The sequence below is a fragment of the Aythya marila genome (assembly GCF_965140915.1).
Source record: "Aythya marila genome assembly, chromosome: 1".
Taxonomy (NCBI): Eukaryota; Metazoa; Chordata; class Aves; order Anseriformes; family Anatidae; genus Aythya; species Aythya marila.
In genome coordinates, this window is record NC_139042.1 from 127,749,398 (window position 1) to 127,821,486 (window position 72,089).

Below are 72,089 nucleotides of genomic sequence, written 5' to 3' on the forward strand. Positions count from 1 at the left end.
TAGTTATTGATGGCTTTCCAAAGACATATGGAAAAATCTTTCCTGTCCCACACTGTTACATCAGATCTTAGAAACTATGACAGCTCACTGCTCCAGGACATTGAGAGACTTCTGGGAAGTTTTCTAGACCTGAAACAAGCTGTTTTCAGCCAATGGATGGACTCAAAGTAGCTCATAGAATTATATAATATCTGAGTTGGAAGAGACCTACAAGGATCATTGAGTCCAAGTCCTGGGTTCCTAAAGTCTGTCCATATATCCAGGGTTGCCACTTCCCAGGTGTCGAATCCAGCACTTGCTCTTATTAAACTCCATATTGTTGCTGATTGCCAAGCTCTCTAATTTGTACAGATCTCTCTGCAAGGCCTCATCATCCTTGATGGAGTCAACAGCTCCACCCAATTTGGTATCATCCATGAACTTGCTAAAGCAAACTTCTTCATCCAAATTTTTTATGAAAACACTGAAGAGTATTGAAGTGGGAACCCCATTAGTGACTGACCGCCAGCCTGATGTAACCCCGTTTACAAGAACCCTCTGAGCCTGACCCACCAGCCAATTGTTCACCCATCTTATTATGCTTTTATCTAACTGCATTCTTGTCATTTTGTCCTGAAGGACACTGTGAGAGACAGTATTGAAAGCTTTGCTGAAAACCAGAAAGATTAGATTGATTGGCTTCCTTTGGTCAACTAGTTGGGTAATCTTGTAAAAGGAAATTAAGTTTGTTAGACATAACCTTCCCCTAGTGAACCCATGTTGGCTCTGACCAATGACTGTGTTGTCCTTCAGGTGTTTTTCAGTAACTCCCAGAATAATCTCCTCCATAATTTTACTAGGCACCAAAGTGAGACGGACAGGCCTATAATTGCCAGGATCTTCTTTCTTGCCCTTCTTGAAAACTGGGACTGCATTTGCGGGCTTCCAGTCAACTGGGACCTCTCTGGATTCCCAAGACCATTGAAAAATAGTTGAGAGGAGTCCTGTGATGACATCAGACAGCTCTCTGAGTACTCTGAGATGAATTCCATCAGGCCCCATGGACTTATATGCATCCAGATGGAGCAGCAAATCCCGCACAAGTCTGGGGTTAACTGGGAGTTTATCATTTTCACAGTCATGCTCCTCCAACTCAGGGCAGCTGGGGTCCCAGGGCCCATCACTCCTGTTGAAGACAGAGGTGAAAAATGCATTAAATGTCTCTGCTTTGTATATGGCCCTGTTTAGGTGACCATCCTCACCAAGTATCGGACCAATGTTTGCTCTGGTCCTCCTTTTCCCACTACCATACTTTAAAAAGCTTTTTTTTTATTGTCCCCCCACACTGCTGGCCAGCTTTAGCTCTAATTGAGCTTTGGCTGTCTGGATTCTCTCTCTCTACAAAGGTAAGCAGCATCCCTGTAGTCCTCCCACGTGTGGTGGTTTTACCTTGCTAGGCAGCTGAACTCCACCACAACCGCTCTCTCACTCCCCCTCCTTAGAAGAGGAGGGGAAGAAGTAAAGGAAAGAACAACTCATGGGTTGAGATAAGGATAATTTAATGAAAGGGAAAATAATTGTTAAGGAAAGATTACTAGTAATTAAACAATTTAACTAAAGGGAAAAAGGGAAAGGGGAAAAATGAGAGGTAAAGGGGGAAAAAAAAAAAAGTAAAGGCTGTATGGAAGTGCAGAGGAAAGGAATTACTCTCTACTTCCCACAAATGACCGATGCTTGACCATGTCCTTGAAGCAGGGCCTCAACGCACGTAGCCGTTGTTCGGGAGGACAGACATTTTCGCAACAAGAGCCCACCCCTCTCCTCTTCTTCCTTTTTCCACCTTTTATTGCTGAGTGTGACATCAGATGGTATGGAATATCCCTTTGGTTGGTTTAGGTCAGCTACCCTGGTGATATTTCTCTTCTCACTTTTTACCCACCCCCTAGCAGGGTTAGAGAGAGTTGTGATGCTGTGCCAGCACTGCTCAACAGTAGACACAACACTGGTGTGATACCACTGCTGTTCTAGCTACAAGTGCAGAGCACAGCACTGTATGGGTTGCTGCAGGGAAAGTTAACGTTCCAGCCAGACCCAGTACACCATGTTGCCCAACCTCGTTTCCAGTGGCCATCCACTTTCTTTTTCTGCCTAAGCTCATGAAGAAGATCTCTGCTCAGCCAAGCCAGCCTTCTGTGTCTCCATGTTGACTTCCAACATTTTGGAATTGTCTGTTCCTATGCTCTTAGGAGGTGGTGCTTAAAAGCCAACCAGCACTGATGGACCCCTTTATTTTCATGTCCCTTGTTCCTTATCCAGAGTCTCTCAACCCCACTGTCGCAAACTGTAAGCTCTGTACGGTCCAGTTTATATTGAGGTCCACCTTATATTGAGTGCCATCCCCCTGCCTCACCTGCCCTGCCTTTCCCTTCTGAAGAGCCTGTAACCATCCATCAAAACACACCAGCCATAGGCTTCTTCCCACTGTGTCTTACTTATGCCAACAACGTTGTAGCTCTGGGATGGGGCCAAGGCTTCTAGCTCCTCTTGCTTTTTTTTTTCTCATGCTTTGTGCATTTATATAGAAACGTTTAAGATCTGCTTCACTGGACCCAGCTCCTCATGGGGCAGACTGAAGGATCTTACTAGCACACAGTCCCTCAATTTTTTGGCATGCAGTCCCACAGTTTATCACTGGAGGGGCCTGTTTTTGTCCCTTTCCCCCTTCAAATCTAGTTTAAAGCCCTATCCTGCTAACTCCTGCTAACTCCTGCGCAAAAATCATTTTTTCCCCTCTGAGAAAGGTGCTCCCTATCAGGAGCCAGTATGCTCGGTGTCACGTAGATCCTCCCATGCTCAAGAAACCCAAAACTGCATCGGTGGCACCAGCCTCAGAAACACATCTTCTGGGTCTGCCTTTCAGTATTGATCCCGAATACTGGAAGGATAGAGGAAAATATTACCTGTGCATCTGATATTTCAACCAAAAGACCCAAAGCCCAGAAGTCCCTTTTGATCACTGCTAGACTTTTCTTTGCTATCTCATCACTGCCAACATGAAATAAGCAATACGGGGTAATAATCAGAGGGCCATACCAAGCGAGTGACTTTCCCAGTGATGTCTCTTACCCGAGCCCCAGGGAGTCAGCAGAGTTCCCTATCCCTATGGGTTGGGTCCGGACAACAAATTGGGCCCTCTGTTACCTTCAGAAGGGAATCCCCTATGACTATTTCTTCATGGGAGTTGTTGTGGTGTTGGGCATATGTTGACTTTCCCTGGGCAACTTCCCTAACGTGGATGGACCTTTGTCCACATCACTTGCCTGCCCATCCAGTTCCCAGTTCCAGAGCCTCATAACTGTTGCGTAGGGGAACCTGGGAAGGTGACATATGCAGCAGGGGGGTTCACCTGCTGTGCCGAACAGGAACCTGCATTTGACTTCCCCCTGTCTCTTAGATCCCCTTCCTCTGCCTGGTGGTGAGGGGATATGGGAAACTTAATTTCTTGTGTAGTGGCTGGCTGAGGAGCCTGTCTCAGGGAAAGCAGAGCTCTACCCTACCAGTCAATCTCATTCTCTGACTTCCTGATGCTCCTCAGTCTGCCCACCTCCTCCCAAAGCTCTGCCACCTGGCAAAGCAGTTCTTCAACCTGGCCATGCCTCCCACAGATATGCTCACTGCTGCCATCCTGTACTGACATAAGAGAAGGGCACACTTGGCAGCCTAACACCTGGGTGGCAGCGTGTTTCCCCCCCAGCTCTGTCTAAGAGGCTGCATTGGATGTGGTGGGTGCCAAAATCCAAGAGGCCATTGCCTTCTGCTGGGTGGATACCATCTCTCCCTGGTTGGGCTGGCCTAGGTTCAGCACCTTCCCTGCTCACCCTGCCTGTGCCAGCTGCTGTGCCAACTGCCACGCCACACCCTGTTTGCCTGTTCTGTTCACATGGAGTCGGTCACCTTTCCTTGCTTGGAAGACAGTCACAAAAGCAGCTGCTTGCATTTCTGATGGATCTCAGAGGATTATTGCTTTTTTTTTTTTTTTTTTTTTTTTTTTTTTTTTTTCTGTAAAGAAGAGAGCAAGCTAGAGCTAATGTCCTGAACTGATTCCTCTGCTGAAAATCATCTATTTTTTGGTGAATTGGCTACCTATGAAAAAATTCAACTGGAGAAGTTGTATGCCTTCCAGGTGTATGCCATCTCATAGCATTCTTTAATTACATATAATATACAACATTTCTAGCTGATAACGACGAGGAAATATTGAAGTGGCTCATATTTTTTTCCAGACTTCCTTGTGTGATCATGTGCTTTGTTGCACGACAGACTTTGACATATATGCAACAGCCCTGTTTGGACAGCATCCTTTCTGGTAAGCACTTAGTGAACTGCATTCTCTCTCTGACAGTGATTATGTGTACAGTTGCATAACAGCATGAACGAGAGAACACCCTTAAGCTGTACTTTATTATTATCAGTTCTGTGACTCATTAGAATTGGTTAATTACTTCTGAGCAGTCCTTGTTTCTATTTGACTTAGAGGCATTTGAAACAGGAAATCTAAGAGAAAGACTCGGTGCAGACCCAGAACCAGGTACAAACTTCCACCAGCAGAACGCAGAGTTTCTCTACACTTACAATGGCACCATGGAGAAGACTGCATAAAGTTGCACTGTTAATCATGAATGCAGGTTTTGTGTGTTATCTTGTGCACTTACTGCAAGATCAAAGACAGGGAAGACATGATTCTTTGGAAGTTAATCCTCGATCTCTAAATGGAAATCTCATCCTTGAGAGACTAGATCGTTTGGACTGGAACATTTATAACCTATGTAAGTAAAATGCTATGCTGCTTAACTTTGTTAGAGTTAGGTAGCTAGATTTTCTGAAGGACAGAAAAATAGGTAACATAGATAATATTTACCTGGATTTCCCTGGACGTTTAAATTTTTCTTTCTTGCAGTCTTGAAAAAGATGTGATAGCTTCTCAATTTACATGCAACACATTAAAGTCTTTCACAGTCATCACTGTGTTCTTTATTTTTGCATATTAGACAGCTTCTTGCCCTGAAGTGTTAATCAGTTATAAAGCAATTGTACCAGTATACTAATCTCAAGTGATGAACCAGGAAGATGAACTTTACATCACCTGGTAAATTGGAGTATATTTCAAAGCAGCATTTGCTAAAATTTGTGGTCAGGGTTATTTCTCGCTTATAGTATTACAGTACAAGACCAACAGCATCCCAGCTGATGTACTTATACATGAGGGATATTAATTGATGATGGCCTCTTCTTTCTCACAGAACAGTTTGTGAATTTTGAAGAACTGTGTTTTCAGATATTTGTTGTTGGACTGCTGGGAGGTGGGCACAACAGAGCCATCTGAATGACAGCTTGTAGTAGGTTAAGTTTGTCTGGCTTCTATGTGCCCACTCAGCTGCTCTCACTCCACCTCGGAAAGACAAGGAAGGAAAAAGCTCATGAATCAATTGATATGCTTTCGACTGAAGAAAGAAAGCTTCCAGTTCTTTAACTCAGTTTTGTCTCAACCTTTGTTGATGTTGGGTACTTTCTTTTGTGCTGAGAACTACCCTTTCCTTGTGGATACTTTTTCTAAAGTAAACTTGAAGACTCCTTTAGTCCTAAAGTGCTGTTTAACTGAACTTCTGATAAAGATGACATCCAGAGGGAGAATCTACATTATGACACTGCGAATGAGACTTAGTGACATTGATGGCATCAAACCCTGATCACTAACTTCTGCTCTAGAAACTCTTAAACATCAGCACTGTTTGTTACCATTTTACCTCACTGTGCTGCTCTAAATTCTGTGAATCAAGACAAGAACAGTGAGATAACTCACTAATTACCGTCATGGGCAAAACACACTCAGCAAAAGGGAGATTAATGTATTGCCTACCAACAACAGTAAGAAACTAAAAGCAAACAAAAAAACAACTCTCATCCATCCTCTTCTCCCTCATCCGCCTGAGTGGTACAGGGAAATGGGGAAAGGGGGCTGCGGTCAGTCCCTGATACTTTGTATCCACTTTTCCTTCATGGTCACTCTCTTCTGCTAACAATGTGGGATCCCACTGGAGGCCATCTATCTCAAAATGATCCTGTGTGGGCTTCCCACAGGCAGCAGCTCTTCAATAACTGCTCCAATATGCGTCCATACCACGGGGTCCGTCCCCCAGGAGCAAACTGCTCCAGCATGGGTCCCCCACAGGTGGCGGGTCCCCCCAGGCCCCCTGCAAGTGCCAGGTCCTGCACCTGGGGCACAACAACCCCAAGCAGCGCTACAGGCTGGGAGATGAGTGGTTGGAAAGCTGCCTGGCAGAGAAGGACCTGGGAGTATTGGTTGATAGTCGGCTGAATATGAGCCAGCAGTGTGCTCAGGTGGCCAAGAAGGCCAACAGCATCCTAGCTTGTATAAGAAGCAGTGTGGCCAGCAAGGCTAGGGAAGTGATTGTCCCCCTGTACTTGGCTCTGGTGAGGCTGCATCTCGAGTACCGTGTTCAGTTTTGGGCCCCTACTAGAAGAAGGACATCGAGGTGCTTGAGCGAGTCCAGAGAAGGGCGACGAAGCTGGTGAGGGGCCTGGAGAACAAGTCTTATGAGGAGCAGCTGAGGTATCTGGGATTGTTCAGCCCGGAGAAAAGGAGGCTCAAGGGCAACCTTATCGCTCTCTATAGGTACATTAAAGGAGGCTGTAGCGAGGTGGGGGTTGGTTTATTCTTCCACGTGCCTGGTGACAGGATGAGGGGGAATGGGCTAAAGTTGCACCAGGGGTGTTTTAGGTTGGATATTAGGAAAAACTTCTTAGCTGAGAGGGTTGTTAGGCATTGGAATGGGCTGCCCAGGGAAGTGGTGGAATCACCATCCCTGGAGGTCTTTAAAAGATGTTTAGATGTTGAGCTTAGTGATATGGTTTAGTGGAGGACTGGTTAGTGTTAGGTCAGAGGTTGGACTAGGTGATTTTGGAGGTCTCTTCCAACCTAGATCATGATGGTTCTGTGATTCTGTGTGATTCTGCTCCTGTGTGGGCTCCTCTCCACAGGCTGCAGCTCCAGCCCGGGGCCTGCTCCTGTGGGGGCTCTCCATGGGCCGCGGCCTCCTCCAGGCCACATCCACCTGCTCCACCAGGGGCTCCTCCACGGGCTGCAGCGTGGAGATCTGCTCCATGTGGGACCCATGGGCTGCAGGGGGACAGCCTGCTCCACCAGGGGCCTTTCTACAGGCCGCAGGAGAACTTCGAACCATAAGCATCTTCTCCAGGCACCTCCTCCCTCTCCTTCCTCACTGACCTTGGGAGTCTCCAGAGTTGTTTCTCCCAAATTTTCTCACTCCTCTCTCCCAGCTGCTGCTCTGCAGCGTTTTTCCTTTTATTAACTATGCTTTCACTGAGGTGCAACCAGCATTTATTTGCTGATCTTTGGGCAGTAGCAGGCCCCTTTCAGAGCCAGCTAGAACCAGATGACACGGTGTCAGCTCCTGGTCTCGACACAGAAGCTTCCCTTATAGCCTTCTCCACTACCAAAACCTTGTCAATTTCACCCAATTCAGGGCTGAAGATTTCAGATCTCTATTTTGTTTGGACTGCTTTTGGTTTCCTACTTTTTTTTTTTTTTTTTTTTTTAATTTAATTTGAATCTCATTGTAGTCTTAAGCTGAAGAAAACAAGGAAACCTTGGAAAATACAGGGAAACTGGTAGCCTTTAGCAAGCAGAAGTACGAGAGAGAAGAGATGAAAGCTAGAAAACAGGAAGGAGGAAAACAACTAAAGGAAGATTCCAGACTGACCTATGGTAACCTTTTGTCCATTACAGGGCATACATTAATAACTGCCATACATTATTTGAGTAGTTGGCACCAGCCACCTTGGAGTCGCTGCAGCCACAGCGCCCAACATTGCGTTACAGGGGTACCTCAGGCCCTTGCTTCACCAGGGGAGGCCTGGGACAGCAGTGTGACCAGGTTGTACCCGCTGGCTCTCAGGGGGAGGCTGACAGGGAGCAGATGCTGCCAGGGCAACAGCAGCTGCACCTCCGCCCAGTGATGAGGGCAATGGCTGCAGGTGTACACTGCGAGCAGAGAGGGGCTGGCAGTGGCGCGGTGCGCACTGGTGTGCCGCTGGTGCGGCAGGGCGCAGGGCTCAGCACCAACTTTTTGGCAGTCTGTGAGATCATCCAGCTACCATGGTGTCCACTAGGCAGAGAGCTCTCTCCAAAAAGGCTGTGGTGACCCAGACAGAGGGCCTGCCCAGAGACGTGGCTGCTCAGGTCTCCGGCTGCAGGGAGTGCCTGAGCCTGCCACTGCCAGGGGAGCAGAGCAGCGGGGAGACCTGTTCTCAGGTGGAAGGTCCGCTCACCATGGTGGCTGAGCTCCAGGAGGAGGTAGAAAGACTAAGGAGCATCAGGGCGTGTGACCAGGAGATTGACTGGGGGAGTAACTCCCTGGTGTGACAGAGAGAAGGGTGCCGGGGGGATGCCCCCCAGAGGGTGATGAAGCCCCTATGCTGTCACTGTCAGACAGAGGGAGGGAACCAAGAAGACAAGGAGGGTTGGAAGCGAGTCCCAGTTCAGCGCTGCAGGTAACCCCCCTCTCTCCCTACCTCGCTTCCCCAGGTGTCCCTCCACAATAAGTCTGTAGGCCCTGGATCTTGAAGGAGAGATAGGCAAGGATGTGGTGAAAGGCCTGCCTACAAGGTCACACAGGAAGAGGCAGTTGACACCACGCCTCAAGACTGCCTCCAAAAAGAAAGAAAGAAGGGTAATTGTAGTAGAAGACTCCCTTCTGAGAGGAACGGAGGGCCTGATATGCAAAGTTGACCCTCACTGAAGGGAAGCCTGCAGTCTACCTGGAGCCCGGCTCAGGGATATCACCAGGACACTCCCCAACCTGGTGTGCTCAACAGACTACAACCTGCTACTGATCTTCCAGATAGGTGGGGAGGAATCTGCATCCTGTCATCTGAGGGGAATGAAAAAAGATTTTCAAGGCCTTAGGACAGTTGGTGAAAGAGTCTGGAGCACAAGTCATTTTCTCTTCCCTCCTTCCGTTCCGGGGTGATGATGTGGGACGGAATAGAAGGATCCAGTCCATAAATGGTTGTCTGTGTGACTGGTGCTACAGGCAGGCCTTTGGGTTCTTTGATAATGGCTGGTTTTATAAGACACCAGGCCTGGCAAGAATACATGGGAAAGGTTTATCTCACAGGGGCAAAAGTGTTCCGGGACAGGAATTAGCAGGGCTCATTTGGAAAGCTTTAAAGAAGATCCAAAGGAGGAGAGGGTTGTAGCTGCGCTTGCACCAGTGGGGCAGTGCTCTAGCAGTGGTGAAGACCGGTAGACCTTCCACCCGCCTAGGGTGAAATCGGCATGCTCAGCTTGCTCTCTGAAGTGTCTGTACACCAGTGCATGTAGCATGGGGAATAAGCAGGAGGAGTTAGAAATCCATTTTCAGTCAGGATACTATCATCTAGTGGTAATTACAGAGACATGGTGGGACAGCTCACATGACTGGAATGTGGTCATGGACAGGTATGTCCTTCTCAGGAAAGACAGGCCAGCAAAGTGAGGTGGCAGAGTTGCTCTTTACGTGAAAGAGCAACTACATTGTATTGAGTACTGTCCAGGGGCAGATGAGAAGTAAGTTGAGAGTCTGTGGGTGAGAATTAAGGGGCAGGCCGGCATGGGGGATACTGTTGTGGGTTGTGGGTGTCTATTAATGGCCATGAGATCAGGATGAGGAAGTTGATGAGGCCTTCTACAGGCAGCTGATAGCAGCATCGCGATCACAGGCCCTGGTGATCATGGGGGGCTTTTAACTACCCTGACATTTGCTGGAAGGCCTACTCAGCCATCTATCCACAGTCCAGGAGGTTTCTTCATTGTATTGAAGTGGTGAAGACTGAGGGCAGCCTTGGTTGCAGTGACCATGAGATGGTGGAGTTTGGGATCTCATGTGGCAGGAACAGAGTACCAAGCAGAATTGCAACCCTGGACTTCAGTAGGGCTGACTTTGGTCTTTTCAAGCATATGCTAGGGGAAATAGGGAAATCCCATGGGACAAGGTACTTGAAGGAAAAGGAGCCCAAGACAGCTGGTTAGCATTCAAGGACTGCTTCTTCCAAGTGCCAGAACAGAGCATCCCAACAGGTAGGAAGTAGGAAAGAGAACCATGAGACCTGCATGGTTAAACAGGGAATTGCTGGGCAAACTCAAGTGGACAAGGAGAGTCTATAGATTTTGGAAGGAGGGTCTGGCTACTTGGGAAGAATATAAGGCTGTTGTCAGAGAATGTAAGGAAGCAACTAGGAAAGCTAAAGGCTCCTTAGAATTAAACCATGAAAGAGGCATCTGGGACAACAGAAAGGGCTTCTTCAAACACACTGTGGATAAAACTAACACTAGAGGCAATGTAGTCCCACTAATGAATGAGGTGAGTGCCCTGGAGACAGAAGATAAAGAGAAGGCAGAGTTAATGAATGCCTTCTTTGTCTATAATGCCAGAGGCTCTCCTAAGGAGACCCATACCCCTGAAACCTCAGATAAAATCAGAATAAAGGAGGAGTTTGCCTTGGTTGATGAGGGCTGTGTTAAGGACCGATTAAGCAAACTGGACATCCGTAAGTTCATGGGTCCTGATGAGATGCATGTGCGGGAGCTGGCGGAAGTCATTGCTAAACTACTCTCCATCATCTTTGGTAAGTCACGGGCACTGGGAGAAGTGCCTGAGGACTGAAGGAAAGCAAATGTCACTCCAGTCTTCATAAAGGGCAAGAAGGAGGACTCGGGTAACTATAGACTGGTCAGCCTCACATCCATCCCTGGAAAGGTGATGGAACAACTTATCCTTGGCATTGTCTCTAGACATATCAAGGATAAAAGGGTCGTTAGGGGCAGTCAACATGGATTCACCAAGAGGAAGTGATGCTGGACCAACCTGATAGCCTTTTATGAGGATATAACCGGGTGGATACATGATGCAAAGGCAGTGGATGTGGTGTATCTTGATTTCAGTAAAGCCTTTGACACTGTCTCTCACAGCATCCTCACAGCTAAACTGAGGAAGTGTGGTCTAGATGGTCATGTAATGAGGTGGACTGTAGACTGGCTGGAGGGAGGAAGCCAGAGGGTTGTGGTTAATGGGATGGAGTTGAATTGGAGTCCTGTATCTAGTGGAGTCCCTCAAGGGTTGGTACTGGGACCAGTGTTGTTCAATATATTCATCAATGACTTGAATGAGGGAATGGAGTGCGTCGCCAGTAAGTTTACTGATGACACTAAACTGGGAGGAATGGCTGACATGCCAGAAGACTGTGCTGCCATCCAGTGGGACTAGACAGGTTGGAGACTTGGTCAGGGAGAATTTAATGAAATATAATGAGGGCAAATGTAGAGTCCTACATCTGGGCAAGAACAACCCCAGACACCAGTATAAGTTGAGGACTGCCCTGCTGGAGAGCAGTGAAGGGGAGAGGGACCTGGGGGTCCAGGTGGACAACGGGATGACCATGAGCCAGCACTGTGCCCGTGTGGCCAAGAAGGCCAATGGCATCCTGGGGTGTATCAGAAGGGGTGTGGTTAATAGGTCGAGAGAGGTTCTCCTCCCCCTCTACTCTGCCCAAGTGAGACCACATCTAGAATATTGTGTCCAGTTCTGGGCCCCTCAGTTCAAGAAGGACAGGGAACTGCTTGTGAGAGTCCAGCGCAGAGCCACAAGGACGATTAAGGGAGTGAAGCATCTCCCTTACGAGGAAAGGCTGAGGGAGCTGGGTCTCTAGCTTGGAGAAGAGGAGACTGAGGGGTGACCTCATTAATGTTTATAAATATGTAAAGGGTGAGTGTCAGGAGTAAGGAACCAGGCTCTTCTCGGTGACACCCAATGATAGGACAAGGGGCAGTGGGTGCAAGCTGGAACGTAGGAGGTTCCGCTTAAATATGAGACAAAACTTTTTTACAGTGAGAGTGACAGAGCACTGGAATAGTCTGCCCAGGGGGATTTTGGAGTTTCCTTCTCTGGAGACTTTCAAAACCCACCTGGATGCATTCCTGTGTGACATGATTTTGGTGTTCCTGATCCAGCAGGGGGATTGGACTAGATGATCTTTCAAAGTCCCTTCCAATCCCTAATGTTCTGTGATTAAGGGTCATTAACATATTCAAAAACACACACCAAAATGCAAATATATGGAAATGTGGGATCTTTGCAAAAGATCGCCAAGCACCTGATTCTGCAGAATTATTTAATTAACTATGTAATTAAAAGACCTTTATGTGGATTCCAACTCTGTGTGCTTATTGGCCATGTGCACTGGGCATAAACCTATAGACAACATTATCACCTCATGGCAGTGGTAAGAGGGGTAAAGCAGCCAGAACCATGCTGGCTGCCATTGTTTGAACAGTCATGTTGTCTATGTCTCCTCACATTACAGCTAGATTTCATGCTAGGTAAAACAGAAGAAGAAATTTAGAACGTCCCAGTCATCAAGCCTGAAACTAGCTGTTTCAAATGGTACGTGGGGCACCTTGGAATTTAGTGAGGAATGTGTCACATACAGCTTGGTCAGCTTTAATATCCCATATCCCAAACATTAATATCCCATAATGCCATGTTATCGTTGACACTTATTCTTATGGACACCAATAGTTACATATATTTTTGTAGATGATTTTAGGGCCATTTGAAAGAATTGAACTGAAGCCTTCACTTCAACACTTAGCCATAGAACCACAGATTAATTGAGGTTGGAATGCACCTCTGGAGATGGTCTGGTTTAATTTCTGGGCTGAAAGCATGATTAGCTAGAGCAGGCTGCCCAGGACATTGTCCAGTCAGGGTTTGTAGTTTCCAAGAAAGGAGACTTGGAAACCTGTCTAGATTAATCATTCTCATTTTCAGTCACTCTAGCAGGCAAAAAAAAAACAACACTATTTTAAAAATGTTTAAATAGAATTCCATGTATTTCAGTTTGTGCCCACCATTGTGTCCTTTCACTGTGTACTAGGAGAAGACTGACTTTGTCTTTGTTAGTCCCTTGCATCAAATATTTATATTCATCAATTCAGTCAAGCCTTCTCTTCTCCAGCTCTCTTAGCTTCTCCTTGTAATACATATGCTCTATTTCTTTTAGTCATCTTACTGGCTCCTTGTAGGATTTGTTTCAGTGTGTCCATGTCTCTTGTTTTGGGAATCCCAGTACTGAACACAGCCCTACACATGTGGTCTCATCAGTCCCGAGTAGAGGGAAGAATCACCTACTTTGACCTGCTGTCACTGCTTTTCCTAATTTAGCCCAGGATAACATTGACATTCTTTGCCACAGTGGCACTTTGCTGGCTCATGTTCAACTTGTCCACCAGGACCCCCAGATCCTTTTCTACAAAGCTGTTTTTCAGCTAGTACTGATTTATTCTCTTTGCACTTGGCTTTGTTGAACTTTATGATGCTCTTCTTGGCTCATTTCTCCATCCTGTTCAGATCACTCTGACTGGCAGGATGGCTCTCTGATGTATCAGCCCCTCTTCCCATTTTGGTATCATGTGCAGTCTTTACTGGTATGCAATCCACCCCATTGTCAAGGTGGGATAGTACTATCTATGTTTAGTACTAATTAACCATTTTAAATAGTACTACACTGGTGTCCATTTTGACTTTCTGCCACTGAACACAACCTTCTGAGCCTGTCAGTTCAACCCCCATTGCTATCCACTTATCTAGTGCATATGTCCTCAGCTTCTGCATGAGGGTGTTTTTAAAGACATGTTGTCAAAAGCCTTACCTGAGTTTAAACAACATTCACTCCTCACCCCTCATTCATCAAGACAGTCATCCCACTGTAAAAAGCTTCAACTCACACAGGTTACTTGTGCCTTTTCCTTATGTCACAGTGTAATACTAAAACCCTTTAAAAAAAACAAAAAAAAAAACACCAGCAAAACTTGAGAGATTAGGGATCCACTCAGTTCAAAGGTTTTTGATGGAGCAGAGGTCAAAGCATTCAGTATGCTTTTCAAAAGATACAGCAAAGGGTTTGTTGATTGTATTTGTCTTCAAGACCAATATTTGCTAAGTAACCTGACTCACCCAGGTTATCTGTGCCTTATCTTTATGGCACAGCCCTATATTGTAAACGTAGGGAAATCTTGACAGAGAAGGATCTGCTTAGTTCAAAGGTTTCTGACAGAGCAGAATGCAACTTCTTTGGGTAAGCTTATTAATGGAGATGACAAAGGGTTCATTTACAGTTCATTTACAGTCTTTGTCCTCAAAATCAGTATGGTATAAACAACTGGACTTAGGTAAGAACCTTGTTATGGATTCTTAATACATTAATATAAGCCAAGCATAATTGCATAAAAATGGTTTGGACCTCATTAAAAAAATTATGCATTTTCCCTACTTCCAGATTTCTTGAACTGTGTATCTTGCTCTGTGTTTGTATAGAATCTGATGCAGGATATGTGGAATGTAATGTTTCAAAAATGATCTTATGTAGAAGGGAGGGTCTGATGCTACTCTCATGTGAATATCATTTTAGCTGTAACTTCATGGATCACTTCACCTATCGTACCATGAGACACATTTGGCTTACTTATAATGGGGTGGTGGTTTCATATTGGTAGGAAGCTCAGCACCATCATGCAGCTCACTCTCACTCCACTTCCTCAGAAGGACAGGGGGAGAAAATATGATCAAAAAAGACCCTCATGGGTTGTAATATGGACACAGAGATAAGTCACTGATTACCATCATGCACAAAACACACTCAGCAAAGGGGAAATAAATGTAATATATTGCCTACTAATAACAGAGCAGTGATAACTAAAACCAAACTATAAACACCTTCCACCCCATCCACCCTCTTCTACAACCTCCCCCAGAGCAAGGCAGGGGAATGGGGAATGGGGGCTGCAGTCAGTACATAATGCTTTGTATAGAGAGTGTTATGGACCTCCCTCCTTCTTCACTGACCTTTATGTCTTTAGGGTTGTTTTCTCTTGCATTTTCTCACTCCTCTCTCCCAGCTGCTGTTGTGCAGAAGTTTCCCTTTCTTAAATCTGTTCTCACTGAGGTGCAACCATCATTGAGCTGAGCTCACTGATTCAGCTCTGGCCAGTGGCGGGTCCCTTTTGTAGCCAGCTGGAACTTGCTTTTATCTAACACGGGGCGGCTTCTGGACTCTTCTCACAGAAGACACCTCAGTAGCCCTCTGCTACCAAAACCTTGCCATGTAAGCACAGTACATTTTACCTCTTGCATCTGTAAAAAAATTATTTAAAAATTATGATGAATATATACATTCATCACACAATCTTCACACGCTTCACAGAAATCAACAAAAAGAATTATCCACACCAAAGTGAACATAACATCATCACAACACCTACAGAGGTGGACAAGTACACACAGTCTACCTCTTGTCCCTTTACCATATTACAACACAAATTCACCACAGTTATTACACTCTTTGGCAGTATCCTCTCTGTGGTTTGCCTGTTAAACTCTCCCAGTTACTGTCCTAACCTCAAGTTTCTTACAAACTACATGTTAGTAGCCAGAAAGGGCTGTGCTGCTTTATCACCGGCAGGTTTAACTGATTTAACACTGTTATCAAAACCTTGCCATGTAAAATCAATACAAACGGACAGAGTTCTCAACTGCTGTTATAATCAATCCTCTTTCATTTTCAATCAGCTAAATCACTGGAGAAGGTCCATGAGAAAGTAAAACAAATAAAACATGATCAGAAGCTGCAAAATATCTCCAAGACTGAAGTACGCCGAGCTGATAATATGAAAGAGGAAAAGAAGATAGTACATCATTTGCTGTACCCAGACTCAGCTCTGTTCAAACGCTGGGGTGCAGATTTAAGTGAAGAGGAACAAACTGTTGCACAGGAGCTGTTCTTAAAATATGGGTATAATGTATATATCAGTGATCATCTGCCTCTGGACCGACCTATCACAGACACCAGATCTCCCAGGTACAGTATAAGCTCTCTCAACATTCACAAGGTGACATGAAATTAAGGAGAAAAGAATCTGCATTGCTTTGGAATAAGTTATTGTAAGGTATTTTTCTAGAAATTAGTTGGTTCTTGAACTCAGTAAAAAATATATATTTTAAGCAGACCAGTGGTACTATGGGAGCTGGTGTAAGTAACCATTAGAAACCTTATTAGGAATGAGTATCTGTTCAAAAAGGAAACACATTTTTCTGCATCGTATGATAAGATACATGATTTGTTGCAAAATCTAATATTAAACTTCACTGGAGTTAACTGGTATAAATGTGGAAGAATGTCACAAATATACTGAAAGCCTACATCTTAGTACCTATAGATCCTTGTATGAAATCTGACAGACAGTTTCAAATAATGTGACATGTAAAATGGGTTGCAAACTGGGCCTGAGTTAACCATGTCACGTTGTTGGTTAAAAGGGAGTTGTCTTACTGGCAGCCCTCTGGAAGATTTCAAGAGCAGGTTAGTCTAACAGCCACCAGTAATGACATAGACAGGAATGATTCTCTAAGGAGGTAAATGGGGTTCCCCTAAGCTCCTGTGTAAGAGAAGGACAAATCCCTTTTCTCAAGGTGAATAGTGCGACTGGTTCCAGATCCTGTTGCTTGGAGCTGGTTCCATCTAGGGCAGACTGTTGCCCTTGATTGTGGGTGTCCTCTGAGTCTTGCATCAAGCTTTAACTCTGATGCATAATGTCAGTTTCACATGTGTTTCTCAGTTAACAGTGGCTGAAGTAGTGTGAGGATTGTGTGGTAGCTTCTCAAGTGAGTTTTGGGGGTCTTTCTGTGCAGTGTCTCTTGGAGTGCTTGGATTGTGGATGTGTGGAATTGTATAAGGGGAAAAAGCTGCCATGCAAGTGGTGGAGAGAAGGACAAGGGAGACAGGCCTCATTCAGTGTTGTGCCAACCACAGATCTTTTTGAGGCAGCCCCAATATGAACAATGCTCACCCTGCTTGGGGATTGTTCTGGGGAGAACTAGCTGGAGCAACCACTGCAAAGCTGTGCTGCAGCAAAGCAAGCTCGTGATTGGTCTGTGTGGTCCTAAAATCAGGTGCAGTGCCTGGTACTCTTCTGTTTTGCTAGGAAGACATACTTGTGAAGACCTCCTTTTGAAGATGTTTTTCACCCAGGTTTTTGTACTAATGGACAATAAAGCTAAGGAAACTGCAACAAAAATGCATGATTACCACTTCAGAGGTCTCATTAGAGCACGAGCCTGGCTCTCAGAGGACTGTATTACATAACTACACAGTTCATGCAGACTGTATTTTCCCCTCCAACATCTTAGAAGAAGGACTTTGTGTTAGTCTCATGAACATGTTTTTAAGGGGATTAAACCATCAGTTTGAGAATGCAGATATGCTCTGTTGTTTCCTCTAGCAGGAATGAACAGTTAGCACTATGTGGCTGAAACAAATAATGAATCTTGGATTTGGGTCTTCCTTTTTTCATTCTTATGGTTTAAGTCCAATATCGCAGGTCTGACTTCCTGCAGATGTGTTTCTCTAATTTTCTTCAGAAACTGTATTAAAATTGTTCTTCTATTACAGCTGTAAAGAGAAGACATATCCCAAAGACCTTCCAACAATTAGTGTTGTACTTATATTTATGAATGAAGCACTGTCAATCATCTTACGTGCAATTACTAGTGTAATTAATCGAACACCTGCTCATTTATTGAAAGAAATCATCCTAGTAGATGATTACAGTTCAAATGGTAAGTGACCCGGGGAAGGCAGAAGTCTTGCAAATGTATGCTGCTATTGTGTCAAATGAATGTTGGTGGCCGTTAGTATACACACAGGGTAGGCTGCTCAAAATTAAGACACAAATTGAGTATGTGAGAAAAAACACACCTCCTTAGTAGTCTGGAAAATGTCAACTAATAAGAAACAGCATGATGCTCTGCAAGTATTGAAGTTAAAAATTTGTTATTGTGGGCTCATAAGACAAATTACAAAAAAAAAAAAAAAAAAAAAGAGTATGTTAAAATAGCTATTTCTGTAGGCATCTGAAATAACTCCTTGAAGAGCGGTATACTGAGTTATGGAAAATAGTCCTAAGGGAAGCAGAGAATGCATCATTGCTCTTAAAATTGAATCGAGCAAGGCATTGTAAGATTATCTATAAGAAATGGTTATGCCCCTTGTCTTAGGGTTACTTTTTCTTCCTTGCCTAATGAGTTGTGTGTGATTTCTCAATTTTAAGGTTTGTAACTGCTAGAAAAACATGCCAGTTTGGATGCAGCAAGAATTCAAATGAATTTCAAAAACAATACTAAGAGCTTCCAAATTTTCCATCCCTTCTCTCTAACACTATATACACATGTATTTGTTTCTTTTGGTAAGGGAGTTGGCATGCCTACACCTTTTGCAGGACCATTTCACATTTTCAGGACTGTTTATTTTCTCTTTTCCTTTCCACAAGCAATATGATACACACATAAATTACTGCACCAAGACAGCTAATTACTTGCTTTTATAGCATACGTCTAATAAAGTTTGTACATACTGATGCATTTGTGTAAAATTTAGAAACCATACAATACCACTCTATATAAATTAAATTTAGGTACATAATCATACTCCTGGAATTAAAACTGCATTTTAAAATAAGCCTCTTGAAATCATTAGTACCTGAATAATTTTAGCTATTCTACTGTAAAGAACAAATCAGTTCCATCTGGAACTGTGAGAAGCTAAAAAGCTGTTATGTACATGATCTTCTCCATTTTTAAATATTGATGACCCCTGTTATTATTTTTAAAAATCATTGAAATGTGTGGGACGTTTTTAGATGATCTGAAAGGACCTTTGGAAATACAGATAAAAAATTACAATGCAAAACATCCTGGACTGCTGAAAATTGTCAGACATGAGAGAAGACAAGGACTAACACAAGCCCGGATTTCTGGCTGGGAGGCATCAACAGCAGATGTTGTTGCAATTTTGGATGCCCATATTGAAGTGAACATGGCTTGGTAAGACTACTAAGAGTGAGGGGTTTCTGACATGGGGAGATAGTGGTGGACAAGGAGTTCAAGTGTGCAGCTGGGACAAACATCTGTATATGGCTCTCCTTTCTGGTCTGCCACATGTTAATTAACAGCCAACAAGTCATCTGTTTTTGAGAGGGAGAGAAACACTGGGTGACTCTTGTCCATGTTGCTTCATTTCCTGGTAAAAAGGTTTTTCTCTCAGTCCTTCATGGGCCAAAATGGCTTTGGTCCAGATCTTTCTTTCTCCCTTGATAACATGCTAACTGATATTCTCTATTTCTTACAGTCTTAAAGGTAATATTGAAGGCCTCTAGTCATGGCTTTAAGAACTCTTTTGGACAGGTTGGGGTGCAAGAGTATGGAGGGAAAAATAAGGTCAGTTCTTCCAGGTCTAGCAGTAATTGAGACCCAGTAAAAAGGCTGTCTCTTTGTCAGATTATAAAAGTCTCTGACCAGGTTCTTTTAGATACTAGACATGAGACGTGTTTAATGTTTTAATTCTGAATTTACTTATTTGAATGTTTTTGGCCTTACACAGAATTTTGTTTAGAAAAGTGATACTGCACTATACTGAAGTCACAACACAAGCATAATATAGTAATTTCAATTGAACTTCAAATTCAGTTTCAGTTGAATCACAATACGAACATGATTCACATTACTGATCCCTATATGCCCACCATCAAGATGCTAGAGGGCCCCATCTGCTTGGAAAGAATTCCCGTGTTGAAGACAACTCAAGTCAGTTACTCTCTTCAAAGTTAATTTTGCTGGGTGTTCAATTTTCACTTTCTATGTTGGCCTGAGCCACATATGCACTTCCCTGATATTGATCTGGCTGGCTTGGGAAGATAATACTTCCTACTATTATTTTAGGAAGGACATGTACATAACCAGTTACCCCACTCTACTGATACTGCTATTTATCTACAACAAAACTCATTCATACAAAGGTCCTTGATGTTGAGATAAGTTTAATTGCCTTTGCAATCACTGTGGTCACTCCCTATATTCTTCTCTGAGCTTTATGTCAGTCCTTGCCTATCTTCTGTGAGATTTCTTCCACTGTAGTGGTTCATTGATTGGTCAGCCCTTCCATCATACAGCAGCTATGCCATCAAGGCACAGGGAAGGAGGGGGAATGATCAGTGGTTTACAGCATCTCTCAGGGTCTTTTTCTCTTCTTTTTCTCTTCTTTTTCTCTTCTTTTTTTGTTTCTTTATGGAGATAGTAAATACTCTCTAGAACCTGTAAGATGCAGTCCAGGATAGCAGTAAACTCAGCAAGTTGTGTGGAACTTATGTTTATTATAATTAGTGACAGTCAAATTCAGAAGTTGCCTAATGTAAGGGAGAACTGAGCCACAGCATTAGAAAATTAGAAAATCATGTTAGTAGTGCTCCAAGACTGGTACATAACTTTTCCTGGAGGCCAAACTCAATGGCTTAAATAAATTAATTAACCCAGTTTTATTGAAATAAGTTGTAAAATGTAGTTCTGTTCAACAGGTTTCATCTTTTTCAAGCTGAATAGACTGTTCATTCATTTTGGTAGGGCTGAACCTATTTTGTCTCGAATAAAAGAAGATCGCACTGTTATAATATCACCAGTATTTGACAATATTCGTTTTGATGACTTTGAGCTTCTTCAGTATTCAGTGGCTGCAGATGGATTTGACTGGGCACTCTGGTGCCTTTATGAACCTTTACCAGATGAATGGTATGCTCTTAAAGATGAAACAGCTCCAGTCCGGTAAGTACAAACAGCATTTGAGACGGTTGTTTCATGGGTGGTGGGATAGAAACTTATAAAGCACATTGTAACTAGATAGTTGGTTTGTAACTGATGATTCTTCAGCAGACCTGAAAGTCTCAGTATACCAGTTTGCCAGACAAGCACATATCTGCGCTGTGAAGACTCATATAGATTCAATTTATTTCTTTCTTTGGAGTTGTTGGAGTGATGCACAATAAAAATAATCTTTGGCAACATTTTTCAACCCCTACTGTTCAAGCATCACACAAAACCAAGAAAAAGACATGAACACAATGCATATAGCTGTTATACCTACTCTTACTGCTAGGCTCCAGTCTATTTCCTTGTGTTTCTCACATCTTCCTTAAACACTCAGATTAGTTTATGTATTCAACAGAAGATGGTCACAAGTACTGTGGTATCAGCAACCAGCTTGCGATGAATAATAGAATCGCAGAATGGTTTGGGTTGGAAGGGACCTTAATCATCATCTAATTTCAACCCTCCTACCATGGGCAGGAACACCTTCCCCTAGACTAGGTTGCTCAAAGCCCCATCCAGACTGGCCTCGAACACTTCCAGGGATGGGGCATCCACAGTTTCTCTGGGCAACCTGTTCCAGTCCCTCACCACCCAGTGAGTAAAGAATTTCATCCCAATATGTAATCTAAATCTTCTTTCTTTTAATTTTAAGACATTACTCCTTGTACTATCACCACACTCCTTGACAAAGAGTCACTCCCCATCTTTTCTTGCCCACCTTTATGTACTGGAAGGCTGCTATAAGGTCTCCCTGGAGTCTTCTCTTCTCCAGGATGGACAACCCTAAATCCTTCAGCCCGTCTTCATAGGAGAGGTGCTCCATCCCTGTGATTTGTGGCTGAAAGCACATATTTCTGGCTCATGTTGAGCTTCTGAGCAGCCAGCACCCGCAAGTCCATCTCAGGGCTACGTTCATAGAATCATAGAATCATAAAGGTTGGAATAGACCTCCAAGATCATCTGGTCTAACTGTCCCCCTACTGCCGATATCACCCACTAAACCATGTCCCTAAGCACCAGATCCAACCTTTCCTTAAACACTCCCAGGGACCGTGATGCCTCCACTTTCCTGGGCAACCCATTCCAATGCCTGACAACTCTTTTTGAGAAGAAATATCTCCTAATTTCTAACCTAAACCTGGCACAACTTGAGGCCATTCCCTCTAATTCTATCAATAGTTATCTGCAAGAAGAAACTGAGCCTGAGCTCCCCACATCTTCCTTTCAGATAGTTGTAGAGGGCAATAAGATCTCCTCTGAGCCTTCTCTTCTCCAGACTTAACAACCCCAGTTCCCTCAGCCACTCCTCACAGGACTTGTATTCCAGGACCTTCACCAGCTTTGTAGCCTTTCTCTGGACATGCCCCAGGGCCTCGATGTCTTTCTTGCACTGAGGGGCCCAAAACTGAACACAGTACTTGAGGTGTGGCCTCACCAGAGCAGAATACAGGGGGACGATCACCTCCCTGGTCCTGCTGGCTACACTATTCCTGATACAAGCCAGGATGCTGTTGGCCTTCTTGGCTGCCTGGGCACACTGCTGACTCATGTTCAGACAGGCATCAATCACCACCCCCAGATCCTTTTCCTCTGCACGGCTTTCAAGCCACTCTCCCCCATGTCTGTAGTGCTGCATGTGGTTGTTTTGGCCAAAGAGCAGGACCCTGCACATAGCCATGTTGAACCTCATCCCACTGGCCTCTGCCCACTGACCCATCCTGTCCAGGTCCCTCTGCAGGGCATTCCTATCTTCTGGCAGATAAACACTTCCCCCAACTTGGTGTCGTCTGCAAACTCACTGAGAGTGCACTCAATTCCCTCATCCAAGTCATCAATAAAGATATTAAAGAGGATGGGCCTCAACACTGACCCCTGGGGAACACCACTAGTGACTGGTCTCCCACTGGCTTTAACTCCATTCACCACTATTCTCTGGGCCTAGCTGTCCAGCCAGTTTGTAACCCAGCAAAGAGTGTACCTGTCCAAGCCATGGGCTGCCAGCTTCTCCAAGAGAATACTATAGGAGACTGTGTCAAAGGCCTGGCTGGAGTCTAGGTAGACTACATCAACAGCCTTTCCCTCATGCACCAGGCAGGTCACCCAGTCATAGAAGGAGATGTGGTTGGTCAGGCAGGACATGCTTTTCATGAACCGATGCTGGCTGGGTCTGATCCCCTAGTTGTCTTGCACATGCTGTGTGATTCCATTCAGGATGACCTGTTCCATCACCTTTCCTGGCACTGAGGTCAGGCTGACAGGCCTGTAGTTCCCTGGGTCCTCCTTACGACCCTTCTTATAGATGGGCATCACATTAGCAAGTGTTCAGTCATGTGGGACCTCTCCGGATGACCATGACCACTGACAGATGATGGAAAGCAGCCCAGCAATCACATCCACCAACTCCCTCAGCACCCTTGGGTGGATCCCATCCGTCCATTCTCCACTCAGCCTGTATTTGTGCTTGGCATCGCCCTGACCCAGATGCAAGACCATGTACTTGGCATTGCACAACCTCACGAGGCCTGTCAGGTCCCTCTGGATAGCATCCCTTCCCTCCGGTGTGTTGATCACACTACACAGCTTTAATGTCATCAGCAAACTTGCTGAGGGTGCACTCAATCTCACTGCCCATGTCACCGACAAAGATGTTAAACAGAGTCGGTCCTAATACTGATCCCTGTGGAACACCATTCATCTCCACCTGAACATCGAGCTGTTGAGTGCAACTCTTTGAGTGTGATCATCCAGCCAGTTCCTTATATACTTGAATACATCTGTCTCCTTGTTCTACAAGGATTTTGAGTGATCTTGATAGTCCCTTAGCTCTTAACAACCTTCCGCTACACAATATTAAAAGAAAAAAACAACTGGTAACAGATAAGATATAATCATGGCAGATATTTGTATGCCACTATGCCTTCTAACTAAATGTTGGAGATAAAACTGCACAGATACCTAGACAAAAAGCTATAGGTGAAACTGGTTTCTGTAATGTGTTAAAAACATTCTATAGTAAACAGTAATTGTTTGACAGGAGAATGGAAAGAAAGAAAGCCAACTGTAGCACTGGGGATTTTTTGTTGTACTGCTTGAGGCAAATTAAACATGCTTCTGTTTAAATACGAAAAGATTCCATGAACAATGCGTTGGAAAAAAAGTCCTACTGCCCTAAATGGATTTACAAAGAGTCTCCAAAGATGCAACACAAGACAATTCCTTACATATACCTTCACCAGCACGAGCCATAGGAGTGCTGTCACCATGCACCTTAACCTGGTGTTTGGTTCATCTCCCTGTACAAGTGCTGTTTGCCAAAAATGGTTCCTGAGCATTGTTTCTTTTCTTAATGACAAGGGAATCTTCCCTCCTTTATGTCATTCCTACTTCCATTCAATTGAACTCATTCTACTGTCAGGCCCTCTTGCACTCCGTGTCAGATCATTCCCTGGTCACAACTACAGAGTAATTACAATTTCCTCTTTGGTAGCTTAAAGAATGGTTTTGTGTTGGGGAGCTCGGAGAGGAGGTCCACAGTTTTTGGATGGGAGAAAATGGAAATGGGTTTGGTCACAGTGGATGGGAATATCAAAAGAGGACCAAACCCACCTTCGGTCCCTTTTTCCCTAGTCTCTAGGTTGGATTCATCTGCAGTGAAATTGTTCCTGCCACACAATTGTCTCATCTGTTTCAAAACCACAGTTGATAGCAATTTCATGATCCCCCTTAGCAATGTGTCTTACTGTGTAAGTTTTTCTAGTGTAACGTCTAACCTTACTCTTCCTCACTCCAGTTTAACTTGATTTCTTTCTTGTTTTAACTGCCACTACATCTCTCCTCAAAATAGAACTAATTCTTTAAACAATACTAGATCATGTTTTTTAGACCATTGATCAAAATTATTTGTTTTCTTCCAGATTCCTCTCTGCTGATCCACATTTTGTTTTGAAGTTAACCTGTTACTCTCCTTTGGATATTTTTGGAAGTTCAAGCTTTGATTGATGGCCAGTTGAATTTATTTTGTTTTAATCACTGTTGCTTCTTTCCAACTGTGCTTGTTTTATACTACAGGAGCCCATCTATAATGGGGATTCTTGCTGCAGACAGAAAATTTCTGGGTGAGATTGGTGTACTAGATGGTGGAATGCATATATATGGAGGAGAAAATGTTGAACTTGGCCTGAGGGTAAGCCATTTTTTAACCTTTTTCTGAAAGAAGCAGTGAAAATTAGTATGCAATTTTTTGGGGAAAAAAAAAAAAAATTCTTATCCCTATTGTTTTTGCACCTCTTCACATCTTCCACTCAAGTTTTTCCAACATTTGCCATTATTACTATAGTACTAACAAATAGTTGCTTGAGCCAACCCCAACCAGGCAACAACAAAATCAAATTTTCCCCAATGTCAAAGTTTCCAGTACTATCAGTACTTACTTCTTTACTGTCTGATTCATCCGCTCCACCCTTCCAGAAGAGGAAGGATGCCAAGGAGTGTGAAATTCCCTTGTAATTCCTACAGTCCACATTAGCCCTTGAAATATTTGTGATGTAAAGTGACTTTCTTGATCAGAGTCAATATTTTAAATAATTCCATACCTGGAGATTATCTGTTCTAGAATTACATTAGCTACCGCATTCACAGTGTAGCAGATACTGAAGGGAAAGCTTCCACCCATCCTGACAAATGATCGACCAAGACTAATATGTATTTAAATTTACCTACTCTAGGGAGTTCTTTAAAATCTACCTGTACACTTTTGAAGGGTCAAATTCCTGGTTCTTGCACCCCTTTAAGCTGGCTGCCAATAATTGTCATGTTTATTTACCCTGCATACTTGGTTAGCCAGAGTATATATTCCCTCACATACATATTTCCATAGCACAGTGCTACACGTTGCTTGAACTCCCCAATGACTCCCTTGATGTAAAACAGTTAATATTTCTCCTGTCCTGACAATAGAAGATCATCCACATATTGTAACATTAGCATCCCTTCTGGTGGTTGAAATTGCTCCAAAGTCTGCTCTAGAAGTTTCCCAAATAAATTTGGTGACTCTGTAAACCCCTGAAGTATAACTGTCCATCTGTATTGCTGCTCCTGCTCCATTTCAGGGTCTTTCCACTTGAAGGCAAGTATATCTCTACTCTTGGGGTCCAATGGACAGGCTCAGAAGGCATCTTTGAAATCTATCACACTAAACCACTTACAGTCATGTGGGATCTTGCTCATCAGTGTGTATGGATTTGGAATCACAGGTGCCACTTTTGCATTATCTCGTTGATCTTTCTTAGATCTGTACAGTCAGCCTTCCTTACCATCAGGATAGGAGTGTTAAGGGGAGACAAGAATGGCTCCAATAACCCATCATTGATCAGCCCTTTTGTTTAATACCAATTTGTCCTTCTATTAAGATAAGGTATTGCTTCTGATTTTTTGCCTTATATCCTCCCCGCATACCTGTCTTCAGGGAGTGATATTAAGCCTTCCTCTATTTCCTTCCTTGACTCATACCACAGGGTCTCTCTTTTTTTTCATCAACCTCTGTCAATAACTTAATTGATACTGTTATTCCAGTCTAAAAACTTACTATTTGAATGCCCAATTTCATCATCAAATCTTTTCTCAACAAGTTAGTCCCTGCCTTGGGTACATACAATAATTGCCCAGTGGTCGTTTTATACCTTAATCTCATCTTGGTGTCCCCAAAAAGTGGCACTGTTATCCCAGTCCCTTCTGCCCCTGTCACCTTTTGGGTTTCATTAGTTAATTTAAGCTCTGATACTTTATGGGCCAGTGATGACCTAGCTGCCCCAGTGTACTGGGTTTATGTAGCAAGGTTTTAGTAGCGGGGGGCTGCAGGGGTGGCCTGTGTGAGAAGAATCCAAAAGCTGCCCCATGTCAGATCAGAGCCAGTTTCATCAGGCTCCAAAGGGACCTGCTTCTGGCCAGAGCTGAGCTGACAAGCGATGTTGTTTGCGCTCCTTTGAGAGCAGATTTAAGAAAGGGGGGGGGAAACAAACAAACGAATTGCTTTAGAACAGCTGCTGGGAGAGTGAGGAGTGAGAACCAGCCCTGCAGCCCCCAAGGTCAGTGCAGAAGGAGGGAGGGTGGTGCTCCAGGCACCACAGCAGCAGTTCCCCTGCAGCCTGTGGAGAGGCCCCTGGTGGAGCAGGCTGTCCCCTGCAGCCCATGGGTCCCACATGGAGCAGATCTCCACGCTGCAGCCCCCCCATGGGTGGAGGAGTCCCCGGTGGAGCAGGTGGATGTGGCCTGGAGGAGGCTGCGGCCCATGGAGAGCCCCCGCAGGAGCTGGCGCTGGGCCGGAGCTGCAGCCGTGGAGAGGAGCCCACGCAGGAGCAGGGGGCCTGGGGGAGCTGCCACCCATGGCGGACCCGTGTTGGAGCAGTTTGCTCCTGATGGATGGATTCTGCAGCATGGACCCATACCAGGAGCAGCTCACAAAAAGCTGCCACCCATGGAGAAGGCCTCACAGGACCAGCACCCGGTGAGAGGGACCCCACGGCAGAGAACAAGAGAGAGCAACCCTGAACGAGCTGCAGAGGAAGTGTTACAGACCAACCACAGCCCTGACTCCGGCCCCCCCATGCCAGCCTGGGGGAGGAGGTGGAAGAGGGTGGATGGCGAGAATGCGCCCCCAGCTTGTTTCTTTTTTTTTTTTTTTTCTTTTTTTTTTTTTTCTTTTTTTGTTTCACACTGCTCCAGCCCATCAGCAATAGGTAATAAATTTTATTAATCTCCCTATTCTGAGTCTGTGTTGCCCATTATGATAATTGTTGAGTGATCTCCCTTATCTCAATCCTTGAGAGCTTTCCACTGTATTTTCTTCCTGTTTCCCTTTGAGAAGGGGGAGTGATGCAGTTGTAGCAGAGCTCAGCTGCCCAGCTGGGTAAAACAACACCCAGTATCTACTTTAAATACAACTTCTTCATTAGGTCCCACCATTATATTTATCAAGGCCTCTCGATGTGTACCAGCTTTCTGAGAAGCCCTGACTCCCCTACTCTGAATTTATAACAGCAAGCAATCTCTCCTCCTTCTTCCTTTCTGGACACTCCTGTTTGAGGTGACTGGCCCAGCCACACTTAAACATCTTCTCAAAGCCTGTCCCTGCTAGGATTTAGGCTGTAAAACAGGTAGCTTTCCTTGCCTGCCATTCTTTTTTCTCTCTTCCTCTCCCTTCCTTCCTGGGACCGACTTCCCTGAAACTTTTCTTCGTCTATCTCCAACCCTCTGCCTCACTACCTGGTCCACTGTGAAGACCATTAGTTTCGCTCTCTGCTTTTCTGTCTCATCTACCCTCCTGACAAACACCTTCTGGGCCTCCCACAGGAGGGTCTCCAGCGAGTGTTCCATCCTTCTACCTTCTGGAGCTTTTTCTGTATATCCAGCCAGACTTTAGGCACAAGATGAACTTTCAGGAACCCTTGGGCTGCTGGGTCCTCGGGATTCATCCCCAAGTGCTCTCTTATTCCTGCTTCCTTAATTCCCATTATTATTATATCCCTTAAGTCTCCCATATGATTTCTGTGTTGTGGGATATTATTCCAGTTGGGGTCAGCAAACAGATATTTCTTCTCTTCTGGAATTACTCCTTGTCCTGGAGGTTTGGTTCTTCTTTCCCATTCTTGCATAGCTGCCTGCCTAATCATTCCCCTCCTCGTCTCTAGTGAGTAACATACTCAAGATCAATATTCTCCCCCCTGCCCCAAATATAAATTAGACCCTAGAAACTATTGTAACTGTTCTGCTAGTCCTGTAGAGTCCTCAGTTAAAGACTTCATTTCCTTCTTAAAATTCCTAATCTCTCTGCTGGTGGTATGTGTGTGTGTGTGTGGGGGGGGGTTCACATAACCTATTTGTCCTTGTCCCACTGGGACCTCCCTAAGACAATACATAGGAGTGTTAGTAGTGTTAGTATCAGGGAAGTGGAAATTCTCGATCTCTCTTCTATGTTGTTCTAATTCTTGACAGAGACTAGAGTGCACTTTTTCTCTAGGGACAGGATTAGGATTGGGGGGGGTAAGAAGGTGAGGGTGTAAATTATCCAAGGTTTCCCATCAACCTGTCCTTCCCTCTGATTCCTCTTTCTCCTGGTCATGGCCCTTTTTCAATAAAAACTGACTTACCCGCTGCACACAGCAAGCAGCATAACAATTCCTCCTCCGAAAAAGTCTTATCATTTGTATAAATTCAAAGCCTGGCAAAACCAATTTTCATCAGACACATATTTAGGCCAAAATACTGCTGTTCTGTCAATTGATTCCTTTGTTTAGATTAATACACAGTATTTAAACATTTTATTATTTCCTCTAGTTTTGGGATTATTTTTTTCCAATTTCTTACCATTCTTCCTGGAGGACTATTGGTAGGCACTGTCCTAGGGATATCTCCCTGTCTCCTGGAACCCTTATTTCCTATTTTTCCTAGCCGTTCTCAGTGTGCTGCTGCAGAAATTTTTCCTCCTGTAGGGTACCACACACTAATGCGCCAGTTCTAGAAAATGGAAGTGTACTGCTGAGCACTTTACCGTGCACGACGGTACTGTATACTAGATTTCCACAAGACCCTTTCTCTCTTTTAACTCTCACTTTGTTTGTCTCTGGCCATACCCTTTGTGGAGCTACAGAACTGCGGATTGGGGCTCCACACTTGCTTCGTATCGTACGTCTCAATCACACTTCACGCAAGTCTTACCCAATCCCCAAGGCAAACTTAGTATTTCTTACCTTAGTGTGTGCACAGAGTTACCTGGTCAATTTTTGAAATTGGAGTGCCTACCTTCCTTTCTTCCCCAATTCTTCACCGATCCTGCCTTTTTAACCAGTCGCAGTTCCTTTGTCAGCTCTCTGCAGAACCACCGTCATTAAGGCACAGGACTGCTGAAATCAGTGGGGCATGGCTTCCTGCTGTAGTGGTAATAAAGCTTTCCTGAAGGCAACTGGATCCTGGGCGAGCCCCCAGTTTGTGAGAAACAATCTGCAGCCAATAACAAAGGCTCAGGAGAGGATCTCAGTGAAGTAGCATTTTCATTCATGATTGCAATGGTGGGCGTTCGGCAAGCAGGAGCGCACAGCGGAAGTGTATCAAAGGCCTGTATTCCCTATTACCTGACGCTTGATTCCTTCCTTGTTTCCTCATTGGCTGAGTGCTACAGGTTCATGAACTACGCACTGCTTGTTACAATGCCCTGTATGTGCAATTTTATTTGACCAACCTTAATCCTTAATTTCATCTATTTCTACTTTTTTTTTTTTTTTTTTTTTTTTTTTTTTTTGAACTGGAGGGGCCCATGATTTTGTAGCTCCTTGTTCTTGATGATTCTGCAACTGCTTGTCTTTTTTTTTTTTTTTTTTTTAAGTCATCCTCCTTATGTTGGGACAGTGGGACCTTCCACTGTCCCCTTATCTGCTTAACATAGTCCCCACTGCCCCACTGCTATGTCTTTGCAATCACTTTTGAATATGCAAGGTTAGTGGATTTTTCCACTGCAAGAGCACAACTTTAATTCTTAAAACAACAACAGAAAGGTCCATGTCCCCTAGAAAGTAATGTATTCTTCAACTTCAGATGTCTTCAAATCAAGAATGTATGACTTCCCCCCCCTTCCCCAATATTGTTATCTGGAGTGTCTTCAGCTATTAGGGAACATGTTACAGAACTAAAAATTCCATTAGGAAGTATTTTTGAAAAGTAATGGTGGATGGAGATATTCTAGGAAACCTGAGAAGATTAAAAAACACCATAGTGCTTATCTTTCTAAAGAAATATGAAAGCTAAGGGGCTTTGAAAGACAGTAGTAACCAGGTTCAAAATGAACAAGAGAGAGGAGTAACTTGACTATCCCAGCTGAAGATCTGTGGATCTACTTCCAAACAGTATGGTGGGTCTTAAAAATTTTCAGTCATTCATGAGAGTACTGAAGAGTTATTGAAGAAAAACCTAGTCAGAGTTAGTAAACACCAGTGAATCACAGAAATAAGTACAAAGTCCCCTGGCCTGAAAATAAGTGAGGACTGTGAGCAGTAACATGTATTTGGCTTGTTCTTACACTTTTCCAGGAGTAAGTTTGTAGTTTTTCCTGTATACAGAATAGGTTAGATGGACCTTCGGTCCAGTATGGACATTTTCTCATGTTCTTACAGTTCTTTTTATTTTTAGTTCTGAATCTTAATTAGTAAGCTTGAGTTTAGATTAGCATAGCTTCTGGCCTCTTGAGGAGCTTCCATACTTTCACTGGTTCATATATAGTAAGGCTGGGTATGTTTGCTCTGGATACTTTGGTACTTTTGAAGTGTTGGCTGTAGCCTGCTTAGGTACCTCTTTGAATGCCATGCACGTATTTTCCAGGAACCCACTGGATTTTTTTCTTCCCCTTTAATTCTTCCTAACATATAAGATTTTGCAGGATGAATTTTGTTCTCAGGATGTTCCAGGCAATGTCACTGCTCCTGAGAGTTCCTGATTCAGACCCACATCCACCACAGTATTTAGCAGTCTAGCTTCTAATGAGACTGTTTGGAGGCATATACCAGTTTTCCTTAGAGTATTGAAGTGGTTCTGAGTGCCTTGCAACAGGAAACTTGTGAGCAGTTCTGTTGATGATGATGGCAAAATAAAAGAAAGAAAGAACATTCCTTTGCTCTACTGGACTTGTGATAGGGCTACACACAGTAGAAATGAGAGGTATTAAAAAATTCTCATTCACTCAAGAAATATAACTTGGAATGTTGAGGTCATGGCAGTTCATCTGGTGAAAGAATAGGGAGATCAAAAATTGGAACATTTTAACAAAAATGCATACAGCTTGAAGAAATAGGCAACTTTACCTGACATTCTCTCTTCTTGATCCAGGCTTGGCAGTGTGGAGGTAAAATAGAAGTACTGCCCTGTTCGAGAATTGCTCATTTGGAAAGAGCTCACAAGCCTTACTTGCCAGACTTGAGTATTGCATTGAAACGCAATGCCTTGCGAGTAGCGGAAGTATGGATGGATGAATACAAGTACATGGTCTACTTTGCATGGAATCTTCCAATTGAGGTGGCAATGTTTTCCTATGTTTCAAACTGATAACGAGGGTTTAAAAGTGGTCAAATAAGAGCATATGGCCACAGGAGAAGAGACAAGCTATCATGGTTATAAGAGTGGTTAATAAAAAAAAAAAAAAGTTATTAAAATTGATATGGTGCTAATTATTGGTATGGATGACATTTAAGAGCCATGATCATAGACTTGTTCCTCTTTTGCTAAGAAAGCAGTGAGAATTACATCAGGCACCACTCATAAAGTGGTTCATTCATGTTAATCATAGTATATTGACTTCTCATTTGGCTTGATGTTCTTAACACTCATTGAGATCTATGAAGTAAGTCTTATAAAAGTAGGTCCCTGTTTGATTCTTTGTTTGAACTTTCTGGTTCCCTCTCACTTTGTGAAGTCATTTACTGTTCAATTTTTTTTTCCTTCTGTTCATGAAAAACATTTTTACGCTGCTATTTTTCCTTTAATAATAATCTGTCCTTTAATTATGTTTCTTTTATTTATTCATTTTATATATATATACGTATATATTTAATTACCTTCAGTACTTCTGAATATGATTTTAACCTGTACAAACTGTTGAAGATATGGAATTGTCAAGTCATTTGAGTCTGTACATCTTTGGTTAATAACAAGAACTGTATGAATTTTCCCAGTCTGCCCTTAGTGGGTTTATGAATCTTTAACAAAGGAAGAATAGCTTCCCATCTACTTGTATTTTCCTTATATTAAAGAAACAAATCAAAATATATAGTCATATACTATAAATTAAAGCTTCAGAATAATTCATTTCCCTTTCCCATTAATTAACCTTTACAATAAAAATATGGATTTTTTCATCTGAATATGGTAGTCATCAAAAACTAAGCTTTTAGTTGTAACATACATAACAGTTTTCACAGTGAATGAAACCTGTGCGAAAATTGTTCTTTTTTATTAATCACTTTTCTCTGGGATGTTGAAATTCTTAAGCTAACTGATTCAGGCCTCAGACTGCATTTTAGAAAACTGCTGAAAGACTGGATATAAATTCTTGTGTAGGACTTATCTCTGTCAAACTTCACTACTTTGATATTCTTTATATGTATGAAATCATAACATGTTTGTTTTTCATCAGTGTATTGGTACTTCTAGTCAAAATAAGTTCTGAATTTCTGAAGCTTAAAAACGTGCATGGATTTTTTTTTAAATGTCCTTTTGAATATAATTTATGTGTCATTAGTAGAAAATATGGAGAAATAAATCTGTGTTTTTCCTGGTTTCTCAGATGACTTTTATATTCTGAAATTAAGTATGGTGTTCTTGCAGAATTCTGGAATAGACTATGGAGATGTTTCTTCCAGAAAAGAGCTAAGGAAAAAACTGAACTGTAAAGGCTTTGACTGGTACATAAAAAATGTTTACCCTAATTTAAGATTTCTTCCCAACATTGTTGGCTATGGAACAGTAAGTACTGAATCTATTTCAAGTATGGAACAACACATTAACTCTAGTGTTAGGAAGAAGTGTTGCAAACATTGTTTTTCTGATTGTAATATGTTTCCCTAGAAACTTTAAAAAGTCTTTTAACATGTCTTTCTAGACACTAAAGCTTTCAAACATCTTTTTTCATATTAGTTGTCAAACTAGAATTTCTAAACTGTGGTTTTTGTATATGTACTGATGGGAACACAAAAGTAATTTTGGAAAGTGCTTAATATGCATTGTTCTACTATATGCAAAATTTACCAACTGATCAACAAAAATAGATCAACAACTTCTTGTAAGTACCTGCATTTTTCCATGAAGTAGAACAGTAAGGATTGGATTGTATGGATTTTTTTCTGCAGCAGTTAGCAGGATAATTTGAAAAACATGAAAGTATGAATTGAAAATATTTTAGCAATAGTTCTAGAGAACAGCAATATATATAATTGCAGTAGTTCTCCCTCTTTACAAAAGGGAGAACTAAGCATCCTGGCTGCAGTGGCTTCTTAATATAGCTAGACAGTTTCTAGACCCAGGCTGGAGCTGGGCAGTGGTACGCACCTGTTTGGAGCTGCCTGATGATTTCTGAGATGGAGCAACATTACACAATGTTAATAAGCCTTTGAAGTACCTTAGATTTTGCTTTTGATTTTTACTTTTATTAATAATTTCTACAATAGTAATTCAAAGGTTTTTTTTTTTTTTTTTTTTTTTTTCTTTTTTTTTTTTCCTAAAACCATATTACATTTCCCACTTCAGGATTCAATACTGAGCTCTGAATAAAGTAACATTACTCTTAGGATAGTTTTTAAAATTAGTGATGAGGTCAAAAATAGAATTGCTGTTCCTCATGGTAAATTTTGTATTTTATTCTGTAGATGAAAAACACATTGAAAGAAGACATCTGTATTGATCAAGGTCCAGTCCCTGGAAACACACCAATTATGTATCCCTGTCATGCATACTCACCACAGGTAATGCAAACAAGTGAACAGATATTCACATGTGAGGTATTGCTAACTGTTCCTTTTCAGCTCTCAAAGGGGCATGAAAAAGGTACTTCAGGACTATTCTCTCTATGCTTTTGAAAGGAAAATATTAAACTTTATTTCATTAAATTCTGATCCCCAGTCCAACTGGTAGCAGAGCAGGCTCATGCAGATATCTGAGTGCATTAAAGGTTTTTGATTTAGCCTTACTGAAAAATGTGAGACCTTATGTTGATACTGATCCTGTTAATTGACAGAAGATCAGTGCATTAAAAGGGAGAGAGATGGAGCTCTTCCACACACCTCACTGCATAGTCTCTCCATGGGTAGGAAGCTGAGGGTTACCATTCAGGAGTAAGCATCTGGCTTTTTTTCATTATCACAGGAGAAAGATATCGTATGGTGTCACATTTGTCCTAGTTTAATTACTGAGAGATCAGTGAGTACTGGTACTGTACAGCTGATGTCGCTCAATATCAGTTTGGGAACTGTATTCTATCAATGTGCTGATGAGATTTCCTTAGTACTTTAATTCACTGTCAGTGGTGTCACCTTGCCTTTCAGCACCTGTTTTATCACAGCACAGGAGAAATGTACATAGGAGGTTTACGTGCCCGACTAAATGCAGTTGATCGATGTGTAACAGACCCTGGGAGAGGGGACCTGCCAATTTTAGAGCAATGTGACATAGCTGTGAGTAAAGGTCTGAACTTGCACTGGGATTTTAAGCAGGTAGGTTGCATTTCTATGCCCCCACATTTTGATAAGCTTTCCCATTATGAGGAACCCTTAAACACATTCATTGCAAAGCAGCTTGCCTCTGAATAGTGTTGCCTCAATTTCAAGACTTGCAGGTGTCACTACAAGAGCTAAGGTGAAGTTGATTGAGTCCTCAGGGGTGTGTGAATGGTCACACAACAGATGCTGACTGAGTTACCAGAATTTAACCAGTCCTCACTTGTTATCTGAACCATAGTCACTTACATTTGTCCATCTGTCTCGTCTGCCTGGGTGGAATCAGATGGCTTAAGCCTGTTACACAAAGGTTAAAGAATAAAGGTTTTTAATTTTTAACTGAGAAGACTAAAAACATTCACTTGCTCACAGCTCAGCTGAAAGGTAGAAAATATGCAAGCCCGGGAGTCTCTACTGTTTTTGGTCTGACTGTGCATCATGAACCCTCTCCACTATCCACCATCTGTCTTCCCAGTCTTCTCATGGGACGTGTTGGTCTTAAGGGAGAAGACACCACATCCTGCACCCTCTCCAGTACTTTCATCTGTAACAGTGTCTGAGCATGGAAGTCCTAGCCAGAGATCAGGCTAGGTTCATCCTTTCAGTGCTCTGGTTACAGCTGGCCATTAGAGTCTTCATGCTATAAAAAGTTCAGTTGTCTCCATTTGTGCAGTATTTATGCTAGCTGATGCTGACACGCTTAAGAGCCTCAGTGATATTTTCATCTTCTGTATTCAGTACCTCTTCCTTCTGCTTAGTCAACTAGTCTAGGAGAGATACAGCCATGGTATGTCATGGTGCTGGGGGAGGATAAACTGGCAGCAACAGCAATGATGGAGGGAGAGGTGGGAAAGGAAGCCATGCATCTTCACCCTTGTCAGGCAGTTCAAACCTTATTAGCTTATGTAATTAGTAGTTAATTAATTTTACATATAATGTATGGGCAATGTCTACTATATATCCCTCTCAGTGAAAAATTAAACAGGAGACAAATCCAGTAAGAGTGGTAGAGAATAAAGTTGAACTGGTGAAAGACAAAGTAAGTTCCAGTGAAGTATAACAAATAATAAAGTTCCAGTGAAGTATAACAAATAATATAGATCTACATGTTCTCCAGAAATTCGAATATGGAATTTCTTTTATCTTTAGTCTGGGCTGTAACCATAAAACTTAGAAAAAAGTGCAGGTGTGTTTCTGGAAGATTAAGATCCACCTTAAAAGTAAACTTTCAGTTCCTCGTATGTGTCGAGCATTATCATAGTGAAACAACTGGCAAACAGTAGCCAGTTAAGATCCTGTTGGTCTGGAGCCCAGCTACTTGTCAACATCCTTGTTTCCAGTGTAATGAGATGACTTAATCACATCCCACTCCATTCACAACAGTTAAAACTGAAATACTAACTTAGAGATAAGGGATGACTATTCTTTTATCTGTTATTAGTTTTATTGAGAAATAGGATGCAGTGTTACGAGTTATTTAGAAACAGGATACAGTGTTAAGAATTGGCAGTCTGTTGAAGTTCCTGCTGACCGGAAGAGGGAACTTCATAACCCCCATTTTTAAAAAGACTTTTTATCTTAAAAAAAAAAAATTAAAAAAAATCTCTTTTTAAAAGGGAAGATCCAGAGAACTACAGGCCAGTCAGTCCCACCTCTGTGCCTGGCAAGATCATGGAGCAGATCCTCCTGGAAACTATACTAAGGCACATGGAAAATAAGGAGGTGATTGGTAATAGCAAACATGGCCTCATTAAGGGAAGATTGTGCTTGACAAAACTTGTGGCCTTTTGCAATGGGGTTACAGCATTGGTGGATAGGGGAAGAGCAACAGATATAATTTGTGTGGATTTGTGCAAAGCATTTGACACTGCCCTGCATGATATCCTTGTCTTTATACTGGAAAGATATGGATTTGGTGGATGGACCACTCATTGGGTAAGGAATTCATAGGATGGTCACACTCAGAGTTGTGGTCAATGGCTCAATGTCCAGGTGGAGATCAGTCATGACTGGTGTCCCTGAGGGGCAGGTATTGGGACTGACACTGTTTAACACCTTTATCAGTGACATGGACAGTGGGATTGAATGCACCCTCAGCAAGTTTGCTGATGACACCAAGCTGAGTGGCACAGCTGACATGCTAGAAGGAAGGGATGGCATGCCAAAGGACTTGGACAGGCTTGAGAAGTGGGCTTGTATCTACATCATGAGGTTCAAAAAGGCCAACCATAAGGTATTGCATCTGGGTCAGGGCAATCCCAAGCACAAATACAGGCTGGGAGGAGAATGAATTGAAAGCAGCCCTGAGGAAAAGGACCTGGGGGTGTTAGTTAATGACAAGCTCAACATGAGCTGTCAATATGCCCTTGTAGCCTAGAAAGCCAACCTTATCCTGGGCTGCATCAACAGAAGTGTGGCCAGCAGGCTGAGGGAGGTGATTCTCCCCCTCTGCTGTGCTCTTGTGAGGTAGATTTAGGTTACATATTAGGAAGGTAGATTTAGATTACATATTAGGAAGGAATTCTTTCCTATGAGGGTGGTGAAGCACTGAAACAGGCTGCCTGGAGGAGCTGTGGATGCCCCATCCCTGGAAGTGTTCAAGGCCAGGCTGGATGGGGCTTTTAGGAACCTGGTCTAGTGGGAGGTGTTCCTGCCCATGGCCAGGGGGTTGGAACTGGATGGTCTTTAAGGCCCCTTCCAATCCAAACTGTTCTGTGATTCTATGATTCTATGATTCTATGATTATGATTCTATTATTTTATAATGTAATAAAATGTTTATTTGAAGTGTAAAAGGAAAAACAAAAACAAAAACAAACAAGAATGAAAAACTCTGAAAAGCAGACACAAAATAAATCTCTAAATATATTTAATAGGCATTGAAGGGTACCAAAAACTGTCATGTGTCATTAGCATGAGGCAAGTGTAAAATTTTTCTTTTATATCTGTCACCTAGCAGTGTTTGTCAGACTCATTTGTAGAGGCCAAGACAATTACTTTCTGACTAAGCACTAAATTTAAATGCCCACATCTTCTCTCATATTTTCTTTTTTTTCCCTTTTGTAGGGATCAGCTGTAATCAACAGAAACACTAAAAGATGCCTTGAAATCACAGCAGACAATACAGGTACATACAGACTTGTAATGCAGACCTGCACGGGACAAAGGTGGAATATTCAACACACAGTAAAGGACTGGGGAAAGACCAAAGATGTGGAACACAGGATACAGCAGTGACAGTGTTCAACTGAGGATCTTTTTCTTTGGAAATTGCTATGTTCATAACACAGCACTGAAAGGAGTGAACTGAAGAGTTTGATAGAAAGGGTTTTTACAATGTGTTACTTACTATAATAGCTGTCGTCTACTGATGCAAAGGTACATATTCATCTCTCTGTGTTCTTGGCATCCCTTGCCAAGTGTCCTTGCCAATCCCACTCCTACCCATGAGTTTCTTTGGCTAGGACTGGAATTGTCTTTGCTCTGTTTCGTCATCACTGGAGAGAAGCAGTTACTCCTAAAAGTGTTTCAGCCCACCTGAGTTATTTATGATGTCATTTTGAAGTGCTTACCTCTGCTCATTAATGTAGAGCAGGTACAAGGTCTCTCACTTTGTAACTTATGAATATTCAGAAATAAAAAATATGGGTCTAAGGCTTCTTGCTTAATCACAGTTTATGAGTTTATCTTAGGCTGAATTGGAAAATTTTTCTTGGGTGATGCAGATAATGCAATACTTCTTGTCATGATGTGTTCATGCTAGTTGGTGAAATGAAGTGCATTTTCTTTCTGTATAATTTACCTGGACATGAATCATTTTCTCAGTAAAGTTTATTATTTTCAGCAGTGTGCTACACTAAGGCTGTTTTATGAATACCTTCATGAAGCTGATTTATGTGAGCCAGCTAACAGCGTGGATTAAGGGGGATTTAATTCAGTAGTTTCTGCAAACTAATATAAGGCCAGTGCAGTAGTGTATGCCTGTTGAAAAAAAACAAGTAAAATACAGTCAGAGTTGCTAATGAGAGGCAAACTCCAGGTAGACTCAATAAGAATTCCTCTTCTCTAGTATAGAAATAGGGGTAGGAGGAACTGGCTGTCCTACTTAGAGTAACCACTCCTAGGACCTACGCTTATTTGTTAAAGGGAACTCCTGCAAAACAAACTCACTGAAACTATACACAGTTTCAGCCTGAAGTAATTTCATTATCAAAAAAGTGCCAAGCATTTTATTTGATTAGAAAATGTGTTCAGAGTTTGTTTGAATATAATCTCATGAATTGATATGACTTCCATTTTTCGATTTCTCGGTAAACTTGGTGTGAACCATCTATCCCTGATATTCAGGTCTGGAATTGGAGAAACTCTTAAAAGAAAATCTTTGGTGGCTTTATTTTTTTTTCCCTTGAAAATTGATTTTTAAAAGTGATACGTTTTATCCAGATTGGATTTAACCTACTGAAATTAACTCTTACTCCCATGTTTTGTGTCAAAGCCAGACACCAAAGAAAATGTTTTATATGTGCTCTGCTGCTTTTCTGCATCTTCAACAGTGTGTCTGACCAAAGCCAAAGGATTTAGCAATTTGGAAAGCACAGTGAAGATTGTGGAAATTTTGCCAGCACTACTGAGAATATAATCTGGCTTGCTGCTGGTGGTAATAGTAAATAAAAAGTGTTCACTTAACCATTTCTTCATCTTAATATGCCACTTTAATACAACCAAAATGTAATAGGCATTTGAACAATTTTGTTCTGAAATTAGAGTTTGGAAAACATCAAAATGTTCCAGAAAGTCTGGATATTCTGTTTCTTAATGTATGGCCAACAGTTATACACAAGAATCAACAAAAAAAACGAAACACTTCAAATACACTAATATATTGGTTTCTCTCAAGTGTGTGTTGTCTTGTTTTTTTGAAGCCCATTCACAAATGAAACTGTTTGGCTAATTTAGCAGACAGGAAAGACAGTAGCCACAAGAGAATAACTCAATTTTCTGACTAGTGCGTTCTGGTGATGCTTGGTGAGACATAAAGAACAACTTAGTGTTTTTTGTTGTTGTTTGTTTGTTTGTTTGTTTTTGGTGCTACAGCAGTAATACATTGCTCTCACTAATATTACTTTGATATACTTTGAATACTTTTGCATGAGGGTAGTACTGCATGATTTCTCAGCAAGTCAAGAGTAGGTGTAGAAATTGTATGTCATGGTGTGTCATGAGAAGGAACCTATGACTGTAGCTGTGGTGGTTTCAGTGCAATGGCTAGCTAAGCTCCCACCAGACCCCCTGCTCCTGCATGGGCTCCCTTCCACAGGCTGGCCCAGAGATCTGCTCCATGTGGGACCCATGGGCTGCAAGGGGACAGCCTGCTCCACCAGGAGCCTTTCCACAGGCTGCGGGAGAACTTTGTCTCCAGTGTCTGGAGCACCTCCTGCCCTCCTGCTGCACTGATCTTGGTGCCTGCGGGCCTGGTTTTCTCACATGTTCTCAGTTCTCTCTCCAAGCTGATGTTTAACGGCCATTTTTCCCTTACTTAAACATGGTCTCACAGAAGTATAAGAAGTGTCACATATTGGCTCAGCTTCGGCCAGTGGTGGGTCCCTTTTGGAGCCAGCTGGAACTGGCTGTTCTCTAACATGGGGCAGCTCCTCAGCTTTTCCTATAGAGACCCCTCCTGCAGTCCCCCCTGCTACCAAAACTTTGCCACAGAAGTCCAATGAGTAAGTGAATGGGATCTCTTCTTGATCTGGTAACCAGTCATTAGCTGAATGTTTAGAAATGCAGAAAGTCACCTCAGCTTCTGCAGAATGACACGTGAGTCATGTGTTAAACAGAGGAAAACAAGTGATAAATAATAACATAGAAGTTTTTAATGAGTGTTCAGATGCAAAGGAAAGGGAAACTTTAATTCAAAGCAAATATCAACAAAATGACTGAGATTCATACCACTGTGAAGTAAGCCATAGCAGCACGTACAGAATAAAGCTTTTCTCCTTGGTTTTGTGCTTAAGCAATCTTGACCTTACTGCATATTTTGATATAAATACAGCTTTGGAGGAAGATCTAGAAAGGGATAATAAGTTTTTCTGCAATATTTGGTGGAACGGGGAGAAGAATCAGTCTAGAGGCAGGAGCTATTTAATGGACTACTAACCAACAATCTCTTTAAATGGAAAATAAATCAGAGAACAGAACATCTTTTCAGCTTGCACCAGGGGATTTGTTTAGTTCTGACCAACAATGTTGTGGGGAACTGTGAAAATAACATTTATATTTGTTTTCATTTATGTTTTTGACTGATTTTTCCCACCTAAAATTATTTCTTCCTTTTCCCACTCTCACTGCAGAACTAGTCCTTTTGAAACAAGCACATGTGTTACCACTGCAGTATAATACTCTTCTTGCATCAAGAGCAATCCAGTCAGAATCAATGATCAATCTTTAACTAGATGATAGATTAAATTTTATCTGTGAGAAATGTATCTGTCAAAAGCAAAAGTAGCCTCATTAGGTATGAGAAACTTTACCAAAAGAATTTGTATTTTCAGAAAGGTAATTTACTACACATTTCACTAGTTCACCACTATGCATGTCCCAGTCAGAACACAACTTTTCCATTCCTGCACAAGACAGAAATAGCTCACTTTGTTTGTTGGTTTGATTTGATATTCCTGGGCTTTATTCATCCTATTTAAGCTGCCATACATCTATTTGTTTTCCTGCACATATCTTCCAGCACTTTGTGTTTTCTGTCCCCCTCCCCCCCACACTTTTTTTTTTTTCTCTGCTAAGTATCCTGTGAATGCATGTTCTTTGAAATCTTCAGCAGACTCTGAGTCTGAGCTTTTCCTTCTGCTGAGAGAGGCAGATGAGTTGAGGACATCCACCAGTTTGACAGGTATTGGGGGATATGAATGATTGCCAGCAGAGAGAGGCAGAGCTGCTCACAGACAGCCACCCAGAATCTCTCAGTAACCAAAGCACAAGCCTGAAGATTGCCAACAAATTAAGGAGTTCGTCAACTACACAGGGTAAGACAGGGTAATGTCCTGTCCCTCACTCCTGATAAGGATTGCACTAGGGCTTTGCATAAATGTTATTTAAGCAATTATCATCAGTATTTAAAATTAGAAACATATGGTTTAATGGCAAACATTATCTTGAGGGAAGACAGTAGTTTGATAAAGAGAAAATACTCATTTTATACAGGTAACTTTGCAAAGATGTTGTCAGTTCAGCATATTTCCAGGAACAGAGGTACAATATTAGAGTGCTACACTGACAGCCATATTGAAAAAGACTGTGATAAATATGCGCAAACCTGTGATGCAAGGAAACTTCATCTGATAGCTATCACACACTGGAGCCATCCAAGTTTGCCTCTGCATCTCCTTTGGACTTGAATTTCTGTGTGTCTGACCACACCACACCTTCTCTTCCAAGGTGCTGCCTGTCTCGTTGATGTTCTTTGTCTTCTAGTCCTTGGAGATCAGGGCTCTAGCAATTATCCATGCAGTGCTACAAGTATTACTCTATTTCTTGTTCCCATTTCCTAAAGCAACATAACCTGCCAACTTCCTCCAGCAGCTACTCCACCTGCTGCCTACATAACTCCACTAGATCACACCTTGCACAGGTGGAGCACCCCATACTCCTCCACCCAAGAGTGTGGGCTGCAAAATCTCCACCTGGACAGCAGCCTCCCTGAAGCTCTGTCTGGATGGCCTCCACTTGTCCACGGATGGCATGGCTAGGTTCCTGGCTGCTGCAGAGCACAGCACATGCCTGGTCTCAACTACTATTCTACCAAGAATCTCAGAGCACAGCCTACAAGCACTGATTATTTCCTGAAGACCTTGAGCTTCTCAGTAGGTTTGCACAGACTGCAACATGCCAGAGAGACCATCGAGGCACACACAGTACAAGAGTGTTGGGACTCAGGAACCCCCTCAGACACCTCCTGGGACCTCACAAGCCTCGCGTGCTTCTCAGCACACTGAGACTGCTGCTGACCTTCAGAAGAAGCTACAGAACAGATTAAAACTGCAATAATCAGTGTTTATTGAATATCTGTGGTTAAACATCCTGCCCACTCCACCCCCAATCAATAGCATGCCTTTAGGGTTGCAAGGGAAAAGCTCTTTAAACAAGGTGATGATGACACACACTTTCTGCTGTGAGATAAGCAAAGAAGGAAGTTTCAGTGTGTCAGTTCTGGGACATCTGTCTATGAGATCCTGAACTACACTGTGAAGGAACCTACATCTCTGCCTCCAAGGGATGATTTTCCTCCTACTTGGGCAAATATGTGGTTACTCACTAGTCTAAAGTGTATCTTACTTCAAGGTATCTTCCTTGTGTAATCTTCCTTCCTTTTAATCTGTCTTAAGACTGTGTGTACAATGGGTGTGTAATGTGGAGGCAAACATGTAATAGCCTTAATTTATCATTGTTCTCATAAAACAGTTTATTTTGGAATGAGCCTTAATTTGTCATTGTTCTCATAAAACAGTTTATTTTGGAATGAAAGGATTGATTTTCTGCAACCTTAAAATGATTTTCACCACTGCTTCTTGGATGGGCTTTCAAGCCTTTGAAGGGACTGCAAAGGATGGCAGACTTTTCTAAAACAAGGGAACAAGAGATACTCTACTTCATTTCCCTTATTCTGGCAGCTATAGGTAGAATTTTAAGGAAGTAAACGGGAATGTTCATTGCCATTATTTGTCTGGTAATTTTGGACAAAAGATGAACAATTATTTTGTAATTTGGCAATTCCATGCAGCTTGAAATTCAAGTAAGTTTGTGTTCACATACTTTGGCAGTAAGGGAGCAGACGATTTTGTGATACATCTGAAAATTCATTATTTTCTAGAGAAAACAAATCACTAAATCAAACAATTTGCTTGAAACAGAGATCTCTCCACATACAAAATCATATTAGTATTTTGGATAAGTGATACAGTTGTTAGGAGCTATGATTCAGAGATTGAAAACTGGCAGGCTTGCTGACAAAGGCCTGGCATGGCCCAGCACCACTGTATCAATCTTCAGCTATTATCATCAGATGAGTGTGTTGGCTGCAATGGGATTATCAAGATTCATCTAAATGAATCTTATTTGCTCTGGTGGAGTACTGCAAAGATCCAAGGCAACTGGAAGGTAACTGAACAGCAAGAGTTTCTATTTTCCTTCTCAGTGGCTGGGAAGATAGTGAACTGAAATTCTGAAAGTCTTGGCCACCTGGGCACACTGCCGGCTCATGTTCAGGCAAGCATCAATCAGCACCCCCAAAATCCTTTTCCTCTGCACAGCTTTCGAGTCACTCTACCCCAAGCCTGTAATGCTGCATGAGGTTGTTTTGGCCAAAGTGTAGGATCCAGCACTTAGCGATGTTGAACCTCGTCCCATTGGCCTCTGCCTGTCGACCCGTCCTGTCCAGGTCCCTCTGCAGGGCCTTCCTACCCTCTGGCAGATCAACACTTCCCCCCAGCTTGCTGTCATCTGCAAACTTACTGAGGGTGCACTCAATTCCCTCATCCAAATCATCAATAAAATATTAAAGAGGATGGGCCCCAACACTGCCCCCTGCAGAACACCACTGGTGACCAGTCTCCTGCTGGATTTCACTCCATTCACCAGCACTCTTTGGGTCTGGCCCTCCAGCCAGTTTGTAACCCAGCAAAGAGTGTACCTGTCCAAGCTATGGGCTGCCAGCTTCTCAAGGAGAATACTGTGGGAGACCGTGTCAAAGGCCTTGCTGAAATCTAGGTAGACTACATCAACAGCCTTTCCCTCATCTACCAGGTGGGTTACCTGATCAGCTCCCTCAGCACCCTTGGGTGGATCCCATCTGGCCCCATGGACTTGTGGCAGTCCAGGTGGAGCAGCAGGTTTCTAACTCTCCTCCTGAAGTGTTGGGGGTTTATCCTGCTCCCTATTCCAGACTTCCAGGCTGAGGACCCCAAGGATAACTGGTCTGACTATTAAAGACAGATGTAAAGAAAGTATTGAGAATCTCAGCCTTTTTCTTATCCTCAGCAGTTATGTTCCCCACCACATCCAGTAAAGGATGGAGATTCTCCTTGGCCCTCGTCTTACCATTAATATATTTGTAAAAACATTTTTGTTGTCTTTATGTGGACACTTTGATCTCTAGTGAGGGACATGAAGAGAAGACCTCACCTAATATGACACATTTTACACCTTGTGGACACAGCCTTGTAGTGTGCAGTTTTGAATATGTGGAATAGTAGAAGCAGAAGCTACTTAGCATTTTCCCTTTGGTTTTGAGCTCTGTAATACTGAGACCATGCACGGTGAATTTCATGCTTTTTCCAACTCATCTGCAAGTCCCAAGAGCTCAGTTACCAAAAGGGAGAATACTACCAAAAAGTAGCACAAGGTGAACAGAGGGGAGTCAAGCTTAAAATGTCTCAAAGAGAGCTAGCATTGTGCAGGGGTGAACCACTGGCTTTTGAGGTGTCTTCTTTGGCTACCCAGTAGCATGTGCATGTTGTAAAAGAAAAGAGGCCAGTCCACATGTAGAGATTGCCTTTGCCGTCCACTGTCTCCAGCATCCAACCCTCCTGTTCGTAGCAGATAATGCTCTACCTGTTCCACTGCTGTTCTTACTACTCCATCCAGGGCAGCGGGTAGTGTTCTGAGATGCAGGGCACAAGCCAACATCCAGCGGAATAGTGTCTCCTTCTATTCTTTTGTCATTTGGTCCTTCATAGAGAAATCTTTTAGTGGCTTCCTCTTTGAAACAGGATGAACAACTGGGGATAGAAATTATCTCTCTCATATCATGCTTCTACTTTCTTCCTATATAGAAACTGTAAAAGTGTCTGTCTGCTTGAAGCCTCCACAGATGAGGTGTTTCCCAAAGCATAATGAACAATCTTTCAGGGACCATGAAAAAATCTGCAGAGTATTAAGCATATCTGAAATATAACCCAATGTTTCTTGCTGTAAAAAATGCCTTTATGAATGTTGCTAAAGGAAAGGCATAATCTATTACCAGGAGCCTGTTTAACTGGTGCTGACCCTTGATTGTGTGATAACTTTATTTTGAGAGGCTGTGTACATCCAGGCCTGGTTGCTGCTGGTATCATTTGTCTAATGGGCAGCAAATATGAACATTGCAGGCAGGTTGTGGTCTTGCCCTGCAATAGGACTGGTCTGCCACTCTTGTGGAGTAGTGTTTTCTACTAATACAAATACAGGCTGGGAAGAGAATGGATTGAGAACAGCCCTGAGGAGAAGGACTTGGGGGTATTGGTTGTTGAGAAGCTCAGTATGAGCCAGCAATGTGTGCTTGCAGCCCAGAAAGCCAACAGTATCCCAGGCTGCATCAAAAGCAACATGGCCAGCAAGGAGAGGGAGGTGTTCTCTCCCTTTGCTCTGCTCTCATGAGACACCACCTGGAGCACTGCATTCAGCTCTGGGGTGCACAGCAGAAGAAGGACACGGAAGTATTAGAAGGAGTCTAGAGGAGGGCTACAAAGATTATCAAGGGGCTGGAGCACCTCTCCTATGGAGAAAGGCTGAGAGAATCGGGGTTGTTCAGCCTTGAGAAGAGAGGGCTTCAGGGAGATCTTATAGAGGCCTTCCAGTACCAAAAGGGGGCCTACAGGAGGGCTGTTGAGGGCAGAGGCAGGAGAGCTGACTCTGTGTCAGTAAGCGTAGTGACAGGACAAGGGGTAATGGCTTTAAACTAAAAAAAGGTATATTTAGATTGCATATTAGGAAGGAATTCTTTCCTATGAGGCCCTGGAAGAAGTTGCCCAGAGAAGTTGTGGATGCCTCATCCCTGGAAGTGTTCATGGCCAAGCTGGATGAGGCTTTGAGCAACCTGGTCTAGTGGGAGGTATCCCATGGCCAGGGGGTTGGAGCTGGATGATCTTTAAGGCCCCTTCCAACCCAAATCATTCTATGATTCTATAAAATACATGAGGTGATAAAACACCAGACCAACTTGTGGCCTCCTGACATTGTGCAAGTGCTCAGTATTTCCCTTGGTCTTTCAGCAGTCTGCTTTCACAGTGAAGCATTTGCATGCATTTGCAATTTGGAAAACTAAACTTAAATTGTAGAATCATATAACTTCTTTTACACTGTTAAATTCAGCTAAGACAAAAGATCTTACCTACCAGGATTGCTGAGAAATACAGGGGCATCTGTTTAAGGCTAAAGAACAAATTAGCTACTTTCAGTACACCTCTCCCTTTCCCTTTTTTAGTATGTGTGACATTTGCCTCATTGTCCATGCGGATTTTCTGTAATATTGTCTTTCAGTTTCGCAACCCTCTCTGTAGTAGAAAGAAGGATTTTGTTCCTTTTTACTTTTTGGATTTTGTTCCTTTAAGGAACACCAGGACTTCTTCCTAACAAGGTAATTTTTGGATGGCAGGGTGCAAGTTTTATAGCAGAAGATAAAAAAAAAATGCTGGATCATTCTTTTTACTCTGTGTATTATGCTTTTGCAAAGAGATGAGAGAATTTTGGGGGCCAGCATGGCTAGAATAAAACAATCAAAAAGCTGTGAAATGATGTAAAGTAAACACATGTTCAAGGTTGAAGTTATCAATTGCCTCTTTGTTTCTATATTTGGGAAATATCTAATATATTTAAAATGCTTCACACATGCAAGTTTTAACAGTAATCCTATTACATAGCTATTGATAAGTGCTAATGTTGAGGCATGCTGATTGCCAGTGTTCACTTTATAGCTTTGGTTTTACAGATGTGACACTATCACAGGCCTGAATACTCTATTGGAAATTCTCTTGTTCTAAAGAAAAACGTGCTTTGTTCAATCAAAAAAAAAAAAAAAAAAAAGAAAAAAAAAAAGAGGTTTTGAAAGATAACTGCTGTCATCATATTCTTCTGTCTTAGTTCACCTGATGGCAAAACCACTGTTTGTGTTGCAAAGAGTTGAGTGTATTCACTCTCAAATAAAATATTTTTAAATTTTATGTCTGTTTTGTTGTTGTTGCCCTTTCCAGAATCTCCATTGCTTCCTATGCAAGAGTGTTTGGATGGGTACAAAAGGTAACGTCAGATCCTCTGGTGTGTTCAGTTGTTCTGTGCTAGCTCAGAGGTAATTCAGTCATGTCCTTCTTCACCACCTCCAGAGCCACAGCTCTGCTTTCATGTGTGCTGAAATCACACATCTCCAGAGTTCATCTGTCTGTGATCCAAAGTCTTGTGCAGTGTAGCACAAATCTTGCAGCACTTGGCTTGCAGCAACCTTGGCTCAGTTTTACTAATAAAAGTTGTTTTCTTGGGTACAGTGAACATACTGCTGCTCACCTAGGAGCCTAGTTAACTACTGTGCCAAATATTGTTTTATAGTCTTAAGTTTTATGTATTCAGCTCACAGAGTCAATTTTGCCTGAATGAAAGGGCCACTAGCAGAGAAGGTTGTTGCTTGTTCTATCTAGAAATCATTAATTTTCCTTTTATTTCTTTTTCTTTTCTTTTCTTTTCTTTTCTTTTCTTTTCTTTTCTTTTCTTTTCTTTTCTTTTCTTTTCTTTTCTTTTCTTTTCTTTTCTTTTCTTTTCTTTTCTTTTCTTTTCTTTTTTTTTTTTTTTTTTCCCTTGCCGAGATATGTTGTCTGATATAAACTATGATGCACTTCAGTGCATGTGGAGAACTAGACAGAAAGCTGTGATGTGGCAAAGAAGTCTCTCTGGTTCTGTACAGTCTATAACAATTGTGAAACCTTCATGTTCCCAGAGAAGGTAACATGAGGGCAGTGAGAACACCAAACACTTGGGAGCTGGAGGTTCTAGCTTTGGGCAAAGTTTAAAAGGGCTTGTTTAATTAGGAAGATTTGTTTTGAATTTAAGGAAAAAATGAGCACATGTAAATGTTATTTTTTTCCCCTCAGAATTAATTCAATGTTTTGGTGAATAGTAATTTATCATTAGCTTGAGATTTTTGTTTCTGAGGATTTAAATGTACTGTCCTAGTTCTTGTTCTGACAGTGCTATGAATAGAGTTATATTTGTTGTATATGTGGAATATAAACCACATTAAACCATTTACATATTCTTTATTTAAGTGTGTAAGATACTGCATAGAGACTCCCCCACGTTATTCTTCCTGAGCACCAGTCAGTCAATTTTCTTGCTTTATAATATATGATGAATGCATTATTAAATGTGACATTTGCTATTGCTCATGTTTTCTGTATGCTCATGTTTTCTGTACAGGGTTAATTCAGACAGGTTTATTTTGTATTATGTAGTTAAACAAGTCTGTAGAGTGAATCATATGCCTTGGTCCTGTGAAAATATTTCTTATTGCCATGGAGACAGTTTCTCTTTTTGAAAGTCTTAACTTAGGTGCCTTTGGAAATCCCGCCCTTATGGTTTGCTAGATGTAACCCAAAATAAAGTGTTAACAGTAATGGACCTGATACACAAATATTCATGTGTTCACACCTGCCTTTATGATCAGACCATTCTTTTGCTATTTTCTATTTTTATTATTTATTGATATCAGGAGAGATAATATGTTCAATAAGGGGCTATTATTCTTTTCTCTGGCATTCTCTATTATTTTTAACTTGTTTGTACACTTTCCATGTGACCCTTTTCCTGATCCTGTACTCCCTTTCAGGATATTTGACTGTTGCTTTTATGTATTGACTTTGTCTTGCTCCCTTTCTCTCTTTCTCTCCGTGGAAGGTGGGACAAAAGGAGGAGCCATACAAGGAACATATGGTGGTCATAAGCCCTGTAAAATCTTGGCTCATCGGGACTGAAAGGCAGTTGCTGTTTCCTGACTGCAGTAATTCATCAGGATGCCATGTTTTTCCCATGCATGACTTTCATCCACAGTCAATGATCTGTGTGAGAAAGCAATGGCTTGGAATGGGGTCTTCAGAGCAAAGCATATTGTTTTCTGTAATGGAAGGAACAAAGCATGGCACAAAAGAAAGGGATACCTTAATTCAACATCAGACCTGCCCACACATTAACATTATCTTGGCATGTAAAGGCATAATTCTTTAAGAACAGTTTCATATTTGTTTTCTTGCCTGTGTTTATTCTGAGAAGAGCAGAGTTACAAGGAAACGAAAAAAAAATCATTAATGAAAAAATTAAAACAAACAAAGAAACAAACAAATAAATAAATAAAACATTAAGCAGATTGCAGGAAAGCTGACTTAAAAATCTAATCTTTTGCAGGTATGCCTAAGAGAGGAAGAAAACCAAAATATGATCTTCAGGGGCATATTCAGGAGCAGGAAGCATGTATATACGTATATATGTATTTCTATACACTGCACCATTAAATCAGTGATATTTTTGTGACATAGCAAGAGCTTGTCAGTATTGAAATTGGAGCATCGCAGTAGTATCTTTGAATTCTTTTCTGTTGAAGCAAGAGGAGTGGACATTGACTCTGAAGGCCTGAAGACCCTAAGGGATTTGCAAGTCCTTTGTTAAAAAACATAAAGCTATTGTATAACAACATGAAGACATTATATAAAAACATGAAATATCATATTTATTCTACACATTATTACTGCATTTGAGTTGCAGCCTCTGTCCTTCAAGAACATAAAATAAGGTTAGGAAATGTACTTGTCCTTAGTCATAGTGTAATGTTTAAAACTGGTCTGCCTCCCACACAATAAATCCTATAAAAAGTCTACAAACGTTTTTTGTAGTGGGTATATTCACTTCCTTTCTACATTTGTCTCCAAATTTTATACTTCAGCCCAGAGGGCTTCTTTCTTACTGCAGAGTATGGACTGTTTGCACAGACATGCATGCACTCCATATCTGAATCTCCCAAACAAAGAAGCAAAGCAATGATTTTCTACTGCACAGCATTAGAAAATGGGAAAAATCTCCAAAGGGTTTCCTACAGAGTACTTTTCCCTCTTTTCTTTATGGAAATACTGGCAGTTTCCACTTAGTTTTCTCTTTGTCACCTGCTTTCAGAGGTCAAGTCTTCATCACTCTGTCTGAATCCCAAGCATGTGAATCACCAGTGTGCTTAAAAAAAAAAAAAAAAGACAAAAAAATAAAGACATTGAACCCTTCATCTGCTCAACTTTTTGCCACCCCTCCCCCCACTAATTCTCAGTTACTGTAGGCACTGGGGTGTTGTCATAAATTTCCATTTCCATGTTATGCTTATGGTGGGTCTGCTGACTTCTGTCTTGACACCTGAGACCTCAACATTCAAGTTCAGACCTGTGCTGGGGAAAGGGACTGCTTTGTTGCATTGCTGCATTGCAGATAGGAAAGAGAGTTTGAAGCAGGGTTCTCTCTCTTCCCTGAGGAGATGGGCAATTCTTCTATACCAGTATGCCAAACATGGCTAATTAGAAGGTCACAAAAGATGCTGGTTTGTTTTTGGTGGTTTTTGTTTGTTTGTTTCATTTTGTTTTTTTGTTTGTTTGTTTGTTTGTTTGTTTTGTTTTGTTTTGTGGCACAGGAAAGAGGCAGTGATACCTCTCCATTGTGCATGGAATATGGGTGTAGCTCTGAAGATGAAGAAGTGGGAGGTATTTCTGTCACTTTACACATCTTTGGTTTGTAGAACTTGCTGGGCATTTGCTGGATCTTTGGGCTGTATTCTGGTGTCTCATACAGTTATTACTAATGCAGTTAAACCATTCAGTTCAGACAGCTGAAGAAATAAGGTCTATTTAGCCAGAGACATTAAAATCCTTTCAGGGAATTAAGATAAAATTTTAACAGTTAACACTGTAATAGTTATTTAAAATGTAACTCTTAATCACCATAGTTCAGGGCATGTTTTGCCTTACTGGAAATATTAATACATTGTTTGATATTCCCTGTTTTAAAGCAGTGCCAATAGTTTTAATGAGATTTACTTGCTTTCATTAACAGTGTAGACACTTAATCCTTAAATCTTTTCAGCTTGAAGGTATTTGTTTTATCACTTTGCTTCAGCAACTACTTCTTTCATCTCTCAGTCTGACTCTTCTCCCTGGACAGACTGTCCCAAATTACCCTTTATGCTGCTTTAGGGTGATTGGTGACACATAAACCAGCTCATTCCTTTTTGGTGCTCTTGATCTCTGCAAATGCTTTAATGCTTCTTTCATGCAATGGATCATGGCTTGTTCCTGCATTGTTCTGTGACAGTATCTCCCACAGCTTTCTAAAAGCTTCAGTTCCCTGACAGTTCAAACCATCCTTGTTTTGTGATGCACTAAGGGACATCTAAAGTGTGACCTATCCAGAAAGGAAACATTGAGACTGCTTGGCCTTTCCATCTCTTTTCAGGTTGTATCCCCAGAAACACTAAGTTGGATGGCAAACATTTCTTGGGGCAGCATGTCTGAGACCAGCTCTGTATCTCTCTAGAAACTGTGTGGTCCTGACAGGAATACATCCTTTTGTTTCTTAGACTGTTTGCTCTGCCACATCACCAGCAGGGATTCAGAACAGAACAGAATCACAGAACTGTTGAGGTTGGTAATGCTTTGAACAGCATTGCAACCGTATCACAAAATCACAGAACAGTTGAGGTTGGCAGGGACTTCTGGAGGTTTTTTGCGTTAAGGGGTGTAGCTGATTAACTGTTATGGGTCTGGTTGGATTCAGGGTACTGAACTATCACAGTTGCAGACTCACCATCAACATAGCATGCCCTCACTCTAGTCACACTCAATTAGAACTATCACTGCTAGGAACAATGCAATTAACTGCAATTTATTACAGCAACAGGTACACAGGTTCTTTGGATTGCTGGTGATAAATTCACTGTCTAGAAAATCAAGCTAGCATGCATGAGATACACATATACACAGCCTGGCTATTAACACGTTAAAAGGCACAAAGACTCTACAGAAATTTCTAGGCTTCTGCAGAGACACCCAGTATAACCAAGTGTTCAAATCTCACCCAAAGGTGTCCCAATGAGGGGGGAAGAGAGGCTCAGCCCATCAACTATCCCAGAAGTCAGGATGGTATCTTCCCTCAGGATGGTATCTTCCCTGACATCCCCTTTCTTTTAAGCCAATTTATATTATTTTCTACCTTTTAGGTGGAGCTTGAGTGACTCTAGTCAAGCATATCTTGGTTATGATTGGTTAAAAGTTTTCTCGCCTTTGTTTAAAGGTATAGGCTCTGAGAAATTCAGAGCGCGAGCTTAGTGAGGGGTGGTTGCACCTTGGAGGTGAGTAACTTTTGGGATGGGGGTGTGTTTTCATATTATAATGATATTATAATGAACAAAAGTTCACTAGAGTACAGCATTTTGTCAAAAACATGACAGGTTGTTGGCTCAGGGTAGCAAATGTTCAATTTATCAGTCTCAGTGTGCACAAGAACAGTCGAGACCTCATCTCGTCACAGAACCTAGTCACAGTGTCTCCACTCTGCTCTATGCTCCATACTGTTCCTTAGAGCCAGCACACCAGGTTCCCCTAGCGCAATAGCATCTAAGGTTGGAACCCTAGGGAACGTTCAGGTAATTCAGCTACACTCTAGCCTGAAAACCTCTTCAGTGCTGTATATTTTCTTTAAAATATGAATATTAGTTTTATTTTCCTAATTACTTTAGGCAATTACTCCACAAGATTGTCTGTTCCAGTGCACCTACTAAAGCAAGGACACCTAGAGCAGATTGCCCAGGACCACGTCCAAGTGGTTATTGAAGATCTCCAAGGAGGGAGACTCTACAACCACTCTGGGCAACCTGTTCCAGTGCTCCATCACTCACACAATGCAGAAGTGCTTCCTGATGTTTCGACAGAACCTCTTGTGTTCCATTTTGTGCCCATTGCCTCTTGTTCTGGCACTGGGCACCACGGAAAAAAAAAAACTGGCTCCATCCTCTTTGCATTATTCCTTCAGGTGTTTATAGGCAATGATAAGATCAACCCTGAGCCTCTTCTCCAGGCTGAACAGTCCCAGGTCTCTCAGCCTCTCCTCATAGGAGAGGTGCTCCACCCCTTTTATTGTCTTGGTAGGCATCGGTTCGACTCTTCCCTGTATGTCGAGGTCTCTCTTGTACTGAGGGACGTGGAACTGGGTACAGTGCTCCAGGTGTGGCCTCACTAATGCTGAGTAGAGTGGAGGATCATCTCTTTTGACCTGCTGGTAATACTTCACATAGTGCAGCCGAGAATACTCTTAGCCTTCTTGGTAGCAAGGCAATTGCTATATGTATGATGTATCATCATCTCCTCCCAGTTTTGCAAACTTCTTGAAGATGTTCTCTTTCTCATCATCCAGGTAATTAACAAAGGTCGTAAACAGTGTTAAACCCTGCAGTATACCACTAGTGACCGCCCTTTAGCTGGACTTGTGCTGTTGATGACAACTCTTTGAGCCGGTCCATTCAGCCAGTTTTCAATCCAACTCATTGCCTAATTACACACCTTGGGATTCATTAGCTATGAAGAAAACCTTCCTGAAGTCAAGATAAATAACACCTACTATATTTCCTCCATCTGTAAAGCAACTCATCCTCATTGTTGAAGGCTATTAGGTTGCTTAAGCATGATTTCCTCTTCTTAAATCCATGCTGACTAATCCTGCTCATCTTCTTGTTCTTCATGTGCCTGGAAATGATCCCAGGATTAGTTATTCCATCACCATGGCATGTAATAACTAATTCCACAAATAATTCCACATAACAGAGAGTCATGGTGAATGTAATTAAATCCAGTTGGAGGCAGGTCACTAGTGGTGTCCCCTAGGGCTCAGTATTGGGGTCAGTTCTCTTCAATATCTTTATCAATGATCTGGATGAAGGGATTTAGTACACCTTCCTAAAATCATAAACGACACCAAGTTGGGCGTGAATATTGACTTGCCTAAGGGTAGGGAGACTCTGTAGAGGGATCTGGATAGGTTGGCCAAGGCCAACTATATGAGGTTCAACAAGGTCAAGTGTTGGGTCCTGCACCTTGGGCACAACAACCCCATGCTGCGCTACAGACTTGGATAAGAGTGGCTGGAAAGCTGTCCAGCAGAAAGGGACTTGGGAGTATTGGTTGATAGCTGGCTGAATGTGAGCCAGCAGTGTGCTCAGGTGGCCAAGAAGACCAACGGCATCCTGTCTTGTATCAGAAACAACATTGCCAGCAGGACTAGGGAAGTGATTGTCCCTCTATACTTGACTCTGGTGAGGCTGCACTTTGAATACCATGTCCAGTTTTGGGCTCCTCACTACAAGAAAGACATCAAGTTTCTGGCCTGTTTCCGAAGAAGTTCACTTCAGTTGGTGAAGAATCTAGAGAAGAAGTCTTATGATGAGTAGCTGAGGGAGTTGGGTTGTTTAGCTGGAGAAGAGAAGGTGCAGGGGAGACCTTATTGTACTTTACAATTACTTTAAAGGAGGCTATGACAGGGGTGGTTCAGACTCAACATCAGGAAAAAGTTCTTCACCAGGAGGGTGGCTGGGCACTGGAACAGTCTCCCCAGGGAAGTGGTCACAACACCAAGAGTTCAAGAAGCATTTGAAAAATGCTTTCAGATGCATGGTCTGATTTTTTGGGTGGTCCTTTGGGGACACGTGAGTTGGACTCAGTAATCCTTGTGGGTCCCTTCAAACTTGGGATACTCTATGATTCTGTAGCAAGGTGGGGATTGGTCTCTTCTCCCAAGCACCCAGTGATAAGCCAAGAGGAAATGGCCTCAAGTTGCACCAGGGACAGTTTAGGTAGGATATTAGGCAAAATTTCTTCACTGAAAGGCTTGTTAAATATTGGAACAGGCTGCCCAGGTAAGTAGTTGAGTCACCATTCTTTGACATCTTCAAAAATGGTGTAGATGTAGAGCTTAGTGACATGGTTTAATGGTGGACTTGGCACTGCTATGTTAAAGGTTGGACTAGATGATCTTAGAGGTTTTTTCTAACCTAAATGATTCTATGGTTCTATGACCTTTCCAGGGATTGAGGTAAGACTGACTGACCAGTAGTTCCCTAGATCCTCCTTGAAAATGTATGACATTTGCTTTCTTCCAGTCCTTAGAAACCTCTTCTAAATGCTATGATCTCTCAAATATAATTGAGAGTGGCTTCACATTTAAATGTGTTCACTGATCTCTTAACAGTTGTAGGTGTATCCCATTGTGTCCCATGGTCTTGTATGTCCCGTTTGTTTAAATATTCTCTAACTTGATCCTTGTCCACTAAGGGTTGAAGTCTTCCTTGCTCAAGACTTTCCCTCTTACTTTAGGGGCCTGGGATTCCTAAAAGTCGGTCTTACCAGTAAAGACTGAGGTAAAGAAGGTGTTGAATACCTTGGCCCTTTCCATGTCTTTTATCACTAGGACCCCTGCATCATTGTGTGTTTGGGCACTAAATTTATATTGTCAGGAGTCACATATCCCTGCTTCCACTTTATATATTTTTTCTTTGTGGTTTTGTCAGGAATTCCTCATTCATCTGTACAGGCTTTCTGCTGCCTTGAGTAGGTGATTCTTGAATATAAACTGGATCACTTGGACCCCTTTTCTCTCCAGGCTCACATCCCATTGAATTCTTCCAAATGGATCCCTGAAGGGGCCAAAGCCTGCTCTCTTGAAGGACAGTGTTTTAAACCTTTTTTTGCTCTGCTCCTTTCTATCAGGACGCAGACAAGGCTGCCCCTAATCTTCACACTGCTGATCATTGCTTCCTCTTTTTTTAAGTATGAGATCTGGAAGAGTGCCTTTCCTCATTGTTGTTTCCTCAATCACCTGTATTACGTAATTGTCACTGAATTGTCACTGATGCATTCTAGAAACTTCCTGGAATACTTATGCCCAGCTGTGTTGTCCTTCCAGCAGCTATGGGGTGGTAAAAGTTCCCCCAAGAGGACCAGAGACTGTGAATATGGGGCTTCTTCCATTTGTCTGAAGAAAGCCTCATATATTCCTTCTGCTTGATCAGGCAGTCTGCAGCAGACAACCAAAACAATGTTACCCACATTGGTCTGCCCAAGAATCCTGACCCATAAACTGTTGTTTGGCTCATCATCCTTTCCTAGACAGAGCTCCATGCATTCCCAATATACTCTCACATAAAGGACACATATTCCTCGCCTTCCCTGTCTGTCCTGCATAAAGGACCTGTATTCATCTCCTGCAACATTTCAATTATGTGAGCAATCTCATGATGTCTCTGTGATCCCAATGATTCTGTAGCTCAGTAATTGAACATGGACCTCTAATGCTTCCTCTTTGTTCCCTGTGCTGTATGCATTGATATACTGGCACATGATAGAAGTGTGCTGGCATGGTGATTTCACAGAAGAGGTATGAGAGCTTTCCCATAGATGTTACATAGACATTTCCTTATTTAAGTGCATATGCTTAAGGTGACCCCACTTCAGCCCCATGTTGTTGACTACTTAATCATTCATTCTTTAGAGCTCTTCTTACCAGGTTAGCCAGCCTGTTGGTGAAGATACTTTTGCCTCTCTTGGTCATATGGATCTTGTCTCTTTCAAAGAGGACCTTGCTGGAAAAACAAAACAAAACAAAACAAAATGATCCTGAAGCCAAAACCCTGCTGCAAATACCAGATGTACAAACAGTTGTTGACCTGCAGGATCTGTCTACTCCTCCTCAAGGCCTTCCACCTTACTGAGAGAATCCACAGGAATACCACCTGGATCCCCATGACCTTGACTATCACCCCCTGAGCCATGCAATCATGCTTGATATCCTTCAGATCTCCCAAGGCAGCATCATTGGTGCCTACGTGGAAAATCAGAGTCTGAGGACTGGACAAGCCTTGGCAGCCTCTCCTTCAGTAAGCAGGGTCATAGTGTTGTTACTCCTCAGTCCTTTGTGTTATTTAAGTTCATGGGAAGAGTAGCCTTTGTGTTCTGTACTCAAATAATTGTTCAAGTTTGCAGAAAACCTGCTTCCGATAACAATGTCCTATTGTATTTGTGCTGTCTCAATATCCTTGCACAGGATAATATAATATATTAGTAATGTAATACTGGTACTATAATACTGACATAATGATGACCTGGAATGTGTTTGTCTGCAGGCACAACTATGTGTGTACAAAATATCTTGCTTTTCTTGTCCAAAATGCTTTATCATGATGAAATTGCAGAATCACAGAATCATCTAGGTTGGAAGAGACCTCCAAAATCACCTAGTCCAACCTCAGACCTAACACTAACCAGTCCTCCACTAAACCATATCACTAAGCTCAACATCTAAAGGTCTTTTAACAACCTCCAGGGATGGTGACGGAACCACTTCCCTGGGCAGCCCATTCCAATGCCTAACAACCCTTTCAGTAAAGAAGTTCTTCCTAAGATCCAAACTAAAACACCCCTGGTGCAACTTTAGTCCATTCCCCCCCATCCTGTCACCAGGTACATGGGAGAATAGACCAACCTCCACCTCTCTACAGCCTCCTTTAAGGTACCTATAGAGAGCAATAAGGTCGCCCCTGAGCCTCCTTTTCTCTGGGCTGAACAATCCCAGCTCCCTCAGCCGCTCCTCGTAGGACTTGTTCTCCAGGCCCCTCACCAGCTTCATCGCCCTTCTCTGGACTCGCTCAAGCACCTCGATGTCCTTCTTGTAGCGAGGGGCCCAAAACTGAACACAGTACTTGAGGTGCGGCCTCACCAGAGCCGAGTACAGGGGGATGATCACCTCCCTAGCCCTGCTGGCCACACTGTTTCTTAATCAAGCCAGGATGCTGTTGGCCTTCTTGGCCACCTGAGCACACTGCTGGCTCCTATTCAGCTGACTATCCACCAATACTCCCAGGTCCTCTCCACCTCTCAACCTCTTCATCTCCTCCTTGAACCCTGCCACCAGGCGGACCAGGTCATCCACCTGCTCACACCTCACACACACGGTGTCTCCACCACCCTCAGAGGGCAGCAACAGGCTCAGGCACTCCCTGCATCCAGAGACCTGAACTGCCACATTGTTGAGCGGGCAGTCAGTCTGGGTGGTTACTGACTTCCTAGAGAGAGCTCTCTGCCTGGTGTAGACTATTGCGGCTTAGCTAGGGAAAGACAGCCATTAGAGGATTTGTTCTTATGGGTGGGGGGCCCTCCCTGCTCACCCTGCCTGTGCGAACTGCCGCACTGCACCGTGCCCTGTTTGCTTGTCCTGGTTGCTCACGCTCCCTAGGTGCTGCCTTTGAACGTCAGGGTAGAGGGGCATTTCCGGCTCCCGAGGGCTGCCGGCCCTTGGCTGCCTTGAGTGGCCTTGATGCCGGAAAAAAAGCCCTGCCTGTGCTGATCCCCTGCTCCGCTGAAGAACGTTTCTGCCCCGGAGCCGATCGCCTCGACAAGTCACGCTTTATGGTTTATGAAATGTCACACAATAAATACTTGCACATTATGGAGCTCCATTGTAATCTACACTGGAGACTGAATACTTTGCTTGCTTCCTACTATGTTTTTAGCCAAAATGTAGCAGTTCTGGCAAAGGACCTTGTTTACCTTTGTTTAGCTCTGGTGATTACATTGCTTCAAGATCGGTAGTAACAGGAAAAATTCAGTGAACTTTGACTGATAAATGGTGTGGAAAAACCTTGCAAGTGTTTCCCAGCTCTGCTCTAGAGTAGCTTCCAATAATGTTGTTTACAGCAATTTCTCATTCACACACAGTCCACACACCTTGTAGGCCTACATTCATCTTCTCTAGTCTTATGATCCTCTCTTTTTACCATATGAGTTATGATATCTTTCCCTGCTCCCAATCTCTTAACAGCAAAAGCAGACCAAAAGAGGAAAATTCCAAAAAGCAAACCCCATAAAGAAAAAAGGTGTAAAAAAGAGATAAAAAGAAGCAGATGGAAAAGGGAATGACAGTGGAAAAAGCTGAGAGTAAAGAGAAAGATGGCCTGGCTGAAGGCTCTCCACCATTTCTCTTACTTTCCATCCACTGCTAGATTGCAGAAGGTTATTTCCAGTGTTAGGAGTGTGCAGTAAAAGTGCATGAGGTTATTCTTGAGATTTGCTGTTACAGGATATATTCAATTTTTCAATTTTCAGTTTTTCCACTTGGTCAGTCAGTCAAAAATAAATAAATAAATAAAGAAAGAAAGAAAGAAAAAGACATAGCCCATACTAACAGTAATTAAAAAGCTTGATCTATGCTCTCTGACACATTTTAACTTACTGAGCAACATTATTTACAAAATAACCCATCACTAAGAAATACTGGTGACTTTCAGAGCATCGCTTTTGAAAATTTAAAGCATTCCATATTCTCACCCCTCTCTCTCCTCCTCTTTTTCTTCTCTTCCTCCCCAGCCCTCTTTTTAAAAACTCCAATACAATGTCAAGTCCAGGGCCTCCTATGACTACTTTAACATCATATCTGTATTCCCAGAATTGCAAGCAGTCCATTAAATCCTGCAATTTCAGAACTGGTCAAGTTTTGTACCAAAAATAGTGTTTTTGCCCCCGTATTCCTGAAAGGTTGTTCTAGAACTTCATAGTTTGGATTGTTAGAAATTTCTCCTAAATTTTCAGCCCACATCCTTCCTTGGAGAATATAAATAAACAGACCATATGCTCTTCTGTCAACATTGTCTTTTAACTTAAATGTACCTCCTCCTTTGTGTTTTCCCTCCTGGGGAATAAAAGAAGCAATCATATTCCTTTTTCAACTTCACTTTTGTCAGGCTAAATAAAGTAGGCATTTTTTTTTAGTCTCTTTATATGATAAAACATCTCCTTCCTGGATCATCCTACATGTGTTTGCTCTGCATCTGTTACAGTTATAATTCATCTTCTTCAAACACTGGCATAAGAGTCATACACAGTATTTCAAAGGAAAGCATACTGATACCTAGTGCAAAGTAATTTGTATTTTACAATTTGCATGAAATGCTTTTCTTGATTCATACTAGGATTTTCTTAAGTGTTTTCATAAGTTTGTCCTACTTTACACTATTGAATTTCACCACAATTCTATAATTCCAGTCCTCTAGCTTATCCATTTTTACTCTTTTTTTAATTTATTTTCCTATCTCTTTCTGCAAAATTCAACATTTCCTTTTTGGCAATAGGAAAAAGAAATTAACAAAGCAACTAGATCCCTTTGCCCTCTTCACCTAAAGAAAGAATGTTTTAGGCAAGACATGGTCAGTAAAAAAGTTGAAAAGGTACAAAAGTGCTTAAAGAAGGAAAAGGGCAGGAAAAAAAAAATGGCTTAATTTGAAGCGAGAATATTGGGTTTACATCAGCTTTGAAATTAAGGCTGTGGAGGCACGTAGGTTGTGGAATGTACAAATTCACATCTATCTGAGCCAGTTGTGGAGTATAGGGAAAGTTTGTTTCTGTTAGGTTGAATGAAATACGTTTTGAGTCCACAGGCAAGGACATTACAATTGATTGTCAATAGTACTAAGAAACCTTAGAAGGAATCATTGATTTTTGCAAAATTAGTTTTTACCCATGTAAACACTTGAGCCTGCAGCATTCCTGTCTGCCATTCCTGTGCCAGTGTAGCTAGAGTTTCCTGAAGTGTGGAAGATTGACCTTTCTCTGTAGAGGAAATAGTAAGAAGATAGCTCTTGGTATTTTCCAAGGAACCATGCTTTCACAGAAAAATAATAGCTTTGCAACTAAAGCATTCAATGGCATTTTGCTTTCAGAAAGCTCCTGAGAAAACATAGGCAGAAGTTGGCTTTGCTTCTTGCCAATCTCAAGGCTTAGAGTGCTCTGGCTTCTGCAGTCCATGGCTTTAGAACAAACTTTGTATCCTATCTCAAGGTGAAAGGCAGAGCGTTTCCTGATTACTGACTGTAAACTCTCCACAACAGGGGCCATAGGAGGGTTTGGGTCTCTTCTTTGTGATCCAGAAGATCTGTGCTATGCTTGAGCAGATGAGGCACTTTAGAACTGAGTGAGGCACAATATTCATACTCAGTGTCTGAAATATTTAATTTCAAAATGAAAAAAACTGCACAAAATGACATTTTCCAGCTGGGGAGTTTGGGGTTGTGACAAACTGTAGTGAAGCAACCTGCTCGCTTTGTTTAGCATGTCCTTTACAAGGCTCTCCCTTCTTTCTTTCAATATTAGCACAACCATCCATTGTAGTACTGCAACTTACTTCATGCTGCAGCGTCAGCTACCACTGCCACTGAAGGGAGAAAATGGAAAGGTGTGTCCTGTCAGGTGGGTGCTGCATGTCTGAATAAGTAGCCTCAAGCCAGCTCTCATTGGCAAAAGATCCCATTGAAAAAAGGAGGTATTTCCATTCCTTAGGACTAACAGGCACTGCATGAAACAAGTGTAGAACAAACTGTTAGAGCAAGGACCCTTGTAAGCTAGCTGGTGGAGTCTGTTAGTGGCTGAAAGTTCCAGAAATGTTTGGAGGTCTTTAAGGAAATCAGGTGAATTCTAGCACTGATGTAATGCTACAGTTCAAACCAGATGGCCCAGTGCAAGTGGATTAAACACAAAATTAAACAATGTTTGCAAAACTTAAGGAAGTATTCAGAAGTCAGAGGAGTTACTGCTTTGCATCTGCAACAGCTTCTGTTTTCATTGCATAATTCTTGAATAACATAGAGATTTATAATTTCTTCTCTGAATTCCTCCTTTGTGTTCCTGACAGCTTTAAAATTGATATTATCACACACACACCCACACGTGCATACACACACACACAGAGAAAACAAATAACAACAAAAATAAAACAAACTAACCAAATGAAGGAAAAAAACAAAACAAAACAAAACAAAACAAAAAAACAAACAAAACAAAACAAACAAAAAAAACAACAAAGGCAGTTTCCAGGTTGCCCATTTTATCAATGGTTATACAATTTCTTTGGCTTATGTAGTGTATTAGCAGATTTCAGGGTATAAAGTGCAGCTTGAGGCTGGAATAGAGAACGTGTATGGAGCCGTAACAGGGCTCAGGTACTCCAAGTATGGTTAGAGTCAGGTAGTGCAGTAGAGTACAAGTCAAGAAGATGGAAGGAACATTTGAGACCAAAATTAGAGATCAGCTTATATGCTATGTACAACCAAGAAATTGAAAGAATGGCAGTCTTATCTGGGATACGGAAGTTCAAAGTCTTAAAGGGCTAGTATCACACATTGTGGAAACACTACAACCAAATCTTTTGCAAGTCAAAGTACATTTTTAAGCACACAAGAACATTTTTAGGGCAAAATTTTTTGAGCTGTTAAGTCACATGGAGCAAAAGACGATCTCACTACGGAAAAAGTTACTTAGTAGTTTAGTGTCTCAATCTTCAGAGCACATATTTGGAAAGATTAAAAAATGATGATTTTGCTCACAAAATTTTAAATTCCTGCTTTAGAAATGTCAGTTCATAATTTTTCTGTGGGCTAGCTTTCAAGAAAGTACCAGCAAAACATTTTTTGAACAATGCACTAAAGAATATTTTATCATATACAGGATCTCCAGAAATCAAGTGTTGATTGATGTTGTCTCTGAATGAAATATTGATGTAATATTGAAGGCTGTTAGATGAATAACATTCTAGGAGTCTTCATGAATCTTTTGATATTTCTTTTGATACTTGCAAAGAAATTCATAGAGCTTTTTTTTTTTTTTTTTTTTTTTTTTTTTTGTCCTGGCAGAATAGTATTCCATCAGGAAATACAAATTTCATGGCATCAAACTGTTTTGAAGGCACATAATGAAAATCCATTTTATTATAAGTTCTAGCAGCTTCTAAGAGGCTTGGTCAGCTGTCCCTGACCCAAGGGTGCCTGGAGCTTTGTTGCATCTACCCCCTGATTAGGCAGGGTTGGCAACAGGGTTTGGATTTCTATCACCATGAGACTCTGTCTGAAGATTACCTGGGAGATATGGGATCTGTGTCACTAAGCAGAAAAAGAATCTTTTCCAGCAGGATGGCTGACCTGGTAAGATGGACTTTTAACTAGGAATGATGGGCAAGGGGGATAAGCTACCAGTAGCGCTACGAGGGAATGAAGGCAGGGTTGATGACCAAAGGGCCTGTGGTGATGATAACAGAAAGGAACACACAATCAACAAAATGGGTCTTAAGTGGGGTCACCTACAGCATTTGCATGTGAGTAAGCAAATGTGGACAAGGTATTGTTATGGAAAAAAAAACAAAAAAAAAACCAAAACAACAACAACAAAACAAAACAAACAAACAAACAAACAAACAAACAAAAAAAACACCACGAACCATTTCTGGGAAATCAGCATACTGGGTTGCCTGTTTGAAGTGCCTGTACACTAATGCATGCAGCATAGGAAATAAGCATGGAGAGTTAGAGATCTGTGTGTAGTTGCAGTTCTGTAACCCCACTGGGATCACAGAGATGTGGTGCAATGTCTCCCATGACCGGAGTGTTGCAGTGGAAAGATACAGGCTCCTCAGGCTGGGAAGATGAAGTGGTGGAGCTGCCCTTTGTGTGAGAAACCCGTTGGAGTGCCTGGAGCTCTGCCTGGGGATGGGTGGTAAACTATCTGAGAGCTTATGACTGAGGATTAAAGAGCATACAGGTAAGGCTGATACTGTTGTGGGTGTGTCTGTGATAGGCTGCTTGACCGGGAAGAATAAGGAAGTGAAGTCTTCTACAGACAGCTAGCAGCAGTCTCATGTCCACTGGCCCTAGTCCTCATGGGGGGACTTCCTCCATGCTGATATCTGCTGGAGGAACACAGCAGGGCACCAGTAATGCAGGGGGTTCCTGGAGAGCACTGATCGCCCAAGTAATAAAGGAGACAATGAAGAGAGGTGCTCTGTTGGACATCAAACTCACAAATAATGTACTTTTTGGGGATGTGAAGACTGAAGGAAGCCTTGGAAATAGGTGAGTTCATGAACACTGTCTCACCTGGAAGGAGTTAAGACCGACCCCCTATGAGACTGCCACAGTAAGTTGGTATGATCAGATTAACTTCAAAAGCAGAGTTCTGATCCAAAGTAAGCAAACATGATGAATTTCCCAAGACTATGAGTAAATATATCATATCATAGCAATGATCTGTGTATTACTACACTAGACCTCTGTGTAAAGGAGCTTTTGCAGGACTACAACTAGAATGTGGTGAGCAGATAAATTTTCAGTGTTCAAACTAGTCATGGCCTTATCAGACAGCTCATGAGGAATGAACATCATTAAAAATCAAGCTTAAAATGAGTAAGGTAACATTGCAGCTACTTTGCAGGTTTATGAGGCTGAGACAAATTATGTTGATACAGCGTCTGACGACAGCAGCACAGAAGTAGCTGGTGAAGATGCTTAGGCTAGAACTGTAGTAGAACTGTACATCCCAGTGTTGCCCAACATGCCAGCAGGCAGACCTAACTGGGGAAACTTTGCTTCTGTCAAGCAACTCAGACACAACTCAGCTGAAATCAGATGCACACTTCCCTCTCATCCTACTAGAGGAATGTTTATACTTCCCTTTGTGAAAGCTAACAGAGGGCTTAGTGGTACCGTGCAGTATGGCTTTACTGTGCAAATATTTGGTTCCTTTGCATGTACATTTGCAAATATTATTCTCCTTAGAGTATCACCAGCATTACACAGCGTTTAAACAAATATCAGTTTTGGAAGTATATCTCAATGGGGCTGTTTAAGGCTGCAGGAAACTGTAGAAGAAATGCAGCATATTTTTCTTAAGGTACATGATTGTGCATAGCTCCAGTCTAGGTCTTCTGACATGGGTAATACAAAATTCTAAGCCTGCAATTTCAGGTTTGCTATGATGACTCCTGTATCTTCTCTGACCCAATGTAAGGAAAAACTTTTTCCCCATCAAAATGATTCAACACTGGCAAAGCTCCAAGGGGCAGTAAAATCTCCATCCTTGCAGCCTTTCAAAACTGGTTAAGTTTTGAGCAAGCTAATCTAAATTTGAAGTTATGACCTAGGAAATTGTCCTAGATGACCTTCTGAAATTCCTTCCACCTTAATTCCCACAGAACTACAGGTTTTGTTTGTAAAGACACTCCCTCTAGCTCTGGTATCTCCCTTGACCATGCTATGATCTGTTCTGTGGGGTGTGTTCTTACAGGGAAGAAAGGTACCACCCTGTGTACTTTTTTTTTTTTTTTTTTTTTTTTTTTTTTTTTTTGAGAAAGCTTAACTAGAATCAAACTATTGTGCTATATAGAGTGATGGGGTGGTTACTCTGACTGCTGGTAAACAAAGGAGTTATGTACCAAACCATGACATCTCCATCTGTGGGCAATGGATGGCAGGCACCCAGAGCTGTTAACAGAACTTGAAGCATTTTGAGTCCACAATTTAGGCAGCTTTTTTATCTTCTTAGTGTACTTCTTAGTGTGGGACAGCCTGGGAGCTGAAAAAGCGGGGGCAGGATCTGGTACAGGTTTTAAATTGGAGGATGGTCTACTGCAATTTATCACTGGGAGTGTCTGAGAGAAGAAACTATGCTCAATAAGCCCTTTTTTTTTTTTTTTTTTTTTTTTTTTTTTTGTCTTAGACTCCAGGTGCAAGATGCTACTGGATGACAAAACAACTCTGCCATGTGCAGTACCTTTCCTCATGCAAAGCAGGGAAAATGAGTAAAAACCAAACTGTCCTAAAGAACTGAAATGGTAAAATGTAAGACCCCCATCCTAGCCCTGGCTCCCAGTGAATTTCTCTTACTTGTGAATTCTTGTTGTGAAAGTTTTCACAAAGCTTGCTCATGCACCTGCCCAGGCTCACGTTCGTCCCAGGGATGCTCTTCCCACCCCCAGACCCCCGGACCCAGCTCGGGCTGCAGGGCGACCTCCGGAGGGGCGCAGGTAACGCAGCTGCGCCCAAAGTCTCGCTGTCCTCTTCGTTTAATGGCACAGAAATCTCAGACCCCAGAAATTCGCAGACCCCGGAGCCGAATGTACCCGTCAGCCGGGTTCCTGCGCCTGCTGTGCCACCCACAGGCACGGGCGCGAAATGCGCCCTGTCTCCGTTTCTTTTTTTTTTTTTTTTTTTCTTTCTCCTGATTAATTACTTTATACCCTAAAACCTCTCTGCCTTGGCTGCTTATCGTCAGATTTCTGCGGTATCAGCTGGGTATTAGTAGTGCTTAGTGTTGAAGGTTTTTTAACCTTGTGGTTTAGTGCACCTGGTTGCACTTGCTGATATATCTCCTGTATTTCCAGCACTATGGCTTATTGTAGGTACTGCGAAATGCACTTGCTCCTGAAAGTCTAGATGAACTTCAGAATTTATTGACGACAGTTTTTTTTTTTTTTTTTTTTTTTTTTTTTTTTTTTTTCCCATGCAGAAATGCCATCTTGGTTTTCTAAATTTCCATTACATTCTGCATGTGTTTTTTGCATGTCAAACTTTGCATTTGAAATGTTTTTTTTTTTCCTCTCCTTAAACAACCCATGAGACACAAGTACTATCACATAAAATTTGAACTGTTCTTATACTTCAGAAATTGTTCCTACAACCTTGAAATATGTGTGTGTGTGCTGAGAGAAGGGATTTCACCTTGTCTTGCTTCTCTGGGACAAAGCCATAACAAAGCTTCAGATCTTTTCAGGTCGAGAAATGCAGCTCCCATCCGTTCCTTGTCAGTATGTTTTGAAGCCTATACATGAAAGCTACACAGTTCATCAGAAGAGTCCTGGTTTCCAAATGGTTGAGTTGTATCCCACTCAGTTCTATCTAGATTCACTGACAGTCTAAAGCCATGAACATGCAGTGAAATAGGTGGGCAGGGATTTAGCCCCAAATGTGTCTGCCCCTCAGCTTTTTACAAGCTTGCAGCAGGCTGGGCAAGCTGACTAGCTGCTTGCCTAATCACCAACCTTATATTTTTGTAAGGAACACCTATACAAACATCCCACTATACACATGTTAGGAGCAGTCTGAGTGTGGGAATAAATAAATAAATAAATAAATAAGTAAATAAATAAATAATAATAATAAAACTACATTAATTCCTATGTATTTGTGCTTCAGGGATGAATTCTATAAGAATTCTTCTATGTTAATAGAGTTGAGGCTTTTCTCTCTGACACAGAAATTCCCATTTTTTCTCTCTTTTGTGTTTAGCAATTTCTGTGAAAAAGTGGGAACTTGCTATATCAGAGATCTAAGCCTTTCTGTCAACTTTCTGTTGAAATTGGCTGTGGTGGAAGTGATGGCTGCCAGAGGGACACAAACAGTCATTTGGTCAGAGAGAAATCAGGTGGCACTTGACTAAAAAGCAGTTCTTGGACAATTTTAGCATGACTCCTGTCCTGAGGCTACATTTTATGACCTGTTTGCAGTTGTGCTGGCATGATAGCTTCCAGGAAGTGAGCCAAGGAGGGTTTCTAAACCTGATCTTGTTCAGATTCTGTTCAGCTTCTTACTGAAGCTCCCCACATCCTCCATGGGTGTAGTAGTGCTCCTGGAAAGCCATTCTTATCTCAGATATGAAAAGTTGCTGGAGCTTGGCTGTAAGTTGTTGGTGCCTTGATATCCTCAGAAAAATGATAATTTCTCATATGCTCCTATTAAATTTGCAAAACTAGTCTAAAAATAATGTAGACAGATTCAATTATTGAAAAATGAGGTTTAAACCAACAGAAAGTATGCCAGTTTCAAAGTTGGACCCATCTTCTCTTAAAGCTATGCTACTTAGAATGAACTTGAAGAATCTGTGGTTTATTGGGTCATCTTCACTTTAATCTTAACATATAACTTCACAGATTACCACATTTCAGTTACCAAATAAATCTGAATGCCTCTCTGTTGAGTATGGTAGTTTTTGTACGAGGCCATCTGTGCATTAAATGATACTTTTTGACAACTGTGCAAGTCAACATGAAAGAAATGTAGCCTTAGCTACAGTCCATATTTCTGTAGTGATAATAATGATAAAAAGGAATAGACAGTTCTATAACAGATACTATGTCTTAAAAAGATTTCTTTGACACTCTGAGTAATAAATCTGGCTTCATAACAGTGGTTGTATTGAGGCTACAAGCCTGCAAACATGCACTGGTATGGTCTCCTTCTCCTAGATGGAAAGAGCTCCAGGCTTTTGTGGAGTAAAGTTTCATAACAGTGTTCTTAGTATAAATCCTTGGTCCTATGATTTTCTCCTTTGGCTAGGAAGGTTCATTCCAGGTTGACAGCTGGCACAAAAATGTTGGTGTGACCTAATGATCCAACTTTTGTTTTTGATACTTCTGATGGGAGCAAAACAGCTAGTTGAATACTTCTCATCAGTAGACAAATTTCTAAACAGGAGAATGACAAACCCCTGTAGAATGGGATTTAAAACTGAATGATTCCTTTGGACAGGAGTGCTGTCTCTGTCAGTGTTTGTACAACAGTGAAGTATTATAGCCTGTATATCACCATGTAACTTTGCCCAATATTTTAATATGTTCTTGAAATATCTACTTTCTTTGTTTTTACAAATGCTGTAGAATAATTCATCTAGTCTAACATGCTTAATTATGGGGGAGAGCATGACTCTTCATGTATTTTTTAATAAGTGGACATAAGTGAGGAGTTGTGAAGTTTCTGTTCAGAAAAAGCCATGAAAAAAATGTGCTCAATGCATTGTGCATTTTGGTGCATTTTCCATGAGCAAAGTTGATTTAATGAAAATTGGCTGGGTGCAACATCATCCCATGCTGATGCTGTTATTTGTACTCACCTGTGTAAGGTGGCATACTACACACAAAGACAACATATGGGGTAGACTTGGGCATAGTGTTGCAGTGGGAAGATTTTCCAGGTACCCAAATGTACTTGGAATTTCCAAGTACTTTCATGTAGATAGTCAGAGAATTTTGGATAAAGCAGCTCTTCACAAAAATGTAAGGAGTGTCCTACTTTCAGTTTTAAAGAGCATCCCAACCTGGACAGTTTCTGATTCACTACAAAAATACAGGCTGTGTATCACAAGGTCTCAGTCTAGAGTGTAGCATGGCAATGTATTTTCTGGCCACCTGATAGAAAAAAAAAAAGATGCACAGGTATCGCTGTCTGTTGAACATTAATCTATTTTTTAAGAGATTCCCTGAAATAGCTGTTTAAGTTTATTTTTTTTATTTTTATGTTTCCTCTAAAAGGATGGATAATAATAGATTAAATATTTTAATTGGATGTCCTATATGCCTGTGTTCAAATATGTGAACAGAGCATCTGCTTCACATTTCCTTGACATTCTGTCTGGGTTATCTTCTTTTTGTGTCATGTCTCCCCCTCCCCCATCAACCAGGAGTCCTGTTTTCTTTCCATGAAAAAAACATGTTTTTTTACTTTGGACTTAAATGAAGCTGAAAACTAGGTTCTCAATGCTTTGTCCTACTCCTACTGCCTGTTTCATCAATTAGGCCAAACAACAAGGCAGTACTGCTTAGAAATCTATGTTTGTGTTTTGTCAAGTAGAAAAAAAAATCTGAATATTGCTGTGTATGTCATATCATCATGTTGAGTGCTAAACAATGCAAGTAATTTACATTAATAATGCAATTGCATGAGCTTTTCTGTCAATTTATCTGAGCATATTATATATAAAGCCAGGCTTCCCCCACACACCACTACAAAAGAATGTTCCTTCCCTTCTCAGACTTGGTCAAGAAAATTATTTCAGGAATAGAAATGAATTATATAAGGCTATATCCTGGCCATCTGACAATCTTACATCTTCCCAGTAGGCACAGTACTAACTTTATCCCAGCACGATGCTCAGGCTAATATGAGTCATCTGATAACCTCCTCATTGTGCGTTGACCTCAACCTTGGACCAAAATAAACATAAATTAAATTACAAACCTATACTTGGTATCCTCGCACTTTCTTTTGTGTCTCTGAAGCTCTGAGAAATGTGGCAGACTTGGAGGCTTCACTTTCCTTCCATCTGGCTGTCCTGAAATGGGAGCTGAGTCTCAGAATATATTGTTGCCTTTGTCCTTTGAAGAGCCTCTTGGGCTGATCCTGTTTTCACTGGGTTCAGCACTTATGCTGCTGTGTTCATTTCAAGTGAATTTCTTCTGGCTGATACTTCTGTAAGTGTGAGCAGGTATCCTCTGTCATATGGGAAAAACACTTCTTCCTCTGAAGACAGGACCTTGCTTCCACTATCTAATTGACTTTGTGTCTGATCATATTAATGGATGTGAAAGGTCTCTGAAGCTTTAGTTTTTTTGAATTGTATTTTACCATTCTCCCTGCCTGAAAGACACATGCAAGTTGAGCAGAAAATAGACTTTTTTTTTTTTTTTTTTTGGTGGTGGTGGTGGGAAGGGGTTAGACACGCTTTTTGAGATAGACAGTTCTCTGAAGCAAACCTATCTAAATCTCTGTCCATCCTGGCCCTTCTAGGTAAGGGTCCCTTAGCCAAATGCTGTATCCAAGAATGGGCGGCTGAGAAGATGTCCTCTGAGTGTGATGGCACATTGCCACACATGGATATGGGTTTATTTAGAGCTCTGAACAAAAGTAACCTCAGCTCTAGGGTTTGGTCTGCTACTGACTCACTTTGTGTCCTTGGGTAAGCCACTTGGCTTGCTTGTTTTTTTTTTCTGCAAAAAGGGGACCCTCAGTAAGACTGACCCGTTCTAAATATGCATGCTTCATCTGTTTTTTGATAGTGCATTTGGAGATGAGAACAATGTACAAGTATTGGTGAGCATCCCTCCAACAAAATATGACTGCTCTTTTTCTAAAGCATTGGTTTAAAGCTCACTAAACTCTTTTCAGTGAGTAAATTATACAACAAATTAACTTACATTTAAGCCATCCAGTCCTGATTTATTTTTAAATGAATATTTTGAAGCTTTGCACTGAATAGCAAAGGGGAAGTCATCTTATTATGAAGGCTGTCTTTGAACTCCTTGCTTTAAAGTAAGCCTTCCTCCCTTCACTGGTTTTCTTGGTAATTTGCTCCCCAATGTCTGAAACTTTAAAGCAGGAAAGTAATTAATGAAGAGAGAATAGTGAATGTAACACTTTTTGAACATACATTTCCAGATACATTGTAAAAAACCTCCCTAAATTATTCAAAAACATATTGTTGCATAAATTTACAAGGATACATATTTTTATGGCCCGTGAATAATTCTGCAAGTAAGCACAGACCTGCAACCAAACATATGCATATAAACATGCACAT

General features: G+C 41.9%; 1 protein-coding gene across 1 annotated transcript; it reads left to right on the forward strand.

Annotated features, from left to right (window-relative positions):
• Positions 1-10,160: 10,160 nt before the first annotated feature.
• GALNT8 (polypeptide N-acetylgalactosaminyltransferase 8) lies at positions 10,161-38,289 on the forward strand (the record flags this gene model as incomplete). The annotated part of the gene is made up of 11 exons (XM_082751666.1): positions 10,161-10,686; positions 15,684-15,972; positions 17,563-17,729; positions 18,809-18,992; positions 20,565-20,762; positions 24,876-24,990; positions 31,677-31,862; positions 33,171-33,308; positions 34,208-34,303; positions 34,883-35,050; positions 38,119-38,289. The coding sequence occupies 11 exons, from the start codon at positions 10,161-10,163 to the stop codon at positions 38,287-38,289; spliced, it is 2,238 nt and encodes a 745-aa protein (XP_082607792.1).
• Positions 38,290-72,089: the final 33,800 nt, after the last annotated feature.